Consider the following 72,089-nt stretch of genomic DNA (forward strand, 5'->3'; position numbering starts at 1 on the left):
TGTTAACGTTTGAAGGTGAGTTTAAACTACTAAATAAGATCCGATTCCTAAACACTGTCACAACAGCAGTCATATTGTATATTTTCAACAATACGTTTGTTTACCAATAGGTTATTGGGTTTGTGTTGCCGCTGTTTAAAGAGACTCCAATTGAATTGATTTACCGAGTGACTGAGTTTTTTTTTTCAAATGTAAACTACAGTATAAGATCCCAACAATGTCACAACAGCAGTCATATTGTATATTTTCAACAATACGTTTGTTTACCAATAGGTTAAACTGTTTTTGGGTTTGTGTTGGCAGTTTCAACAGTTGGATGTACTCGGTGAAGCTGACTGAGTCGTGTTTTGTTTCTGCACAGCAGAGCTATCATATAATAACGATAATACATTGTGTGATTGATTGATTGAAAAGTTTATTAACAGATTGCAGAATGGGTACAGTACAGTACAGCTCAATACATACAATTGTTAAGGGGATGCAGACCAGAGAAAGACTTTCGTCTTGTTTACATCAGGGTCCCCCATTTTCAATTCATCATAACATATATGACATACATGACATACAGATAGACAGTACTGCTACATCTATACATTTATGACATATCAGATTTGCAAATACAGTACTGTTTGTGATACAAAAGTGTCCAGAAAAGGAGTGTATATACATTTGGCGTAGAAACTGTACATTGGAGGAGGTTGGATGGGTGGGGTGGGGTTGGGTGGGTTGGGTGAGGGCTGTACATTGGAGGTGGGGGGGGGGGGGTGTCCTATCTATCTATCTCACTATCTATCTGCTATGCTTTTATTTTTTACTCAGTTTATTTGATCAGGGACAGTGCATATCAATCAACAGTTATACATTTATAAATAAAAACAATTTAAAACATATTCTGTACTCACTAGTCACTACTAGGCATTCATGCATCTATAAAAAAAAAACTGTGTACAGGGACAAATCAAAGCCCATACATGTACAGTATAAGCACTGTATATGCAGGCAGGCACACATATACATAATCAGGACAGTCAGGCTAGTGTACAGGGGTTGGGCAGCTGGACTGAGACGTGACTTGCTAATGGCCATGCTTAGAGTGTGTGTGAAGGACCTGAGTGTATTAGTACCGCGGATGTGTGATGGGATGGTGTTCCAGAACGCTGCAGCTTGTCTGTGTAATATAAAGATATGTCATATAGTGTTTTGCTTTGTACAGGAAATAATGAAGAAGTTCAACTTCTTCCCTGGAACGATGGATGTCTCTTTCAGGAAGGGTCCACCGGGCCATCTACAGCAGGACCCCTTCTGAGGAGGCAAGGAGGATCAATCCTCTTCCTGTTGCTGTAAAAGCTGTGCAGGTACTTTACTGAATATTTTATATTGTGTATTGTTTGGAGTCAGTTGTGTTGTGTCATGTCTGTATGTGTCTGTGGCTGTAGTGGGTGTAAGCCCAAGACAAATTTCCCAGCTGATGGGACAATAAAGTGACTCTTGACATCACTTGTTGTCTATTTTTCACCAGTTTACTTTCTCTCAATAACAATTGATTTTTAAAATATTTTTATTTAATTTGTTTATGTTTGTGCAGGCAGTCAAACGGTCAGTGTCCCTGTCACCACTTTACCGCCAGCCCTGGTGCCATTGGCTGAGGGCTGCCTCCAGGAGTCCCCTGTGTTCCAGGCTGCAGTGGAGAAGATCGTGAGGTATATATTTTTTCTCCCACCAACCCACCCCCTCCTAATGTCATATGTATATAATCCATGTTAGGATCTATGGGTAACAGTACTGTATATTTGCATATCGTATATGTCACAAATGTAACAGTACTATATACCTGTATGTCATGTATGTCCCTATGTCATAAATGTCATGATGTCATGTATGTTGTGTGTGTCATAAATGTCACTATGAATTGAAAATAGGGGACCCTGATGTAAACAAGACAAACGTCTTTCTCTGGTCTGCATCCTTTTAACAATTGTGTGTATTGAGCCGTACTGTATTGTACCCATTCTGCAATCTGTTAAATAAAGTTTTCATTCATTCATTCAGTGAGATGCTGGAGAAGCAGCAGCAGCAACAACAACAGCGGCTCCCCAAGAGGACACACAACTGCCTCGCCTGTGGTCAGCCAAAGTCCCGGTTCCTCAGAGATGGCTCCACCATCCACTTTTTTTTTTATCAGACTGGAGCGGTGAGATACTGTACTTCTACTGCTCCACTAAGGTCTTCCAGACCTATGCAGCAGAAGGACTCACCAATCCCAGGATGCCATTCCAGGACTTTGTTGAGACAGAGTTTTTTCAGAGGGAGCTGGAGGCCTGGAGGGATTTTTTTTTTAAACTTTGGCCATTCCGCTGGCTCTTCTAGTGTTTATCGCTTTTTCTCTGGTCAAGTGTGACCGACAGAAACAGGTTGAATGGGGGTGTAGATGGGGGGAAGACACTCTGAGAAAGTTACGGCTTTGTCCGGGAATCGAACTTGCTACCCCAGATCCGTGACGAGCACGGTTGTCCCCGGCGAGGTACGCGGTGAGCTACTGGAGCTCCCCTGGAGGGATGTTTTATTCCCCATGTCTTTATTCTCCTTTATTTTATATATCAGAGGATTTTATAGTATGTCTGCACTTTATGTGCTCATTTCATCATTCATGTATTTTACATTCTACTAAAACTGAATCAAACCATAAACAAGGTGGCCCTAAAGGATGTTAGATCCTAATGTGAAAAACTGTGATTTTATATGGCTGCTCATTTGACTTATTTCTACTTTTATCTTTACGCCCCACTATCTGCTGGGTGCATACTATAACCTTATCATGTTTTGTAACAGATTACAGAAGCATATTGGAACGTGAGGTTCTGATATGAATTGATTAATATATCTGCATTATTTTATCCCACTTTATGCTTTGCTCTTGCTGCTTGTTTTACACTGATTTTATGTTTTATTTCTTACTGATGTAAAGCACTTTGAACTGCAATCCCCTGTATGAAAGGTGCTATACAAATAAAGTTATTATTATTATTATTATTACTGAGACACAGTTCTTTCAGATAGATCGTTTTTAAACCAGCTCAAAGCCGTTTTACCAAGACCTATATGCAGCCAAGCCTCTGCAGTAATGCGTGATCCACAGAGTCAAACGCTTTAGACAGATCAACAAACAATGCTGCACAGTGTTTTTTCTTGTCTAGTGCTTCAATTATGTCATTTGAGACTAGCATAGTCGCTGAAGTACTATGAATCTGAAGCCTGACTGAGACTTGTTAAGAATATTATGGTCAGCTAGAAATTCTTTCAGTTTGTTTACAAGAGATTCAAAGACTTTGGCCATTACAGACAATCTGGAAATAGGGCGATAATTATTTAGGTCAGAGGGGTCTCCGCCCTTTAACAAGGGGAGAACCATGGCCGACTTCCATGAGCTAGGTAATTCACCAGATATGATATGAACATTTCCTGATGACGCTGCCATTTTAGCTCTAATTAAGAATGACAGTGACCTAGCTGACTATTATTTGGAAATCCAGTGGTTTGTAAACTGGTGCGACAATAACTGTCTGGTTTTAAATGTTAAGAAGACTGAGGAGATGGTGTTTGACCCCAGAGGTGTTGGGGACCACAGGCCTGTGGTCATCCACACACAGTCCTGTGCATAAATTAAGAAACATGATTTAAGTTGACAAAAACCTCTGCCGCTACAATCTAATGATAATCTAAATATGTGCAACAAGGAGAGACAGGGACAGAATTAATGAATGCTAACTTTATTTAACAGATTGCAGAATGGGTACAATACAGTACGGCTCAATACACAAAATGTTTAAGGGGATGCAGAGCAGAGAAAGACATTTGTCTTGTTTACATCAGGGTCCCCCATTTTCATTGTTGTTTCATTGTTCCATTCATAGTGACATTTATGACATACAGGTATATAGTACTGTTACATTTGTGACATACGATATGCAAATATACAGTAAGGAACCTGACGCAAACTTTGCCATCACAACCATTGAACTATTATAATAGCTTTACTATTATAATCTAAATCTGTGCAATATTCATGTTTATTTAGTGATATTCATGTTTATTGATTCAACATAGCTGTTTATCTTTGATAATGTATGACAGGCTTTTGCCCCGACCGGGATTCGAACACGGCTGCACGAGAGCAGTTCAGCTCCTTGGACAGCGTGACAAATGCACCCATTTCATTAGCTGTCAGTCTGTTACACCTATACGGCTGGCCTCAGGAGCAGGGACTCAAGTGGCTGTCATTACCCGGCCCATTCACATCACAATAATCTGAATCTGAGTTTGAATTACAAGAGACATTTCCAATAAATGTATGCCTAAAGGGATATGGTATAGGCACATTATGTTTACAACACCAGGTGGATGTTTCAGCCTACCATTATACAGTGTACTTTGTTATTGCGTAATGTAACGTTATATTTAATGTGTTTCGTGACGATGACATTTGAAATGTTTAAAACATTCGTTATGTATGTAGAGAAAAGATGTCATTCCCATACCGGGAGTCGAACCCGGGCCGCCTGGGTGAAAACCAGGAATCCTAACCGCTAGACCATATGGGAGATCTTGTTCATCGCACAGACTTTTGCGTACTTGTTCATCGATAATACTAGCGCGACTGGTTGCTGTGATATAGTTGTATGGCATTTGCTATTGATTCTTTGAATAACATAACAATATATGTTGACTGGTTTAACCTCTAGATAGACAAATGCGCCGTTAGAATTTGAAAGAAAGAGGACAGATGAGAGCCTCTTTGCTATCTGTTTCCGACAGACGACGACGACGACTGATGACGTCATCAGAAGCAGACGGTGTTGTTGGCGAAATGTGGCCAGCAGTTTGTTTTTTCTTATAACATAATCATATACAACCAAGAAGAGCTCAAATGTGAGTAAAGAGTTTCATAAATGTTTCATTGATCTTGTTGCTGGAAAGTTAATAATTCTGTTAATCCCATAATTCAGACCACATTCAAGTATTACAGAAGACTAGATTAGCTAACGCTAAGTAACTAGCTAATGGCAACTATTAGCTGCTAACTAACAACTAACTACCTTTGTGTACCAATCACCCTGTGTTTACGTTCGCAGGGCTGACTATTGGAAATCACAACCGAAGAAATTCTGTCAATACTGCAAGTGTTGGATAGCTGACAACAAGCCTGTGAGTGCCCCCAAGTGATGCATGTTGTTGAGGTCAAGAGGATGATCTGAAAACTGTGCAAATATCTCATTCTATATTTGTTTTCTTCAACAGAGCGTTGAGTTTCATGAAAGAGGGAAGAATCACAAAGAAAATGTTGCTGCCAAAATTGCTGAGGTACTGTTTGTTTTCTTCCTCCTCTCTAGTTCCCTTGGTTAGTGCTCTCACGTGTACTTGCTCTGAGCCACAACATTCCTGCACATTCTGGTTACTTGCTATGTTGGTGATACTAGGATGTTAGCTCAATCTACTGTTTAATTTGTTGTAAGTTACTGGATAAGAGTGTCTGCCTAAATGCAAACGTATAAAGATGCACAAGGTTGAACGTGCCTAAAACGTGTGCGTTTTGGTCTTAGTCAACTGTTCGTTGTCTAAGTTATTGTTATTTTTTTCAATCCATATGTGTTATTTCATGAAAAATTGACATCTCTAGATTTAAAGAGGTCCTTCTGCACAATTCCATGTGGAAAACTAAAATTCTACAAATTTTTCAATGAATTTATTACTACTCAAAGGATCAATTAGTTGACAACTTCTTTTTTTTTATCCACTTTTTCTCCCATTTTCTATATTTTCTCCCATCCCAATTTCGTATCATCCAATTCAACCCTCCCCTGTATCTTGCCTCCCACAAGCCGGCTGCAATGTGGACTAAGTCATACATAGCACAAGTCCCCTCCGGTACTTGAGGTAACAGCAGTCGCATCTTTTCACCTGCGCAGCTCGATCTCTCAGTGGTGAGGAGTAACGCGTGGGAGGCTCACGCTGCCCCCGACACTTCCTGATTCTACTGCGCAGGCGCACCAACTGACCTGTAGGAGTCGCTGTCCACAACTCCCGATCCCCACCCATCAGTTTCCCACCCCCTAATACGGCCAATGTGTATTAGTACGGACGACCAGCTAAACTGAAAGCAATGTGGAGCGCTGGGATCGAACAGGCGATCCCAGCGTCTCCGCATTCGTGGCGAGCGCCTTGCCCACTACGCCACGTAGCCGCCCCTAATTAGTTGACAACTTCTATGATTATTAGTCGACTAAGAATTTCGCACGTGGAGGAAAGCCCTAGTGCTTTCTGGTGCACATGAGTGACGTCATACGCTAACGTGTCCATCTTGGCACGTGATGTCACCACGACTGGCAAGAGAGATACGGCCCGGTCGCATCTTCCTATTGGCCACTGACATCTGCCACCCAATTTCCTCCCCATCTGTTTTTATTCGCAGATTAAAAAGAAGAGCGTCGACAAGTTGAAGGTGGAGGAACGCCAGTGCAAGGAGTTTGCAGCGATGGAGAAGGCTGCGATGAAGGCATACGAGGAGGACATTAGGAGGATTGCGGCGGAGTCAGGTATTTGTGTGGCTGAAATTTTGCATTGAAAAACAATTTTTTTTTTTTACATTGAAGCCTCTTCGTTTAGAACTTTAGATCTATGGAGACCTCTGTTGGAACATATGTTATATGATCAAACTCATGTTACCAGTCATGTAGTACAAGTGTATTTCTTATACTTCCCTCTATAGGTGTGAATTTACTGTATGACGTGCTATTAATATTGTGTTGCATTTAGGTTCCCCTGCCCCAACCCCTGCCCCAACCCCTGCCCCACCCCCTGCCCCAACCCCTTCCCCGGCACTTCCCGAGCCTCAAAAGAAAAAAGAAAAGACGAAAAGGCGAGCTGAGACGGCACCGGGACCAGGAGGGCTCAAAGAGTCCAGGAATTGGGTTGCAAACGACACAGAAGACGGGCACACATACTACTACGACCCAATCACTGGAGGTGAGGACAGTGTGAAGACACCTCATCCATATTATTATTATTATTATTATTATTATTATTATTATTATTATTATTATTATTATTATTATTATTATTATTATTGTAACTGAGGGGTACAATTCCCTGACTGTATTACTAGATATGATACTTACTACCACTACCTTTGTACTTTATATTCGGCCACCCAGTACTCGGCATAAATATATTATGATAAACACTCTCACGTAGATGAAACGGATCCAACACAAATGTACGAAGTCGAAGTATGTATTTATTCCTACACAGCAATGGTGTGTAGAGCAAGCACTTAATCACTTAATTACATTTATGAATTGAAATAGTATGCACTTTTATGGCAAAGAGTATTCGTCGGTATATCAATAGAGAATGTCCAATCTCTGATGGCGCAGGTGGTAAATATACGACCTGGAATAGTTAAGGAATAACAGCAATGATACTTTAATGATTATAAGACTGGATACACTAGGGGGGTTAATCCGGTCGCTTGTAAGACAACAGGAGTAGGAGGGGGGGGGGGGGGGGTAGAGTCTGGCTGCCTCGTCCGGCTAAGGGTATCCTGGGTGAACCCACAGTAGTGCAGTTCAATGCGCCAGCGATCCTTGGACCACAGATGAAAGCAGCTGGACTCTCTGTGGGCCGGCTCTCTCCGGTCCACGGAGGAGAGACGTGAAGCGACCTCGTCTTGCAGAGCGCCTCCTCACCTTGCGTCCTCTCCAGGGGGGGGGGTTCCAACACACGGCAGTGTCGGGGGTCTTTATCCATGGAATAATCACTGTACACAAAGCATAATCCGTGCCTGGGAAGGCGGGCTGTCGTCGGTAGAATAATCCGGTATACAGGTCCACTCGCTCGTCGGCTCTGGGGCTCCTCGGGTGCAGCCTCACATGGGGTCGGCCACCCTGGATAAGCAGCCAGTTCTCTGCCCGAAACGATGGGGTACTGACTACGATAGTATTCTCACCGCACGAAGCACTACATATGAATAGACTATTATTAGCTTAATAGACTACGTCCAACTCGACGATATAGTGCCAAATATGACTATTCAAATATTAATATACACGATGTCTCAATACCGATGGTAGGCCGAACTTGGCCTTACTCCCACACGTGGCGTCGCGGGGAGGCTTTACGTCTGTCACTCTATTGGAGGGTAAGAAACTGGACTAAAAAAAGGAAGTCCTACTTTAGTAGCGCAGTATATATACGCACTATGAACAAATAGTACCGTTAGTGGTGCGGTAGCCAGATTCCTACGCGGAACTAGGACTTGTTCGTACATGTTGAGCGGTACGTTTGAACTGGGTCTGGGGGGTATGGCAGCCTGGCACCAAGGTCTCGACCAATAGTAGAATGGAGACTATTATGGGATGTTCAGTAGGCTAGAATGGATATTCAATGCATATTGTACAAGGAATATACAAGGGATATCAGGGAATATTAGAGAATATACAAATACAATTAAATATATATATATAATAAATATATATATTCGGTTTAATCTGGCCCTTCACAACAGCCACCCCCTGATTGGTCCCAGACCTAATCAGTTAAGCAGAGACAGATTAATCGCGTTGTCTATTTACACATAAGGGTTTGCTGTAGGGGTCAGTCAACTTCACAAAGTCATAGGGTTATAGGGTCATGGTCATCATCGATTGTGTCTGGGAGTCGGGGCAGTTCTATGAGCCTCGCCACGGGACGGGTGTAAGTGCGACCCTGGACAAGCACTTCAGCTGCTCGGACCTTGCCGTCGGCACCGGTGATCACTTTGCTTACGCGGCCGGCCGGCCACATAGCTCTGGGCAGTGATTGATCAATAATCATGACGACTGTTCCTTCTGTCAAATTGTCTCTCTCCTTTACCCACTTCTGGCGGGTCTGTAGAGACGGTAGGTAGTGCAGTAGGAATGTCCTTTGTTGTGCACTCTCTATGGTAGTGCAATCATCTATGTTGGGGTCTGCGGAGATAACAGTGCTCAATCCACAGAACACAGGCTTCTTATTCTCAGCCTCCTCCTGACTGGCTTCCCTCGGGATAGGCGTGGGCCACTCTCCTTCCGGGAGCTTTAGGAATGCTGGGCCGTCACTGTAGACATTGCGACGGGTGAGGTCATCTAGGGGCATTCCCCGGGTGATGACGTCAGCTGGGTTCTGTTTTGTATCAACGTAGCGCCACTCTGTTTCTCCGGTTAACTCTTCGGTTAAGTCTTGAATCTCGGTGACTCTGACTCCCACGAAGACTTTGTACTTGCATGAGTCCGATTTGATCCAGGCGAGTACTGTCGTGGAATCTGACCACAGGATTGTTCTAGACACCGGTATGGTGAGCTCACGTTGGATGAGCGTGGCTAGGTGCGCTCCGGCTAGGGCTGCGCAGAGCTCTAGGCGTGGGATAGATTGTTGCTTGCGTGGGGCTATTCTCGAGCGGGCGAGGACAAATGCTGTGTAGATCTCTCCCCCCTCTTCTTGGGCCCGCAAGTAGGCTACTGATCCGTATGCGACCTCTGAGGCGTCACTGAAGACGTGTAAGTCCATTTTACATGTCTCTGGCCTCACCGTGGGTGGGAAGTAGCTTCGGCGCATATTAACGCCTGGGAGTGAGTGGAGCTCCATCTCCCACTCTCTCCAGGTGGATGCAAGGTGTGCGGGAATGGGGTCGTCCCAGCCCTGGTCCTTGTCCCACAATGCTCGTACAATCATTTTTGCCCTGGTGGTGTACGGTAGAATACATCCTAGCGGGTCATATTGTCGGGCGAGTGTTGTGTACACACTCCGTCTGGTGGTCGGCGTCGCCGCCGGCCTTCCCTGCTCCGTAGTCAGGGGCTTGTGTCTGTAGTGAAGCAAATCTGTTTTGAATCGCCACACCAATCCCAGGGTCATCTCCTGGGCTTCTCCCGGGATTGTAGCCATCCAGGTCTCGCTGCTGGCTGCCTTGTCCTCGGAGGAGAGGCTGCGCAGTACTTGCGGATCGCTGCTGGCCCACTGCCTGAGATCAAAGCCGCCTTTGATCAATGAGGCGCGGAGTTTAATCAGGAGAGCCTCGGCTTCTTCCTGGGTTGAAAGGCTTTGTAGACAGTTGTCTACGTAGAAGCTGTTCTTTACGCTGTGTCGGACCTCTTCGTCCGCTGCTGGGTCCTCTGCTACATGTTTCTGTAGTGCAAATGTAGCACAGCAGGGGCTGCACGTCGTTCCGAAGGGGAGGACTTCCCATTGGTAGATGGCTGGGTGCTCATCTCCTGGCTTCTCTCTCCATAGGAACCGTAACAGGGGCTTGTCCTCCTCTACTAATCTCACCTGCAGGAACATTCCTTTAATGTCCCCGCTGATGGCCACCTTTTCCTGGCGGAAGCGGAGTAGAACGCCGAGTAGGGAGGGGCCGAGTGTGGGACCGGGCAGTAACTCTTTATTCAGATTTTGGGATCCGATCTGGTAGCTGCAGTTAAATACTATGCGGTCTTTACCGTTGTGATGGACCTTGTGGTGAGGCACGTACCACGGTTCAGTGGTCTGGTCAGCCTCTTTAATGTCCATCTTTGTGACGTGTCCCGCTGTGATGAGCTTCTCAATCTCAGCGCGGTATACACTCTCTTGGGCGGGGTTCTTGGCTAAGCGCCGCTCCGTGTTCAGCAGGTACCGTTCTGTGGCGTCTGTCTTGGCGTGGAAAGTAGGCATTCCTTCTCGCCGCAGGAGTGGCGTGGCGTATCTCAACACGCCGTTGACCGGGACTCTCTTGGTCCCTGTCTCGAGGAGGTGAATGGCGTAAATGTCATCTTTAGAGCGAATGTCTTTCTTTCCGTTCTTAAAGGGCATTTGTTCCAAGGTCCATAGCCGCTCTACGTGTTGCAGGAGTGCGGTTTCTCCCTCTGTGACTCGGGAGTGGAGACATCTAGTGGCTGTACTTCGGTTGAGAGATTTGGCGAGCGGGCCTTGGAGAGTCCATCCCAAACGGGTCTCGACTGCTGCAGGACAGCCTCGGGGTCCGGTATGAACCCGGTCTATCGGGACAATGAGGTCTGCATGGTCGGAGCCTATCAACAGGGTCGGCATAGCATTGTCTATGAGCGGGATCGGTAACTTGCGCAGATGTGCATATTTCTCCATCAGCTTGGCGACGGGGTATGTGTACCGCGACAGTCCTATTTCTTGGCTGGTGAAAGCGTCTGTAATCTGGTACCGTCGCTCAGGCTGGCCGCTTGCTGCGATAGAGAATGAGACATTCTCGCCCTTTATCGTCTTCAAATCTCGTCTTATTGTCCGAATTGTCATTTGGGTTTCGCTTCCCCGCAGCCCTAGCTGGGCCGCAGCGGAGGCGAGCAGAAGGGTCTTCTCTGACCCGTCATCGAGGACGGCGTAAGTGTCCAGGACTTTATTCTGGTAGCTTAGTGTCACACGCACTACTTTTAGGAGTACTCGGGCTCCACTGCTGCTGGCGGGATCGATGTACATGACGCTCGCTTTGCTGCTGGATGGTGCGGGTGAAGGGCGCCGTCTGTTACTGTCGTGAAGTATGTCCAGATGGGCTCCATCGCACTTGGTGCACCTTTTCTTTAAGCGGCATTCGGCTGCCATGTGTGAGCGCGCACAGCGAAAACAGCGCTTGTTGGACTTTATCCATTGACTTGCTTCCTCCGCGTTCAGCTTGGGGAAGGAGTCACATTGCGCTAGCCAGTGTTCTTTCTCACAGTAGGGGCACACTATCTTCCACTTCTCCGTTCTGGAGGGGGTACTGTGGCTCCTGCTGCTCGGTACTGACTCCGATTGGTGCATCACAGTCACCGATCTTCTTCCATCATTTAGTCGTCTGGTTCCTTCTCTGGAGCCAGGGGTGCTCCGTCCGAATGTATCTAGCCGTAGGCTGCTGACTTCTCTCGCCAGGAAGTCTGCTAGATCGAGGAGGTTCGGTTCGGGGCCATTCGGGTCTCGGTGGTCTCTCTGCCGCCTAAAACGCTCCTGTCGAGCGGGCGGCAGCTTCTCCAAGATCCTTTCCACATTTGAGTTGGCGTAAAATTCATGCCTCCCCTTCTCTCTCTGCGCTCCCAACATCCCTACCAGGGACTGCACTCTGATGGACAGGTCGTCCAATGCTCGATTGTCTATTGCTGGGGGTAAGCGGTCGATGTGTCGGATCTCCTGGATCACGTAATCCCATATGCGCCCATACCTCTGGTCCAATGCTACCAGCGCTGCTGTGTATGGGGTGGTGGAAGTCGCGTAGGCGAGCGCTATATTATGTGCGCGGGGTACCTTTAAGTGCCTCAGTAGGATGGCGTATTTATGGCGTTCATCCAATACATCCACCAACATGGTCTCCAGACACATGCGGAGTTCTGTATACTGGGCCCGGTTCTCTTGGGTGAAGTCGGGTACCATAGGCGTGCCAATGTATGACGCTGACTGTGGATACATCGGCGAGCGTTGGGGGAGAGGCCTCCTAGGCGAGTCTCCTCCCGCTCCTTGGTATGGGCTGGTACTGGCAGTGTACCATGGCCCGCTTGTCCAGGTGCTGTTCCTCGGTGCGGGTCGTGCGTCGTGCTCACCCGGGTATAGAGTCGGGGGTCTGTAGCGCAGCTCCGCGGGAGTATAGCCTGGGCTGTACCGGACCTCCTGGTCCGGTAGAGTACTGTGCTGTCGTCGGGCGTGGTTCTCCTCCTCTTCCTCTTCGTCTTCAGTTAGGTCATCCAGTGCTTGTAGTCTCTGGTTTAGCCTCTCCACAGGATATGCTGCTCCTTCCCGGTTGCTAGGTCTCGCTTGGACCGGTGGGGGGAGGTGGTCTGTGGGGGGTATAGACCTCGTCTGTTGGTCAAGTTCAGGGTTGTTTACTCGGCTAGGGGATGCCGCCCTGGAGGTGTGTCTAGACGAGTTCCTGGAGCCTCTGGCGGAGGGAGAGGGTGTTGTCCGTCTGATCAGCTGTTCTATTAGTTGCGCTTGCTGTCTGTCGCGCTCTGCGTCCCGTAGAGCACCAGCAGCTGCTCGCTGGCTGTCTGCTCGGTCTCGGGCCACATTCTCTTCCCTCTGAATGCGTCTTATTTCTAGACGTATATGCTCTTCTTCGCTCCGCTGCTGGATCTGCAGTCGGTCGCGTTCAGCAGCGGCGTTCAGGCTGATGAGGAAGGCCTGCTGTAGGGTCCTCTCTGCCTCGCTGGGAGAAGGCGGTTGTATAGGGGAGCCTTCCCTCGGGGTACTCCTTGCGGAGCCTTGGAGCTCTATCTCCACGGTGCTCTCCCCGTCTTCTTCCGTGCCGAGTTCTCTCTCGGTAGCGTTGTATTCCTCCCGGGACTCATCGGGGACTACTTCTTCAGTACTGGCGGGGTGTGAGGTCATGTCTGGTTCCCACTGGTCCCCACCGTGAGCTTGGTCAGTTACATTAGAACCCGTAGGGGCCTCTATGGTCGGGGTAGTCTGGGCGTTGGGGTTAGACATACTTTTACTTTCTAGTTTTACCGCGTTTACTGTTAGTAGAAGACTAGGTTGTTGACTGACAGCGTAAGCCTCTAAGTACTGAGGGAGCCGTCGTTCGCGCTGCGGGCGTTGGTTAGGAGGATCGTTTCGTGGAGTGTTCATCATAGGCCATTTCAATATTAATAACACTATATTAATATTACACTAATTACCCATCCGGCTCGAAGGACCAATTGTAACTGAGGGTACAATTCCCTGACTGTATTACTAGATATGATACTTACTACCACTACCTTTGTACTTTATATTCGGCCACCCAGTACTCGGCATAAATATATTATGATAAACACTCTCACGTAGATGAAACGGATCCAACACAAATGTACGAAGTCGAAGTATGTATTTATTCCTACACAGCAATGGTGTGTAGAGCAAGCACTTAATCACTTAATTACATTTATGAATTGAAATAGTATGCACTTTTATGGCAAAGAGTATTCGTCGGTATATCAATAGAGAATGTCCAATCTCTGATGGCGCAGGTGGTAAATATACGACCTGGAATAGTTAAGGAATAACAGCAATGATACTTTAATGATTATAAGACTGGATACACTAGGGGGGTTAATCCGGTCGCTTGTAAGACAACAGGAGTAGGAGGGGGGGGGGGGTAGAGTCTGGCTGCCTCGTCCGGCTAAGGGTATCCTGGGTGAACCCACAGTAGTGCAGTTCAATGCGCCAGCGATCCTTGGACCACAGATGAAAGCAGCTGGACTCTCTGTGGGCCGGCTCTCTCCGGTCCACGGAGGAGAGACGTGAAGCGACCTCGTCTTGCAGAGCGCCTCCTCACCTTGCGTCCTCTCCAGGGGGGGGGGTTCCAACACACGGCAGTGTCGGGGGTCTTTATCCATGGAATAATCACTGTACACAAAGCATAATCCGTGCCTGGGAAGGCGGGCTGTCGTCGGTAGAATAATCCGGTATACAGGTCCACTCGCTCGTCGGCTCTGGGGCTCCTCGGGTGCAGCCTCACATGGGGTCGGCCACCCTGGATAAGCAGCCAGTTCTCTGCCCGAAACGATGGGGTACTGACTACGATAGTATTCTCACCGCACGAAGCACTACATATGAATAGACTATTATTAGCTTAATAGACTACGTCCAACTCGACGATATAGTGCCAAATATGACTATTCAAATATTAATATACACGATGTCTCAATACCGATGGTAGGCCGAACTTGGCCTTACTCCCACACGTGGCGTCGCGGGGAGGCTTTACGTCTGTCACTCTATTGGAGGGTAAGAAACTGGACTAAAAAAAGGAAGTCCTACTTTAGTAGCGCAGTATATATACGCACTATGAACAAATAGTACCGTTAGTGGTGCGGTAGCCAGATTCCTACGCGGAACTAGGACTTGTTCGTACATGTTGAGCGGTACGTTTGAACTGGGTCTGGGGGGTATGGCAGCCTGGCACCAAGGTCTCGACCAATAGTAGAATGGAGACTATTATGGGATGTTCAGTAGGCTAGAATGGATATTCAATGCATATTGTACAAGGAATATACAAGGGATATCAGGGAATATTAGAGAATATACAAATACAATTAAATATATATATATAATAAATATATATATTCGGTTTAATCTGGCCCTTCACAACAATTATTATTATTATTATTATTATTATTATTATTATTATTATTATTATTATTATTATTATTATTATATTATTGTTCATCAGACAAAGAGCCATAGAAGTCTGTTTTGAATTTTTTTTGTTTAGTTTAGTTTAGTTTATTTATTTAGCACATTATTTAAAAACAGTGCTAGGAGGGAACGAAGCCCAAAGGGCTTGTATAAAGTTCCACTCCCGTCCCATCAATGTCCATAATCAAATATGAACGTAATACATGTAAACATGGTCAGGAAAAGAACACAAAACAAGCGTCTTTGAGCACCTGGAAAAGCGCTATATAAAATGGATGTATTATTATTATTATTATTATTATTATTATTATTATTATTATTATTATTATTATTATTATTATTATTATTATTATTATTATTATTATTATTATTATTATTATTATTATTATTATTATTATTATTATTATTATTATATATAATTATTATCAGAGACATAAGGCAAACACTATAACGAAAAATGGAAGATAGACGAGGATAGATATCATGTTCAAACTCTCAATAACTGTCAAACTAAATAAATGTGCACAAAACTGTTAAATTATGTCTATGGAAAAATAGTGATGGGGATTGCAATGTGGATTGCTATTTTCTTTTTCATCTATATAATTTCATTGAGCTGTAATTAACACAACACAAGGATTCAGTGTCTGATTATATTAAAACTCATAAACTCTCTGTAACCATAAACCTAAATGAATGTGTGCAAAACTTTTGGAGTTATGGGTTATGTGTGAAATAAATCGGCATTGTCTTTCCCTTAAGTCATTTATAGTCTATCCCAGGGGTCTCAAACTCAATTTACCTGGGGGTCGCTGGAGGTAGAGTCTGGGTGAGGCTGGGCCGCATCAAATATTCCACAAAAAAAGGGTTTCAAGCATTCAAAAAAAAGTTCAACTTACTGATCAATCGGGAGCAATAAGACACTTAACCCCTAATTAAGACACTTAACCCCTAATTGCTCCCGATGAGCAGGTTGGCACCTTGCATGGTTGCCTCCGCCGTCGGTGTGTGAATGTGTGAGTGAATGGGTCAAATGTGAGTAACAAATTGTAAAGCGCTTTGGATAAAAGCGCTATATAAAAAAGCAGCCATTTGATCCAATCTTCTCAATCCTTAGCAATAACATTTCAGAACATGAACAGTTCTTCAGAACATGAACAGTTCTTCAGAACATGAATGGTTCTTCAGAACATAGGCTTCTCAGTGGTGTCAGTGGACTCATCCACAGCTATGGAAATGCACTGTGCATTTTTTTTTTATTCTATCACAAAGCTGTGCCAGCCAGTATTTCAGTTATTCAAATCACCAGCCAGTATTTCAGTTATTCTGGTTGCTGTGCGATCTGAGGGGGCTTTGCTTTTGTTTGCCTTCAAACATGGTCACCATCACTCAGTCATACATTATTTTCAAATTGCCACCCTTCACAAGAGCTACCGTTTCTTACTTTCTTGGCATATAGTCACATTGGTTTGGTGCTGGGACTCAGGATGGATGCATATTTTTCAGTCCATTCACCTTTGAATTGCAGTCGACTTTTCTTTTACTGACCATCTTTGAAAATGGCTAGAAACTAGGCTAGTACTAGCTACATTTATCTCACGGAGATAAAACTGGGAGCGAGTTTACTGTAGATGCGCTGTCAACTGACTCGGACTGAAAGAGAGAGACGACTTGCATTCCGTGAAGACCCGCCCTACTCCCCTACTCTGCATCTGATTCGCAGACTGTGGGTGAGGGGGGGGAACGCTGACGGGATGCTGAATGTGATTGGACCAGACCCGTACACAGACACAGACAGTGGCAGTGCAGCCAGCCGCTTATGCAGAGCACTGCTCGCAGTCAGAGGAGATAACGAGGATGCATTCGCCTTCCACTTTACTTGATATCACTCCGGAATCACGTTTCAACCAAGTCACTAACATAACGTTGCTGTCATGAGCCTGCGCTATGGTAGCCTACAAGTGATAAAATAAATTAAACGTCCAACTCTCGCGCAACGTCTCAGCAAACAGTAGCGCGCGGGCCGCATTAACACTACACTTTGATGTCAAGTAGGGGGCCGCAAAACATCATCCCTCGGGCCGCAATTGGCCCGCGGGCCGCGAGATTGAGACCCCTGGTCTATCCCTATAATGTCTCTTACTATGAATAAACTGCACACAACAATTTAAGTCTTTCGATAGTTACCACTGGATTAAATGGACTAACTGTGCTATTATTGCTCCAGATTCTCGATGGGAAAAGCCTGAGGGCTTCCGGGGAGGAAGCTCAAACTCCAACCAGCCTGGCCGCAGTGAGGTACTTTCTATCTGCTTGGGTTGTTAACCTATCTTACTCGTACTTGTGTATCATTTACATTATTCATCAGCTGATTGTGTTCGAAGTCTACTTGACATGTCCATGTTGCCTCTGTGTGTTGAGCATGTTATGCAGCGCCTTCCATTCACGCTGGTGTGTCTTTGTAGGGCTTTTCAGGCGGTACTTGGACGCAGACAGTCAGTGCCGATGGTGACACATACTATTACAACAATGAAACTAGAGGTGAGTTGACCCTAACCTGGACCTCTCTGTTATGCAGAACCATCTGGGAAGTCGTCCTTTGAAACTGTTTGAAATAGCTGCCAATAGCCCCTCAAAGGATGCTCCTCAAAATTGGTCAGAGCCGCTGTGGTTTGGGCACAAGCATATAACTTGAAGCCTGATGAGATGGATTCATGCGTGATCTCGCGAAGCCAGCTGCTGTACAAGGTTAAATTCAACCGGTGTCTTATACCCAAACAAAACACACCAGGAAGATCATCATTTAACCATGATGGGGGAAAAGGGTTGTAAAGAAATTATGTATGTACACCGGTGTTCTTGTGAAGAATTGTTTTCAGTAACTCAATGGGACTCATGCAAGAGATTGTGCTTAAATTTTGCCTATGATTGGGATAAAACTCCATCTCCTGAAGAAAACCTTATCAGTGTCCTTCTCACACATTAATTTCTTCTTTGGGTGACTTATGTATGGACTTAAGTTCAAGTTTCTTTAATAGTTGTCATACAGAAGTACAGAATACTTTTGTACAAAATGCTTCTTACTGTTGCGCTCCAGAGACTGTGCATGACAAGGTAAGTATGAAATAAAAACATAGTAAAAATTAGAAGTAAAAAAAGAGGTCACAGTGTTCAGTTTAGACATATGTACAATGTTCGTAGACGTAGTTACCATACAATATACAATACTGTGCAGTGTACTAATATACAATACTATATAGTGCAAGGCATAAATGGACGAGGTGCAGTTTAGGTACAATTCACAGTAGGTGTACGAGTTGTAGTGCAAATCCTTTATCAATAAATATAAAGTGTAAGTGTGTTTGTGTGATCTAAAGTGTGGAGAGTGGGTGCTGCAGTGTGTTGTTGTTTGAGTGAGTGTGTGCGTGTGGGTGTGTGTGCTGTGTGCATTTGATGGTTGTTGCATAGTGATTATTGTTCGTTTAGCGATTATTGTTCGTTTAGCAGCCTGATGGCCTGGGGATAGAAGCTCCTTCTGAGTCTTTCTGTGCTCGCCATAAGACTCCGGTATCGCCTGCCTGACGGCAGCAGTTCAAAGAGGCAGTTGTTCGGGTGGCTCGAGTCCTTAATAATTCTCTTAGCCTTCCCCTTGCACCGCTTGTTGTAAATGTTCTGGAGGGTGGGAAGCCCCCCTCTAATTGTGCGTTCGGCTGAGCGTGTCACTCTTTGTAGTCTGCTACGGTCTTGTGCAGTGCTATTCCCAAACCAGGAGGTGATGTTGCCGGTCAGGATGCTCTCTATTGTACATGAGTAGAAGTTCCTAAGGATCTTCTGACTGACTTGGAACTTCCTTAGGCGCCTGAGGAAGTAGAGGCGTTGTCGTGCCTTCTTCACAACACTGTCAATGTGTGTGGTCCATGTCAAGTCCTCGGATATGTGGGCTCCGAGGTACTTGAAACTGTTCACTCTCTCAACTGGTGCCCCGTCGATGCTGAGGGGGCTGTAGTCCTTGACCCCCGACCTCCTGAAGTCCACAATCATCTCTTTTGTTTTGCTGACGTTCAGGGAGAGGCAGTTCTCCTGACACCACTGTGACAGGTTCTCTACCTCTTCCAGGTAGGCCCTTTCGTCGTTGGCAGAGATCAGGCCCACCACTACTGTGTCATCAGCAAATTTGATGAGGTCCTTCATACTCTGTCCTGATCAAATGTGTCATAGCATCCATTTCAACGATTTAACACAATGGAAATAGTTAAAAGTCAGGATGTCTGAATGTATCTAAATGCCCATATATAGGCTATATTAGAGCTGCCACTTTAAAAAATCATATTGAACGAATCCTAAATAAAATCCAATTATGTTATCAGAATCCTCTCATAATGTGGGCTCGCCACACACCTTCAGCACCCCCCTGTCTTTTCATTATCGCTCATCCACAAAACGGGTCCACGGGCTCCACCCTGTTATCAAATTCCCAGAATGATTCTCTTCTGTAGATACATTCATTCATACAGGCTCTGCTGAAACAAGCTGTGAGGAGGTTGTAAAGGACACTTGAGTTCATGTAAGTGCCTATGAACAATGTGGGTGGTCAAGGAGGCTTCATGAATCCAGCGTTGATTTATTGTACAGACTTCTCTCAAGAGCATAATAGAGAAATGTAAAGGTCCCATATTGTAGTCCTTTTCAACAAGTTAAATTGGTCTTTAAAGTCCCCTAAACGTGTATTTGACGTTTTTGCTGAAAAGATTATGCATTATAGCAGCCTCTATACCCCTTGTTCAGTCCTGTTCTCATTCTAGAAGCCTCTATACCTCTCTGTTTCAGTCCTGTTCTTATTATAGCAGCCTCTATACCCCTCTGTTTCAGTCATGTTCTCATTCTAGCAGCCTATATACCTCTCTGTTTCAGTCCTGTTTTCAACCAGATTCAAGAGATGTATTTGTCACATACATACACAAGACATGTAGTGAAATGAAGGTGGCCATGCCCGCCTTGATTGTGCAAAAAATACAAATAATAATAGAATGATAGATAATAAAATAGACATGATAAAAAGTACTAAGATACAATACAATCCTAAGCTTATGAATTAAAGGTAAGGAGTCCTATATACACTACTATACAATATACTATACAATATACAGTTCTACTATATATAACTATTCTATACAAAAACATACAGTTGTTAAATGAAAATGAGCCGCACACCGGAACAATCAAACGTAATTCAGTTCAAACTGTCAAACAAGGCATTGCAGAACAAATAGGACTCAAGGTCCAGCAAATGCAATATCATATCAAACTTACCACAAACATTTTTGTCGTAAAAATATGTTAGTTTCAACTTTCGGTAGAAAAGAGAGTTTATGAGCATTTTGTACAGACAGACACACGTTTTTCACATGTACACGAGTCAAGGACTGCGCATGGAGCTCTCACGGCTGAACGAAATTCGGATCAAACCATCAACCTGCAGATCAAATATAACTCAAGACTAGGGCTGGGCGATATGGCCTAAATATGATATCATGATATTTTCTGACCTTTCGGCGATACACGATACGCATCACAATGTTTTTATTTTTTTCCCCAAACAATTCATTATGAGGCTTACCAAGACAGTATTTGAGTTTGCAAGCTAACATTAAAGACAAAATAAAATACCCATGCATTTAGCATTTTTATATTATATATTAGATTTAGATTATTGGATTATTAGATTATATATTGCATATATTTAGCAATGAGATATTATATGATTTAGATATGAAATATGATGAATTGAAAATGGGGGACCCTGATGTAAACAAGACGAAAGTCTTTCTCTGGTCTGCATCCTCCAGTCCACTGTTGACTGTTGTTGTATTGAGCTGTACTGTATTGTACCCATGCTGCAATCTGTTAATAACGTTTTCATTCATTCAGTCGGCAAACAGAATCATTTTGATTGACAGTCGCGTCTGCCAATTACGTCACATCACTTGCACCCGCCCTGCTGTTCTTAGCACCAATCGGCAAGCGCGTATTAATTTTTTACTTCCGCCATTGGAGAGCTCAATGACAACAACAATGGCAGCGCAGCGGTAGCTCGCCGCGGCCGACGTTTAGCTTTTAGCTCCACAGAATGACTAAACGACTGGAGGCATAATGATTTTACTGCAACGGATGTTATAATAAAAGCCTTTCCATACATCTGTCTGATTGAAAACGTTATTAACAGACCGCAGAATGGGCACAACTGAGTCAGCACGGGCTGAGATATGAACGACTAATGCTTACTATATCTAGGTCGACCTCGGTCGTTGCTATGTAAATACGCTGATGTTATTGAAAGTGTAACTATATAACGTTAATGCCACAAAACGAATGCCTTTGTTATCATAAGTAGTAACTTTTGATGCAGTAGTGTGTGTGGGGCGGCGCTGTTCAAAAGTGTCAACGTGTGGACCAGATTGACGCGACACAAGCCTCTTGGGCAAAACATCACGATATCCACGATACGTTTAAAAAGTGTATCGTTAATGAACTGTACCCGATATTTATATAATATCGTCATTAGGGCTGCAACTAATGACTAATTTGGTAGTCTACTAATCTGCAGATTATTTTTTCGATTAGTCGACTAATCGAAAACCAATGTAAACAACAAAAAAAAGGATTTTTTTTTTTATTTATTTTTTTAATTACCTATCTTTGTGAAAGTGGCTTCTCAGCTCTGGTCCAGCTGAAGACAGAGCAGAGGAACAGATTGGACATTGAGCATGACCTCAGAGTTGCTTGTCTACCATCACCCCAGACTTTGAGACTCTTGTCAGGACCAAACAACAACATCATAACATGATGATCCCATAGCAAATTAAAATAATGACTCATGAAACATTTGAATTTGGATCTTTAAGCCACTTGAAATGAAAATGTATTTGAAGAACAATACAGCAATCACTCATAACAAGATAAATAAATTAAATAATACAAATTAAAGTGGAAGTGTACTTTAAATAACTTTTGTTTGCTGTGTGTGAGAGGAGTCCGTGTGTGTGTGTGTATGTGTGTGTGTCTTACTCTGATCGCTGTGTGAGTGAGAGGAGTGTGTGTACTGTGTAATTTGTGTGTGTGTCTTACTCTGATCGCTGTGTGAGTGAGAGGTGTGTACTGTGTAATTTGTGTATGTGTGTGTGTCTTACTCTGATCGCTGTGTGTGAGTGAGAGGAGTGTGAATGTGTGTGTGTCTTACTCTGATCGCTGTGTGTGAGAGAGAGGAGTGTGAATGTGTGTGTGTCTTACTCTGATCGCTGTGTGTGAGTGAGAGGAGTGTGTATGTGTGTGTCTTACTCTGATCGCTGTGTGTGAGTGAGAGGAGTGCGTGTGTAATGTATTGTGTGTCTAGTCTGATCATCATCTCCTGCAGGGGAACAATGTTTTCAATGTCCAAAATTTGCTATGGGATCATCATGTTATGGTGTTGTCTGGAACCCTGAGAAGCCACTCTCACAAAGATAGGTAGTGCAAAAAAAAAAAAAAAAAAAATTAAATAATTTTTTTTTTTTTTTTTATGACTAATCGACGCAACAATTTCTCGTCAACGATTTTTTATAATCGACGTCATCGATTATGTCGACTAATCGTTGCAGCCCTAATCGTCATATCGCCCAGCCCTACTCAAGACCGACATGTTTTTTCACACACTTACGTGAGTCATGGTCCGTTTCATGATTCAAGATGTTTATTCATCACATACATACACAAGACATATAGTGAAATGAAGGTGGCCATGCCCGCCTTGATTGTGCAAAAAATACAAATAATAATAGAATAATAGATAATAAAATAGACATGATAAAAGTACTAAGATACAGTACAATGCTAAGCTTACGAATTAAAAGGTAATGAGTCCTATGTACACTACTATACAATATACAGTTATGCTATACTACAGTCTATGTCACTATGCTATACTAACTATACTATACAAAAACATCCAGTTATGTTATTATTATTTTCTTTTCAAGTGACCTTTTTCTTTCCTTTAAAGTGACCTTTTCTTATGTGTTTAAAGTAACCTGTGGTGTGTTTGTGTGTGAGAGAGTGCAGAATGTGTGTGTGTGTGTTCATGTGTGCTTGTGTGTGGAGAGATCGCAATCAGAGTTTTTGTATGACATTGCATAAAGACGGAAGGCCAAAACTACTAATTTTAAAGGCACAATTTTCAATACGGGCTGGGTGCAAAATCTGACTGGGTTGAGTGTTAGTGGGCCCATCAGTGAGCCAAATGTACGTGCACAAGCACTGAAAGAGTGCGCACAAGGCACAATGAGTTTCTCTTTTAAAGCACCGTTGGCGGTTATTATCTGTTCTGCTCTCTTTTAGATTCCATTTCTTTACACTGAAGTTTCTCTGAAGTTAAAGGGGACATGCATTGCTATTCCTAGCACTATTTGGGCAACTTTACACAATTCCTGTGAGTCTATGGAACACCTCTGTAAGGTTTTATTCCAAAAAATGCATTGTTTTATATTTCTAATCAAGTACTCAAAAGCATAATTTTTCTCACTTTGGATTTCAGGCTGTGTTGGCCTGGCTCCGCACATAAGCACTTTGAGTGACAGTCACCCACACAGTCTGCGAGTGGCAGACAGAGAGAGATTGAGGGGGATACTAATTAATTTAGCCGCAGGGGGAATAATCCCACGGGACAATGCATTGGTAACTTGTTTCAAATGACAATATATACCTCTGTGATTATTATTGTACGGATCTGAATACGGGCGTGCGCGTGGGAGCATGCGCAAAGATATTAGGTCCTTCAATGTGTGCAACAAACTGCTGCAGTCCTTTTACCAGTCTGTTGTGGCCAGCATCCTCTTCTATGCTGTGGCATGCTGGGGAGGCTACATCAACTCAAGGGACACCAACAAGCTCAACAAGCTGGTGAGGAAGGCTAGCTCCGTGGTGGGAGTCGAGCTACCTAGACTTGAGGTGATGGTAGAGAGGTGGATGATAAGGAAGCTGGATGCCATCATGGAGAACCCCTACCACCCCCTCTACGACGAGCTAGTCAAGATGAGAAGCTCGTTCAGCCACAGACTCATCCCCCCCCGACACTCAACTAACCGCCTCGGACAGTCCTTCATACCAGCGGCCATCAGGCTCCACAACAGTGGGCAGCGACTAGCAGCCTCCAGGCCCCACAACAGGGGGCAGCGACAGCGACTGCTACCAGACATTGACCTGGGACTTATAGGAACCCAAGGGGGACAAAGTAGACTACCCTGGTACTTTGATTAATGTATACTCAGTAGATAGTAAATTATAACACTACCTCTTGCATACTGCACCTCATGTGACACTGTGAATAATGTGAATATTCCTCAGCTAGTCAGATAGTAAATTATATTGACCATATTGATCAAATTGTTTACACTGCCTGTGTTGTCTTTTACTACCTGTATACTGTGTTGTTTTACTACCTGTACCCCTCCCCCCCTCCCCCCCATGCTGCTATGATGCCTGAATTTCCCCAAGGGGATCAATAAAGGAATATCTTATCTTATCTTATTACAGTGATATATAGTGCTCCCGACTCGAGAGAGGGAGAGAGAGAGACAGACGGATAGATAGAGAGAGAGGCTCATACGGAGCGATCTCTCCTCTGTCTCTCCCCGAGTCCCCCTGCATCGCGACTCGAAGCGCGCATCCGCGCGCTCTCGGAGCGATCTCTCCTCTCTCTCTCTCTCTCTCTCTCTCTCTCTCTCTCTCTCTCTCCCCCTCTCCCTCTCCCTCTCCCTCCCTCTCCCTATCTGTCTGTCTCTCCCTCCCTCTGCCTCTCCTGTTTGAGGAAGTGTCGGGTTACACGTTTCAAGTTCAAGTTTCTTTAATAGTTGTCATACAGAAGTCCAGAATACTTTTATACAAAATGCTTCTTACTGTTACGCTCTAGAGACTGTGCTAGACAAGATAAGTATGAAATAAAATAGTATAGCATGTAAAATAGAAGTAAAAATAGAGGTCAGTGTTCAGTATAGACATATGTACAATGTTCGATGCAGAATAGAAGTAACTAGAGTTACCATACAATATACAATATACTATGCAATGTACTAATATACAATACTATATAGTGCAGAGCAGAAATGGGATGAGGTACAATTTAGGTACAATTTACAGTAAGGTGTACGAGTTGTAGTGCAAATCCTTTACCAATAAATATAAAGTGTAAAGTGTGTTTAGGTGTTCTAAAGTGTGTAAAGTGGGTGCTGCAATGAGTTGTTTGTTTAAAGTGAGTGTGTGGATGTGTGTGCTGTGTGCATTTGATGGTTGTTGCATAGTGTTTATTGTTCGTTGAGCAGCCTGATGGCCTGGGGATAGAAGCTTCTTCTGAGTCTTTCTGTGCTCGCCTTAAGACTCCGGTATCGCTTGCCTGACCGCAGCAGTTCAAAGAGGCAGTTGTTCGGGTGGCTGGAGTCCTTGATGATTCTCTTAGCCTGCCCCCTGCACCGCTTGTTGTAAATGTTCTGGAGGGTGGGAAGCCCCCCTCCAATTGTGCGTTTGGCTGAACGTGTCACTCTTTGTAGTCTGCTACGGTCTTGTGCAGTGCTATTCCCAAACCAGGAGGTGATGTTGCCAGTCAGGATGCTCTCTATTGTACATGAGTAGAAGTTCCTAAGGATCTTCTGACTGATTTGGAACTTCCTTAGGCGCCTGAGGAAGTAGAGGCGTTGTCGTGCCTTCTTCACAACACTGTCAATGTGTGTGGTCCATGTCAAGTCCTCGGATATGTGGGCTCCGAGGTACTTGAAACTGTTCACTCTCTCAACCGGTGCCCCGTCGATGCTGAGGGGGCTGTAGTCCTTGACCCCCGACCTCCTGAAGTCCACAATAATCTCTTTTGTTTTGCTGACGTTCAGGGAGAGGCAGTTCTCCTGACACCACTGTGACAGATTCTCTACCTCTTCCAGGTAGGCCCTCTCGTCGTTGGCAGAGATCAGGCCCACCACTACTGTGTCATCAGCAAATTTGATGATTGTGTTGTTGTTCCGCTGTGCCACGCAGTCATGTGTGTACAGGGAGTAGAGGAGGGGGCTCAGAACACAGCCCTGGGGGGCCCCTATGTTGAGCGTGATGGATGAGGAGGTGCAGTTGCCTGCTCTTACCACCTGGGGTCTGCCCGTCAGGAAGTCCAAGACCCACTGGCAGAGGTCATAGTTCAAGCCCAGGTCCCTGAGCTTGGCTATGAGTTTGGAGGGGACTATGGTATTGAATGCTGAGCTGTAGTCAATGAACAGCATTCTCACATAGTTCCCCTGCCTCTTGTCCAGGTGTGATGCTGCTGTGTGCAGCACATGGGCTATGGCATCCTCCGTGGATCGGTTAGGGCGGTATGCAAATTGCAGGGGGTCCAGGTTGATGGGGAGGGAGGAACAGATGTAGCCCTTCACTAGCTTCTCAAAGCACTTCATGGCTATGGAGGTGAGGGCTACAGGGCGGTAGTCGTTGAGGCAAGCGGGCGTAGATTTTTTGGGTACAGGGATGATGGTGGACTTCTTCAGACAGGTGGGGATGACAGCCTGTTCTAAGGACAGGTTAAAGATGTCAGTGAATACCGGGGCCAGTTGGTCGGCACAGACTTTTAGGACGCGGCCGGGGATGCACTGTGCACTACAACCATAGAGGGGATGTTACTGCAGATCAGTACCCGATTCACATCAGGAATACCGTCAAATCAGAACGGCTTAGTTGAGTGAGGGAGGATCTCGTGAACTCGAGACTAGACTGATGAGTCAATATGGTAATTAGAGACACAGACCCATTGATACTAACTCCTATTACTATAAAAACATGCTAAACACAGAAAAAAGCCATTTATAATGCATGTCCCCTTTAATAATAATAAATTCAATTTGTAACGCACTTTATATTGTGACAATCTCAAAGTGCTACATGAAGGGAGATAAAGTTAAACAATTTAAATGAATAAAACAACCAATGAAATGGAAGAAACATTCAGATCGAAATTAAAAAAAATTATAATACAAATAAAAAACACAAGGCATCGGTCGGTCCATTTAGGCGAATGCATTGTTAAAAATAAATGTTTTTAGTCTCCTTTTAAAAGCCTCAACGGACTGTGGTGCTCTTAGATGGTCGGGGAGAGCATTCCACAGCCGAGGAGCAGCTGAGCAGAAGGCCCGGTCGCCCATGGTGCGGAGGTGTGTTTTGTGTATGGGTTTGAGTGGGTGGAGGTCGGGGGAGCGATGAGTTACTCTCATGTCTTCATCTTCCCTGCCTCTCAGAGTCTAGTTGGGAGCGACCAGCAGGACTCCCAGTCTGCTCTGAAGAGCCACCGCCTGGGACCGTGTCCTGGACCATTACAGAAGCAAAGGGTCAGAAGGACCCGTCTCCCCCCCAGCCGGAGCCTCTCTCGGGGGGAGAGGACGGCTCCAACGGGGGCCAGGCGGCCAAGGAGGCCGGAGGCGACGGACAAGACGGCGAGGAGCCGAAAGGCTCAAAGATCAGCTCCAGGGTGAGGAAACTCCAGCAGTGAATGGGAATCTGTTGATAATATTTGTAACTTAAAGGCACAATTTGGGATGCAATTTGGCACCTCTGTTGAATAGGGATGGGTACCTTTCACATTTGAACCGATACCGGTACCGGTACCTGTGAATCGATACCGGTACCCAATTGTACCTTTTTTCTGTACTTTAGTCTCAAGAAATTTAATTTACCTACCTCAGTCGTAAAAAAAAAATCCAAACTTCAAATAACTACAATTTCGACAGTTTTCGGCTTGTCATTGCTCCGACTGCTTTGTTGTTGAATCAAGTCAAATCCTAGGTAAGCATATATTGTGCGTGTGAACGTTGACATGAAAAGAAAAAAGTAAAAAAAAAATGTATAATTTTTTTTTTTTTTGGTTTCTCACTTGATTCGATACTCGGTAGTACCGACGTGTTTCGGTTCGGTACCTCAAAAGTACCGAATTCGGTACCCATCCCTACTGTTGAAACGCCGTTTTGCCAGTACTGCTGTTGTTTACATAGTAATTCATTGGATTGAAAATTGATTTGCTTTTTTTGTCTGAAATGTACTGTCGGAGCCACAAGGCCTGATAGCATGTGACACCTAAAAGATTAGCTTTACATGACTTTTGAGGCTGTAAAATACAAATGTTTACATTTGTAATGTTTGCAAACATTGGAGCAAAACCCAAAACTGTATTTTGAGTTATGATCATGGTTCTAAAAAGAAACATCTAACATTTAAGTCAACTCACCAAGAACACCTGTGAATAGACCCAAAGTTTAGATGGTTAAACAAATTCTGGAATGTAGCTTTTAAGAATCTTACTATCAGGATTGTTTGATCGTGGCCCTCTAGGAACATCTCAAGTTCACCAATCAGCAGCGATGTTATTTCATGACGCTTCCGACCTGCTTCCCACATTTGCTGTTTCTCAGAAAAGACAACCGGAGACGGAGTCCTCGGAAAAGGAGGGCGAAGGACACAAATCCAGTGGTGACGATCAGAAGGAGGAGGACAGAGGCGGCGCGGAGGAAGGAGAGGACGAGGCCAAAAAGACAGACGAGCAGGAGAGGACGAAGGTGGAGAAGGAGGAGGTGACGCCAGCCAAGAGGCAGAGGAAGGCGAACCCCTACGGGGCCTGGGAACAGGTCCAGGAGGAGGAGGACCCCTAGTAAGTGATATAATAAAATAAAAATGCTTGGAAGAATTTTTATAAAAAAAAGGAAATTCATATGAAAGTCCATTATAAGTATGCAGTATGATAACTACATCTCTGACGTTTTTAACAAACCTAACGGTTGAGAATTGAGCAAGCTATGGTTATTTCAATAGTACATGCACTAGACATTCATGTTATGAATGGGCGTGCTACCATGTAGCAAGATGGCCACCATGTGGCAACGTCGGTCTCCGTTGGCCAGCAGCGTGGGTGAGTCATCTAGTCTTTATATATATCTATATCTAAGCCAAGGCACACCAAAAGTCAAACCAGAGTTTCAAGGCACACTAAAAGTAAAACCATAGTTTCAAGGCACACCAAAAGTAAAACCATAGTTTCAAGGCACACTAAAAGTAAAACCATAGTTTCAAGGCACACCAAAAGTCAAACCAGAGTTTCAAGGCACACTAAAAGTAAAACCATAGTTTCAAGGCACACTAAAAGTCAAACCAGAGTTTCAAGGCACACAAAAAGTCATACTAGAATATCAAGGCACACCAAAAGTCAAACCACAATCTGAACGCACACCACTTACTGTCACGGTAATCAATTATGGAGCTTGTCTCAAATCACTAGAGATATATCTCCTATGATATCAAGGCATATGACTGGTGCAGTAAGAAAACTATGACTTGTTGGTGTGCAATCAGATTTCAGAAACACAAGATGAGAGAACAGTGCAACATCAAGAACAGCACAAGCAGCACTTCTATGTGGAAGTAATAGACATCAGATATTGTAGTGCAGTGCAGATATTGTAGAGTATTTGTAAAATAATAGTATGTTCTAGGGCTGACCCCTATTAGTAGATTAGTTGACTAATCGGTCGAAAGGAGCCGTAGTCGGCTAGCCAACCTCTTAGTCGAATACAAAAAAAATATATATATATTTATGATTTTTTTTTCTTTTTTTTTCTTTTAATCATTCTTTCCAAAAGAAAAGAGGCCTAGAAGCGTGGCTAACGCTAATTGCACGCATACCAGAGGCTAACTGCCTACGAAAACGGGCACAGAGGCACTGAAAGAGGATTTCACCCATCTAATGAACACACTAGACTAGACAAATAACAAGATGTATCCATCAGTGGACCAATTGCATGCTTTTGCAGAGGACAAGAAGCCTTCAGTCGACTCCTTCAGACATTAAGCACCCCCCCACAGCCCAAATGGAATGATAATTTTTTTTTTAAATATTAAAAATATTATACTTTTTTTTTTTTTTTTTTTTTTTTTTTTTTTTAACACATTGACTGCCAGCCATTGTACTCATCAATATACCCAGTCTGCCAGCACTGTAAGCCTATGGAGATGTGTACCTTCTTTGCAGGGCTATAACTTTTTAAATTGTATTGCTATATTGACATTACTATGGCCCATTCAACATCGATTATCTATCGTTCCGGATGTGGGAACGTTATACTTTTTCATTCATACAAAAATACCGTCTAGAATATAAGTATGTTTTTATCGTTTTCTGCAGTAATTCCTAGAACGTGAGTTATAGGCCTAAACGCATATATAGATTATCGATTGCCGTTTCTTCCCTAGACACGCTATATTAAAAAATTCAAATGTATATGATCCGTATAGTTATGCCTCATCATGCGCGGAGGAAAGGGGGGGGGGGGTCGTTTATAATTCTCCGATCATCAGTAAATGCTTTATGTAGGTTGGGTTGATTTATTGATCAGATGGTTTGTAAATAAAGAAATGTACAATTGGGCTGAAAATAACGTTAGTGTCCTCTTACCGTGCGTCAAAGAGACTGGCGGTGAAAGATCCCAAGTATAGGACGTCGATCGCCTAGGTCCATTTCCGGTTTGTATGTCGCAAGAAACGCCGAAATCATGTCGATTATTAAGTTTATAAAGCGATCCATTATGTACATTGTGTCTGTCGGGAGCCTTGCAACAATATCTGACGGCCGGATGAATTTAATCGACGCACAGCCCCCACTTCCTGTTGTTCTAGTGTAACTCGCCCGACCATCCACCAGGCGGCGGTATTGAGCCGTCGTTGCCTTCACCTTTACGGTCCAGCTGCAGCGTCGCGGGTGTATATATGAATTATGAATGCCATGGCGAAAAAATGAAATATTGATCTCAATAACGCTGTACAGCGAGGCTGGCGGTCAAAGCATGGCGGGCAATAACGCTTTAAAGCGTTTCCGGTGGTGGATGTGTTAACGGCAAATTTTGGCCAATCATAGCCGACCATCCAAATCCTTAGTCGGGGACAGCCCTCATTCATATGGAGGTATATACAATTATTTCTCACTAGTTATGAATAAGTGAGTGCTAACACAAATATGTATATTATTGAATGCAGGATATCTGCGGGTATTAAAAAGTATTAAAAGGTATTCATAATTATCAATTTAAGGCCTTAAAAGGTATTAAAAAGTCTTAAATGGAGTTTGCACTGGTATTACATTTGGGGGGGGGGGGCAGCCCTGCTGTCGGTAGATTAAACAATATTAAATATAATGAAATGTTTTTGTATTTAAGTCGTTGTTTTTGTTAGGGTTTGAAACCGACCTCAAACGCACGGCACAGACAGGTAGTTCAGAGTTAGCCAAATACTAGGGCGTATTTATTTTCAGAGTCAAAAAGGAGCAAGTAACAATCTTGAAACAAAGGGAGACTGCCTTCAGCAGAGTTATCTGCGGCTCTGCAGATCCTCTTGGTGTTCGAGGTGGGGAAACGGTATTGACGCTGAAGCGGCTCTGCAGATACTCCCAGCTTCAACTCGAGGTGGAAAAGAGAGAGAGAGAGAGAGAGAGAGAGGTAAATAACAGTCCACATCACACAGAGGCAGTGCGGTCTCCTCCTCCCTTAGCTGAGTCAGAACAAACAAGACGATATCTTCAGTGTTCACCACAACACACAATTTAGCTGAGGGTCAGTGCAAAACAAAAACGATAAACTTCTGTGTCTCTTCTAAACACACACCCCAGCTGAGTCCAGTGCAAGCAAATGATAATCTTCAGTGTCTCCTTTAACACACAACTTAGCTGAGTCGAGTGTAAGCAAAAATAGAACTCTTCAGTGTTCTTCAAAACACACAAAACAGAATCGTCCAAAAAAGGGTTTGGTTCAAACTCACCAAAGCGCAAGAGTAAAGCGGGTAAACGAGGCGCAGCTCAAAACGGGGGACACGGTCTTCACCAGCGGCAATCCACAGATGTCCTGGAGGGAGAATAGACTAGGCACAGCAACGGGGAACAACAGGCAGAAACAGAAGTATTCAAAACGACCGACATCGATTGAAGGGAAGTCCCAGTATAAAAAGCCTCTGGGGCGCTAATCAAAAACTATGACAGGTGCGCGCTGGAATTGATACTTGCTCCAAAAGCGTGTGGCGGGGAATGCACCAATCAACACAGCACCTTAAAGGAGCGGAGCGTGTGGCGGGGACTGAACCAATCCTCACAGTTTTTGGCCAGGCTACCGGGAGCTTGGTGCGTCTGGCAAGCGCTTGTACTGTATATGGAACGTGATCATTTTAATCGGCACGCAAGTGCAGCCAGTATCTGTGTTTATTTTTTCTGCTAGTATGGTTGTGAAATTGGTATTAAAACTTTACTCTATGTGGTATTGAAAAGTCTTAAATTTAACTTGCAGAAAATCCCTGGAATAGAAATTGATCTAATTTAGAAATACCTCATGAAGCCTTATTAAAAAATGTATTGGTCTAGAATTCCACGGCACAGGCACACTTGATCATGCTTCACCGGTTGAAAACCACTGATCTAGAGATGTGCATGACGCTTCACTCTAACGTAGGTCTGTATTTTACCAAGAGTTTGGTCATCGCTGGGAAGTCCAATAGGAGACGGCGTACTGCCAAAGGGTTACACTAACAGGAAAATGGAATGTACATTCTGAACTTAAGGCGAGACAGTACCCCCAAAATCGCCTTTTAGCTTTTTTTCGACGATATTGAGATTTTGTTATATTTTCCTTCCTTAACACTTTGAGTGCCAGCAGGGGGCGCACGATTTATCGCTTGCATGCCAGCCATTTGAGACTGATTTTCCGATATTTCATGAGGAGCTATTTCTATATTCTATATTATGGCTGTGTCTAATACGCCCGTCGCTTATCAATGACTTGCTTGCAGTCAACATGTACGAAACGGATTGTTTTTTCATCGGTACATTTCCGTTTTTTTCTTTTTTCTTTTTTCAGAAGAAAAAAAAAGATTCCGTGATAATAGCTCTTTAGTGGAACACACAAAACACGTTGTAATTTTTCGGCCTATTTATGAATAGTTTTCAAATAAACGCTAGATTATCGATAGTATATGTGTACTTATGCACGCTAGGGAAGCGGGCTGAAAAATCGATTATCTATTTCCTGGTCAGCGCTAACGTCATACACGCACACACACAGACACGTTGAGATATATGTGAAAAATACATCTGATTACCCCAAGACTGGTAACATAGATTCCTTACCTCACATCAGATGTTCTGCAAAAAGATTATTCCAATTCCTGATCGCCATTCCAAATATCGATCAGGTTTATTGATCCAACGTTAGGTACTTGAAACACATATTCCACGCTGTTCTGAGGGTCCACAATGAATCCGATCGGCTCGGGTTACATGCCTGAGAAGTAAAATGTGGAATCCGGATAATTTTTTTCTCATACATTTTCATTGAGTCCAATCCAATGGGTGCATTACCATGCGGGATACGATAGGGGGCGGTATTTTCCCTGTTCGAGCTCATAGACAAGTCCCAATGGTAACGTGAGGCTAGATTGATGAAAAATGAATGGATATCGCTAATAAAAGCAATAACGATTAAATAACAAGATTTCTCGTCCCTGGCACTCAACACATGGCATGGAATAACGAGATTTCTCGTGGCTGGCACTCAATGTGTTAACACATTCGTGGCCAACCACGTATATATACGTGTTTGGGCGCCATGCTTAACACTTTGAATGCCAGCGACGAGATTTCTCATTAGTTCATGCCAACCGTTGAGTGCCAGCCGACGAGAAATCTCGTTTTTAATCGTTATTCTTTTTATTATCGATTTCCATTCATTTTTCATCAATATAGCCTCACGTTACCAGTGGGGATCTGTCTGAGCTCGAACAGGGAAAATACCGCCCCCTATTGTCTCTCCGGATGGTACTGCACCCCATTGGATTGGATTGAATGAAACGCATGGGGAAAAAAGAGTCCGGATTCCACATTTTACTTGTCAGGCAAGTAATCGGAGATGATCCCAGTCATTGCCGACCATCAGAACAGCGTGGAATATGTCTGTGTGTGGCTGTGAGTGTGTGTAGCTGATCAGGAAATAAGATAATGGATTTTTCAGCCCGCTTCTATAGCGTGCATAAGTACACATATACTATCGATAATCTAGCGTTTATTTGAAAACAATTCATAAATAGGCCGAAAAATTACAACGTGTTTTGTGTATTAGAGTAAAGCGCGATTCCTGCAGAATCTTTTTTTTCTTCTGAAAGTTTCAAAAAACGAGCGTTTTTCAAAATTGTATAAAACGGAAATGAACCGAGCAAACAAGTCATTGATAAGCGACGGTCGTATTAGACACTAGTGTTGTCAAAAATATCGATACATATAGATTCTGAATATTTAAAACGGTTTCGATACTCATTTCCCAATTCCCGCAATATCGATACTTTCTGCAGTATCGATACCAGCTGGCTTGCTCGCGGTCTTCTACCGCAAGTTGTTGACAGACACACGCTGCTGCAGAGCACGCTTGCCCCTCCTCCTCCCCCTCAGAGACCCGTCTTCAGTGTCTTCTTGTCAACAAAGCATTAAACATTAAACCATTAACTTTAGTTTAATACATGAGACGTTGTCTACTGATGGCTCATAATATCAACAGCTGATTCGTTGTTAGTAACGTTACAGCTATTAGCTAACGTTAGCTAATCGTTCTTCTGTTAGCTTATGCTAGCTAGCTGGCCACCTTATAATTCACAATATAATTACTTTATGGAAACGGAGTAACGTTAACCTTATGTCGAGTTCATACTACACTACACGTAGTATGTGTCTAATTAGCAGCAATCTTGTTGAAAATGTAACGTTAATGCTCCGAGCATAGCTCCGCAAACCGGAAACCGGAAGCCGTCATGAAATTGTTGTAGCCATATTGTAGTCTTTTAGTCTTATTAACTAAAATATTTTAACCAAATAAAAAGCAGCAGCACTATTGCATAACTGAGTCATGTTTTCTATGTATTTCTTTCTTTAGGGGAATAGGACATTTGTTTCACAGTTTTAGCATGATGTTTTATAGATGGCTAGGTTAAACAGGTTTTTGTTTTTAAGAGGGGGGGTTTGATTTGATTTAGATTAGATAATTTAGTTATTTTTAAATGTCTGATCTAAAGAGAAACAAAGGGTTTTAAAAGTGTTATATTTATCTTCTCTTATAGTACCAGAGAGAAGCTGAGGAGAATCAACCAGCAACAAAAGCTAAATTTGTTAAAAATAAAAAAACAATATTTTTGCATTTTCGTGGTATCGAATATCGATACTTTTCAAGGTATCGTATCGAAGTTCGAAATTCCAGTATCGTGACAACACTATTAGACACATAGCCATAATTTAAGATATAGTTTATGCGTTCACAAATGTGAGTGCTCTGTCATTGAATAGAGCGGTGGCACGCAACAGGGTATATAGGACTGGCACGGCTGGCACGGAAAGTGTTAAAGGGCCAACCACGTATATATACGTGGTAAACTTGTTTTTGCTTTTATTGCATTTTAATATCCTACTCAATGTCAAGGAGCTGCACTGCAGATATACCCTACTTTTGGGATTTGGAAAAGTGCATTACCGGCCAGATCCTGGTAGTGGTGCTGTCTCGAGAATGGAGTACTCCTTGTTTTCAGACAGGATGTTATGCTTTTTTTCATTCAGGGCTAGTTTTTTGTTTAAATTATCTAATCTAAATCAAATCAAACCCCCCCTCTTAAAAACAAAAACCTGTGTTTAACCTAGCCATCTATAAAACATCATGCTAAAACTGTGAAACAAATGTCCTACTCCCCTAAAGAAAGAAATACATGGCAAACATGACTCAGTTATGTAATAGTGCTGCTGCTTTTTATTTGATTAAAATCTTTTAGTTAATAAGACTAAAAGACTACAATATGACTACAACAATTTAGAAGATAAGGGCATTTGGCAGTAAGGGTAGTGCAGGAGGATCAGGGAAAGCAAGATAGGGAACAGGGTTTTAGAAAAGGGCATTTGTCAGTAGAGGAAGTACAGGAGGAGAAAGAGAGGGTGTGGGGGGAGAAGTTGAATATAGTGGCATTTGTGGCAGGAGTAGTGAATACAACAATGATGGTTAGCAGTAGAACAGATAGGATAAAGTTAATAGTTAAAGCAGCAGTACAACACATGGGTATGAAGGGGTTAACATTGGGGGAAGTAGTAAGGGAGTTAGAGAAGGGGGTTGTTGTGAGTGATCAAGTAAGAGAGTTAGGGAAGGGGGTGGTGAGTGATCAAGAAGGCCAGAGTCAGCCCATAGGAGGCAATGAGTGACTCATAGATTAGGTTTGGATAGGGTGGCGATGTTAGGGATGGGTTTTTTGTTTTGTGTGTTATGGGGTTGAATGGATTGTACAGTAGGTGGCGGTATGCGCCTTTTGTGGTCGCGATCTGCCATTAAACCCATTGAAGAAGAAGAATTTCATGATGGTTTCCGGAGCGCGGAGCTTTGCTCTGAGCATTAACGTTACATTTTCAACAAGATTGCTGCTTATTAAACACTTCATGGAAACTGGGTAACGTTAACGTTATGTCGAGTTCATAATACGTGTAGTGTAGTATGAACTCGACATAACGTTAACGTTACTCCGTTTCCATGAAGTAATTATATTGTGAATTATAAGGTGGCTAGCAAGCATAAGCTAACGGAAGAACGAATAGCTAACGTTAGCTGTAACGTTACTAACAACGAATCAGCTGTTGATATTATGAGCCATCAGTAGACAACGTCTCATGTATTAAACTAAAGTTAATGGTGAAGGAGAATGGGCTTCTTAAGGAAAGCAGACGAGGCTGGTCTTAATTATTATTGACAGAAGTTTATTCAACTTAAGCATTGGAGTTCAAGACAACAGAATAGATAGATAGATAGATAGATAGATAGATAGATAGATAGATAGATAGATAGATAGATAGATAGATAGATAGATAGATAGATAGATAGATAGATAGATAGATAGATAGATAGATAGGAGGGCCGGCAGGAGGGGAAAAGAGAGACCAGGCCCTCCCCTCACACTGACATTTTATAGACATTCCAGAACAGCTGATCACATGACAACATGACAGGTTTAAACAGGCGTATCTTCCCCTCAAACATCATACGATCATGACCTAAATGTAGAGCCATATGAAATCCGTTTTATTTTTTTCCAAATTCCATTTTATTTTTTTCCAAATTCAGTTTTTTCCGTTTTAATATTTCAGAATTCTGTATTTTGCTTTGTACGCTCATTTTACCATCAGAAATAGTGTCTGATAAGTGGGAATGAATAAATGTCCACAATTTAATAAGATATAACAGTCCATTTAATAGGGCTGTCTTAAATACTTTTAAGCTTCGTTCGATGGGCATGGGATTCAAATATGAAAATAAAATTCGATTATTTAAAAAAAAAAAAAAAAAAGTATATATATTTTTGCAAAATCAACCCTGCCTCTCTTTGTTAACTACAACAAGCAATGCTGTTTGTTATTTAAGATGAGGTCGGACTCGGCACTGACAGATTTGTGTTCATTGTGCTGCTTTTATAAAGCCTCAAATGACGGCTTATAATATTTCATGAAAGCAAAGTGTTTAGTTTGTCTAAGATTTAAAAAGGTTTAAACTTTACAGCACTGACAAAGTTGAACAAAGTGCTGTACAAGTCCCACAACATAAAAAAAAAAAAAAAAATTAATTTTTATTTTTGTAATTGTTGATTCCATTTTTATTGCTCAATTCCGCGATTCCGTCCGCGATTCCGTGATCGCGGATTCCATATGGCTCTACCTAAATGCTTCTGCACGGGATGTCATCATGTCCCCCCCCGTCCTGGTAAAGATCAACACATCCCCACAGAGGTCTGTTAATATATTACAGAGTTCCGTGGGAGACCGAGATTGATAGCAATGATGATCTCATATGATATAGAAACTATACATTTTCTACTACAATGGTTTAATGTTTAATGCTTTGTTGACAAGAAGACACTGGGTCTCATTCCCGAACGAAGTTACGACAAAATATTTCGTCTTAGCCAGATTTCGGCCCATTTAAGACATATTAGGGCTGGGAGTGGGAGTCTCCAAACTTTCCTGAGATCTTATTTGATCGTGGCTGAGAGCAGATTTAAGAGTGCTGAGGAGCACACTTAAATATGCTCTCAGCCCACGATCAAATCTCATGATTGATTGACTAATTTAAAATGTTATTATAACTTGACAGACTGTGTTCTCATAGTGATTCCTTCACGTCAACGCTACAGGCCTCCTTGGAATTAATTACTTAATCATAATTAAAATAAATATGACAATATTTGTACGATAAGAAATTACGCATTTGATGTCGGAAAAATAAATAATATGGATTCATCTGATCACAGGGCAGCTGCTTAACCATATCTGAACCAGCTATTTTGGACAAATGTATAATTACTTTAATTACTCAGATATTCAAACACAATTATGCAATTATTGTGAAATGATTGAAAATAATAATAATTTAATGCCTTCTGTGGAATTTGTATTTCTTATTTGTTACACATCTGTTTTAATGATTAATTATATACATTTGAAAGAATGCAGGTCAACATGCAATGTATCCCATTGATTGGTATACAATGGGACAGACCTTTGTTTGATTGATTGATTGAAAACTTTATTAACAGATTGCAGAATGGGTACAGTACAGTACAGCTCAATTACATAAGGGGATGCAGACCAGAGAAAGAATTTCGTCTTGTTTACATCAGGGTCCCCCATTTTCAATTCATCATAACATATATGACACACACGACACAGATAGACAGTACTGCTACATCTATACATTTATGACATTCTAGCCGCATTTCTCGGAGACGCTCTCTGATTGGCACTGACTGGCGCTAGGTTTCGTAATCACGCGGCTCGCAAGACTCGCAAAGCACTTCCGCCATTCCATTTCACACAGCTGCGTCACCAGTTGCCTTATAAGGAGCTATGGAGGCGTTGTTTTGTATGCAAATGAGCTGAACGGGAACGCGCTTTCAGTTTAAGACAGAATGCCATTCTCCAAGCAGATATCAGATAATATAATTTGTGCGACCTTTTCAGCCACTTAAGACATATTACCAGCACGTTCAGGACCCAGAGTGTACTTGTCATAGATTATGTCTCAGTGGTTCCAAGATAAGTCTTCCAGAATATATCTTTGAAAATTTTTCGGGAATGAGACCCACTGAAGACGGGTCTGTGAGGGGGAGGAGGAGGGGCAAGCGTGCTCTGCAGCAGCGTGTATCTGTCTGTCAACAATTTGCGGTAGAAGACTGCGAGCAAGCCAGCTGGTATGGATACTGCAGAAAGTATCGATATTGCGGGAAATGAGTATCGAAACCGTTTTAAATATTTAGAATCGATATGTATCGATTTTTTGATATTTTTGACAACACTGTATGCATTTTACTTACACACAAAGACGCAGAACTCTATTTCCGTAGTATCTACACACACCAAACTTTCCACATTTCTTCCCATCCATAGTATGCTTCTTATTACAGAAGGGTTTGTTGATATATCATTCAGTGGCTCATATATATTATATATTGCTCATATATAAACATACAATTCAGAAAACTTGCAATATATTTTTTCTTAGTTTATATGTATATGTTTATATGTTTCATAGTGATATCTATTCAAATATTTGTTATAAGATAAGATATTCCTTTATTGATCCCCTTGGGGAAATTCAGGGAAATTCAGTTTTGCCTTAACACATTCTCGGCCAGCCATTAGATGGGCCCCACTCTAGGAAGGCCACCTTTCCATTACAAACGTTCACTGTGCGTCACGTTGTTTGTAGAGCTAAATCTATATTTTATATTATAGCTATGGGTCCAATGTCATTGTCAATTGACAGTATGAACCTTCTGTTCAATATGCCATAAATATTTTTTTTTAATCAATACGTTCCCGTTTTATACCGTGGTGAATATGAGCGTTTTATCGGAATGATCTGGGATCATTCCTGCAAAGCTATTTATAAGGCGCTAAGCTAATAACGTTAAATTGATTGGCGTTTCGTCCCTACACAAGCTAGAGTTAAAAATCCAAATGCATATGATCGGTATTATGTTCCATCATGAATGCATGAATGGGGGGGGGGGGAGTAGTTTCTGATTATTGATTACCAATAACGGCATTTGTTATTACCACAACACAGGATGAGCAGGGGGATGGCTATTAAATCAAGCTGAAATTGACGTCAAATTGCTCTTACCTGTGGCCGGTTGGATTCCAAAAAGAATTGTCCAGTTATTTGATCGCCATCTGCTAGATCATATGTCCATTGGCTGATGCCATATTCCTTTACTGCATAATGAATTCGGCGTCGCAAAATGTATTCCATGCGATCTGGTGAAGCCCTCGCTTCAGGCTAACAGAAAAGTCCACCCGGAGCGTAAAAAATGTGACGCCAAGTCTGCAACAAGGATTACTGCATTCTCGAGACAGCGCCAATACCAGGATCTGGCCGGTACTGCAATTTTCGCGTCCAAATATGCCTTTTCCAGACAAAATACAGCTCCGTGACATTGAATAGGATATTAAAATCGAATAAAAGAAAAAACTAGTTAAAAAACGTACCGTAATTCCTCTAATAGTAACCGGGTCTCAAATACAAGCCGGGTCTCTATTAATGGCCGGGTGTGCTCTTGAGCTAAGCAATTATAAGCCGGCCTCCTAATACAAGCCAGGTTACTAATATACTGAGCTGCATACTGAGCTAGTTACTTTATTTCACTTTGAAAACGTTGAAATGACCAGTGACCACCTGTAATTGCACTGTTTACAGTACTTGGTTTCAATAAATGAACCCAGTACATTTTACTGGGTTCAAACTGACACAAAATGTTGATTTATTCATTATGATCCGTTTGAAAATTTGAAATATAGGCCTCCCTCTTATACAGGCCTCCTCCTAATACAAGCCTGGTACCCGCTACAGTTGAAACAAATACAAGCCGGGGTTACTATTAGAGGAATTACGGTATATATATACGTGATTGGCCGTCAAGCGTTGGCTCCCAATCACGTATATATACGTGATTGGCCGGGAATGTGTTAAAGGTATTGTCTCGCCTTAAAGGGATGGTTCACAATTTTGGAATCCTAGCCATGTTGCTAACTTGTAGAGTCCTTTCTTGGCACAATCCATGCTCTTCATACTAGATACCCACAGCTCTGCTTAGTTAAATGGTAAATGGCTGCATTTATATAGCAGCTTTTATCCAAAGCGCTTTTACAATTTGTTCCTCACATTTTACCCATTCACTCACACATTCACACACTGATGGCAGAGGCAACCATGCAAGGTGCCAACCTGCTCATCAGGTGCAAATTAGGGGTTAAGTGTCTTGACACGCTGCCCGGGAGGAGCGGGAATCGAACTGGGAACCCCTGGATTACCAGACGACTGCTCTACCCCCCGAGCCACTGTCACCCCCAACTAATGCAAAGTCAATGAGGACAAGCTCCAGCTGACTGAAACTGACTGAAACCTACTCCACACTAGGGCAGTCACTTTAACAAAAAATCTTAATTCGATATTCGTTGCAGAATTGTAGACAAATTCGAATTTAAAATTGCAAGACTAAAAATAACCATGACCAGTAATAATTTTGAATATGTGCCTGATGTGGTTGTTGACGAAAAACAATCCGCCGGAGCATCACGTTCTGTGGAGCAGAGCTATTATGAACGTGTCGAAAGATTCCAGGCAGTGAATCCACAGAATTGGTGGCTCGCCAGGCAGGGCGAGGAACGGAGAGAGAGGTGAGAGTAAAGAATCCATAATCCTCATCGCCAATATTGTGTATAATAACTCACCGGACCACGACGTAACGGTAGACCAGTGGTCGGCAACGATATTGGCCCGCCAACAATAATATCTGGCCCATCAGATTAATTTGAAAAAATTACTATATGTTAGCTATAATGTCCAAACAAAAACTACCACCACCTAAAGAATGCTTATTATACTTTGTTTTATCCATGTTGAGAGTGAATAACAAGTAGGCAGCGACGTGCAATGTAGCGCTTGCTCAACATGAAAAAAGTCTGTGGACAGCGCCTGGTGCTGAAATAACAAACAAGCAGTGTGGTGTGAAATTAAAACAGTTCAGTAAGTCATTCAAACTTTATCTTTACTTATATATGACTGTGACGGCACCACACAGTAACAATGCAATTAAACTGAAGTCAAATCAGAGTAAAAAAAGCTGAATCCACTTCAAGAAGATGCGCTACAATAAGGAATTACAACAAGACATTTATTAACTAAATAAAAAATACAATTTGGCTTTTATCCCTCTAAAGCCGGGCACAACACTAGACATGTTTTGTAAAACATTAAATATCGTTGGATTAGTTTGTGATAAAGACTTCCTTTATTGTATCGGAATGGATTGTCATCTCAGAATTGAGTGCATCTCTCCGAGATTGCATGGATGTTAAGTAAGTAAGTAAGTAAGTAAGTAAGTAAGTAAGTAAGTAAGTAAGTAAGTAAGTAAGTAAGTAAGTAAGTAAGTAAGTAAGTAAGTATGTATTTATAAAGCACCTTTCATACATGTCATGTAGCTCAAAGTGCTGTACACAAACATAGGCATATATAACGATAAAAGCAATAAAGTCACAGTGATCAGTTAAGATCAATGGTTAAGAAATGTTTTTTTTAAAGAAAAAATTACGTAAAAATTAAAACAGTCAAGAAAGTTTGGGAGAACAGGTCCGCACAAACACGTCCGTTCAGTAGCAACCGGAAGTAGGAAGTGCACTAAACCAATGCACTTGTACAGTAGGTAGCAACGTTAGCTCTCATAACGTTAGCCAGTTAGGAAGTAGGAAATGCACTAAACCAATGCACTTGTACTTGTTTAGCAGCAACCGGAAGTAGGAAGTGCACTAAACCAATGCACTTGTACAGTAGGTAGCAATGTTAGCTCTCATAACGTTAGCCAGTTAGGAAGTAGGAAATGCACTAAACCAATGCACTTGTACTTGTTTAGCAGCAACCGGAAGTAGGAAGTGCACTAAACCAATGCACTTGTACAGTAGGTAGCAACGTTAGCTCTCATAACGTCAGCCAGTTAGCAGCTCCGGGTACAGCAGGTAGCAACGTTAGCTCTCATAACGTTAGCCAGTTAGCAGCTCCGGGTACTAAAAATAAAGCATCACATTAATAAGGCAACAGTAATAAAAGTACGGCAATAGGCAAAGTACAGTAAAATAACATTTCAGTAAAAGATCAATACATAAAAAATAAAAACATAACAATAAAAACATTTCAATAAGATACTCGCTTTCCCTAAGACATAGAATCTTGAAATATCTAGATTGGTTGTTTTCTCTGGACTGCATCTAATCCGCTGTATCTATCCATTTATCATATATATGTCTGTCACTATAGCCAATGGAAATGCTAGAAATGGTCATGTGGACTGGGAGAACCAATGGAAAATTCCTATTGTTTCTCAATAGTCCAGTGCGCTCCACAGAAAGGGCCGTCAGATAGACGCATTGGTTGCGCATAATGCCGGCAACAACAACACTTTATGGCAGCATGTCGCAAAACCCACCATGCCGTCTTAAAGGTACAGTCAGTTTTTAAATAAATTCGAATTTCTCTGTTCACGTTTGAATCTGATGTTTTTATGTACATTTGAAATTAAATTTGATATTCGAATATAATGTGACAGCCCTACTCCACACTCCACTCAGGAACAGATTTAAGTTCGTTTCAACTATGACTGCTGCAACACACCCAATGTGCAATTTTCTTTTTGATTGATCCATTTTTATTTACTTTATTATTATTCTTTTTTTTTATCTTATTTTATTCTACCTTATGACTAATGTATCTAGTGTTCTTACTGCTGAGCTGACCTGTTCTCTCATCCAACACATGTCATTGTACCGTTGACCTTGTGTTAACATTAACACTTTGATTGCCCAACCCGAGTTTTCTCGGGTTTACTCCCCGCGGGTTGAATGCCCACTCACGAGAATTCTCATATTTTCTATTTTTTTTTTTTATTAGCGATCTGAAATCATATTTCATCAACCGAGTCTACCGTTGGAAATTCAGCCACTCCAGGCGCTCAGATGTGAAAAAAGCGCCCCCTATCGTCTCCCAGATGGTAATTCACCCTTTTGGATTGAACTCAATGAAAATGAATGAGAAAAAAAATCCCTGACTCCACATTTTACTTCTCACTCACGCAGCCGGGGTGCGTGAATATTAAAGGCAACCAACTTGTGTTCAGCTTTTCGTTCAGCGTTTCTCTGATTGGCCACACGGCCAATCAATCAATCCACTAGCACGCGGCCTTGCGGCAAGAGAGACAAGAGAGACAAGAGAGTCGCGGCAGAGAGCCGCGCATGCGCATGAGGCTCCCCCAGGTCCTTGTGTTTGAGACAGCCATATTAGACACATAGCCATAATTTAAGATAATAGTTTCCACAGCTCCAGTTAACCTAATTTATACCGTAATGAATCATTAAAAAATATACCGTTAACTGGAATATGTTGTTTCTTTACACATATGTTGGATTATGTAATTGGGTTTTCATGACAAAACAATAAAAATCGCTACTTTACATCAGGGTGAACGCTGAACCGAGTCAAGCCGCGGGCGGCGCACGGAAGCCGGTGAATGAACAACCGCATTGCCCCGCTGGCTCTTCAGCAAGGAGCCTCCACAGCTCCAGTTAACCTAATTTATACCGTAATGAATCATTAAAAAATATACCGTTAACTGGAATATGTTGTTTCTTTACACATATGTTGGATTATGTAATTGGGTTGTCATGACAAAACAATAAAAATCGCTACTTTACATCAGGGTGAACGCTGAACCGAGTCAAGCCGCGGGCGGTGCACGGAAGCCGGTGAATGAACAACCGCATTGCCCCGCTGGCTCTTCAGCAAGGAGCCTCCACAGCTCCAGTTAACCTAATTTATACCGTAATGAATCATTAAAAAATATACCGTTAACTGGAATATGTTGTTTCTTTACACATATGTTGGATTATGTAATTGGGTTGTCATGACAAAACAATAAAAATCGCTACTTTACATCAGGGTGAACGCTGAACCGAGTCAAGCCGCGGGCGGTGCACGGAAGCCGGTGAATGAACAACCGCATTGCCCCGCTGGCTCTTCAGCAAGGAGCCTCGACAGCTCCAGTTAACCTAATTTATACCGTAATGAATAATTAAAAAATATACCGTTAACTGGAATATGTTGTTTCTTTACACATATGTTGGATTATGTAATTGGGTTGTCATGACAAAACAATAAAAATCGCTACTTCACATCAGGGTGAACGTTGTTACACTGCCACCACCCACTTCAATGACAGAGCTCTCATATTTGCGAATGCATAAACTATAACTTAAATTATGGCTATGTGTCTAATATGGCTGTCGCGAAGTCATTGATAAGTGACAGCCATATTAGACACATAGCCATAATTTAAGACATAGTTTATGCATTCGCAAAATATGAGAGCGCGGTCATTGAAGGGCTTCGTTCTACAACGGAGGAACGGCCGCTGCTGCTGGAGCTGGACCGAGAGTCAGATAGTCCTAACAGTGTTTATAGTCCTAACACAGTGTTTATTAGTAAGAGTCAGATAGTCCTAACACTAGTGTTTATTATTAAGAGTCAGATAGTGAATGAATGAATGAAAACTTTATTTAACAGATTGCAGAATGGGTACAATACAGTACGGCTCAATACATACAATTGTTAAGGGGATGCAGACCTGAGAAAGACGTTTGTCTTGTTTACATCAGGGTCCCCCATTTTCAATTCATATAGACATTTATGACATACACAACATACATGACATTTATGGCATAGGGACATATAGGTATTTAGTACCTATATATATATATATATAGTCGTAACAGTGTTTATTATTGCGAGTCCTAACAGTGTTTATTATTTCATAACTGTATGGGCTTTGTTTATACATGTACAGTGACGAGTGAATCTACCGTTGGTTGTTAAAAACGCGATCAGTCAGCAGCGCTCCACTGCTACCGCAGCCCAACACAAGTGCGTTGGAACAGCAGCCCAACACTACAGAAGTTGGTTGCCCGCGCTGCCGCGCTTGCTCTTTGGATTTCATTTGGGACGTGGGACGGCTGCGCTTGCCTGCGCGTGGGGGCGGGGGGGCGCGGCCAATCAGAGAAAAGCCGAACACAAGTTGGTTGCCTTTAATATTCACGCAGCCGGGGTCGATCAGCTCCACTAGTGAGCCTCAGAGCAGCGGGATTATGTGTTTTTACAGTATACACTGTGAATCAACAAAAGGATCGATTTTTTTGAATGGCGATCAGGAATTGGAATAATCCATTTGGATACCATCTGATCTCGGGTAAGGAATCTATGTTACCAGTCTTAGGATAATCAGACTCGTTTTCATGGAGATATAAGCTTTCTTTTTTTTTATCCACTTTTTCTCCCATTTTCAATTTTTCTCCCATCCCAATTTTCATATCGTCCAATTCAACCCTCCCCTGTCTTCGAACGTTGTTTCTTGCCTCCCACAAGCCGGCTGCAATGTGGACTAAGTCATACATAGCACGAGTCCCCTCCGATACTCGAGGTAACAGCCGTCGCATCCTTTCACCTGCGTGGCTCGATCTTTCAGCGTCGGGGGTCTGGGCTTTGGAGGGGCCCCGCCCCCGTCGCTTCTTGATTCTACTGCGCAGGCGCACCAACCGACCTGTAGGAGTCGCTGTCCACAACGCCCGATCACCACCCTTCAGTTTCCCTCCCCGTAATACGGCCAATGTGTATTATTGTGGACGACCAGCTAAACTGAAAGCAATGTGGAGAGCGGAGCCTCCTGTTCGAGCCCAGTCTCCAGCATTCGTTGCGAGCGCCTTGCCCACTGCGCCACGTAGCCGCACGGAGATATAAGCTTTTATGTGATTATGTGATATGGCTGATTGACTGTGCGAGCGGTCAGGAAATAGGAGAATCGATTTTCAGCTCGCGGCATGAGCGTGCATGCGCACACACATACTATCGATAATCTAGCGTTTATTTGAAAACTATTCATAAATAGGCCAAAAAATTACAACGTTCTAGAATATTCCAGTAAAGGGCGATTATCATGGAATGTCTTCATTTTTCCATGAAAACGAGTGCTTTTCAAAATGCTAGAAAACGGAAATGAAGCGATAAAAAAACAATCTGCTACGACAATGTTGACTGGAAAATGAGTCTTTGATAAGCGACGGGCAGATTAGACACATAGCCATAATTTAAAACATAGATTAGGCGATATTAACGTTAACATTGAAGTGGTGCTGGGCATTCAAGGAGGTAAAAAGGAATTAAGCTTGGGCAGTGAAAGTGTTAATAAAGAAACTTGAACTTGACCTTAAAAATGTCAACATGATATTTAGTCCATATCGTTCAGCCATAATTCCGATGTGATATTCAAACGGAGATGTACACAGCCTCATTCATTCTTTTTTTCCGTCCCCTTCTATTTCCAGTGCTAACGTGGACCTCCAGTTGCCCCAGGTGGAGGGATACACAGCCATCATGGCGGCAGAACTGCCCCCGGAACCCAAGCCCAAGTTCACGGAACGCACCATCACCTCCCTGGGAGACCAGAGCGGTCCCACCTCATTCAGGAAGAGCAAGACACAGAATGGCAGAAACAGGGGTCTCAGACAGAGGGCCAACAGTGACGATGATTAACACATACCCCCCCTCAGTCTTTTGCAAAACTGGACAGTTGTAGTTAGAATGAGATGATAATTTGATCAGAGACAATTTTGTTGAATGTGTAAAGGACAAGGGGATGAATGGCATTGAAATGCTCAGCTCGGATGCTTGCAGGCCTATGTTGTATTAGCTTTGTTTTGTCAGGTGCACACCACAATGTTCTTATGTTCAGGAAATACTTTAGGTCAGTGTTTTGTTTCTTTCCTCTTCCATCTTCTCGTAGAAGGCTATTCGCTCAGTAAACAAAACAGGATCAGTGTTTCTAAAATATGTTTTCTTTTCCTATTAAATTGATGTACCTCGCCCCCCCCCCCCTTTGTACTCACATTTATCCAAAGAAAATGTGTTAGTTTGCATTCCCTTACATATCCAACATATTAATTCTATGCCTTATCACACAGTTTGTCTGGCCAATCCGATACTGATGATTTCATGAATGTAAATAGATTATTTCTACTCTGTGCCGATATTCTCCTTTTACAGTGCTGACAAATTTAATATAGAACTTTTTTTTATATATATTTTTTTCTTTCCATAAATCATATTATTATTATTTCTTTTTTACCTTTGTAATTTATGTACGGCTGGTGCGTTGTCACAATTTGTCATGTAAAGTGAATGACTACTCGCATTTCTCTCATACATAGCAACATAGCAATATGAAAATGAAAGAGTGACTGAAGGATGAAAAACAAGTGACAAGTTTTATCTCTGAAAAGGGTATTGTAAAAATAAATGACATTTTTCATTGTGAACACTGTTGAATTATCTGCAGCTGTTATTACAATGTTAAAGGGATAGTTCGGATTTTGGTAGGAAATACTGCAGCCAGTAGTGTACAGTGGCATACAACAGTCCTTGTGTATTTCTGTTGCTCGATTCTTCTCTAAAACCGACATGATATCTTGGAACTAAAAGCATGCTGTAACCTAGTTTGATTGATTGATTGAAAACTTTATTAACAGATTGCAGAATGGGTACAGTGGCATACAACAGTCCTTGTGTATTTCTGTTGCTCGATTCTTCTCTAAAACCGACATGATATCTTGGAACTAAAAGCATGCTGTAACCTAGTTTGATTGATTGATTGAAAACTTTATTAACAGATTGCAGAATGGGTACCTTGTTCCACAAGGAAGCATACTAGGACCGTTACTGTTCCTAATTTATGCAAATGACATGTCAGCAGCTTGTGACTGCAACTTGTTCCTGTTCGCGGACGACTCAGCCCTGCTGGTCTCTGACAAGAACAAGTTGCAGGTTGAAAAAGCCCTCGGCTCTGAACTCGGCAGAATCTGCACCTGGCTCGCGGATAACAAGCTATCATTACACCTGGGTAAAACAGAGTCCATTCTCTTTGGATCAAATAACAAACTCAGCAAGGCCAACGGCTCATCTGTTACAGTGGGTGACAATATTGTCACAAGGAAAGATGAAATTACCTACCTGGGTTCCATCCTAGAGGCAAATCTTTCCTGTGACAAAATGGCAACCAATGTAATCAAAAAAGTCAACCAACGAACAAGATTCTTGTACCGGATCTCCTCTCTGGTAAACAAGAATACCTTGAAGACTCATTCAAGGGTACTACGACTATGCTTGCACCTCATGGTACCAAAGGCCCTAAAAACAAGACGACAAACATCACAAAACAAACTGGTCAGACTACTGCTTGACCTCACTCCTAAAACCCACCTTACCCCTGCCCATTTTGACAACCTAGGATGGCTTAGAGTAGACGACTTGCAATGGGCCTGGTCTACAAGATACACTAGTACACCACTAAGATACCCATGTACATGTCGAAATACTTCCCAAAGGTCAGTGAATTCCACGACCACATTACCAGAGGGGGTTCCACAAATCATGTTCAACTCAGATTCGGCTCAAACAAGGGACTAAACACGTTTCGCCCTACCCACAACCGTAAAATAATGTGAATCCCTACCCTCCTTCAAAACCGCTCTCAAAGAGCACCTACGGGAGGCTGCTATTCGAAACTGGCCCTGGTTTGTTTATTTATTTGTTTATTGTTATTCGCACTTACAAACATACATTCTGGAATAAAATAAGTAAAAGGAAGAACAGTTAAAATGTGCAGGAAAGGTAAAAAAAAAAAACCAAGGGCTTATAAGCTTAAACCTATATAGGATAACTACACACACAAAAATCCCCCCCCCCCCCCCCCCCCCACATTATGCACAAACTCATGCGCATATCCCTCTCATACACACAGATACATACAATACAGCATTATACAACTATTATAATGTTGGGAATTTATTTTTAAAAGACTTTACACAAATACACATGGATACTATAGACTACAGGATCTGTAGTTCTTTTTTAAGCTTTTAAATATATTTTAAGTGGAACATGTTCATGTTTCTATTAGATTTTGTATATCATTCCACATCACTGCACCTTGATAAACAAATGAGAATTTGGCAACAGAGGTCCTACAGAAAGGAATGAGTAAGTCTTTATTTCTTCTTGTGAGATGTGCATGATAATGAGAATTAAACTCAAAATAAGTTTGAAAAAAATTAGGCAAAGATAAAGGAAGACCAATTACTTTGTACATAAGAACCCATGTTTGATACTTGTTGACCTCATAAATTGTGAGTAGTTGCAGTTGTTTAAATAATGGTTTGGTTCAGGCTAAATAAGAAGAGTTGGTTGCAATTCTTACAAAGGATTTCTGAGCTCTATGGATTGTAAGTAAGATGGGTAAGTGCTGGCCCAAATTATATTGCAGTAAAAGATGTGAGGATAAATTTAACTGTAATACAAAGTTAGTAATGTGCTCTTTTTTAATTGTTTTTTTTAACCCTTTTGACAACCTAGGATGGCTTAGAGTAGACGACTTGCAATGGGCCTGGTCTACAAGATACACTAGTACACCACTAAGATACCCATGTACATGTCGAAATACTTCCCAAAGGTCAGTGAATTCCACGACCACATTACCAGAGGGGGTTCCACAAATCATGTTCAACTCAGATTCGGCTCAAACAAGGGACTAAACACGTTTCGCACTACCCACAACCGTAAAATAATGTGAATCCCTACCCTCCTTCAAAACCGCTCTCAAAGAGCACCTACGGGAGGCTGCTATTCGAAACTGGCCTTGGTAAATGTCCAACCACCCACCCAACCCCCTCCAATGTACAGTTGATTCCCCCTCGAATGTATATATTTTCTTTTATGTTCTCTGTCTCTTAAACAGTACTGTATATTTGTATATCTTGTATGTCATAAATGTCTGGATGTAACTACTGTATATGTCGTGTATGTCATAAATGTCATGATGAATTGAAAATGGGGGACCCTGATGTAAACAAGACGAAAGTCATTATCTGGTCTGCATCCCCTTAACAATTGTGTGTATTGAGCCGCACTGTATTGTACCCATTCTGCAATCTGTTAATAAAGTTTTCAATCAATCAATCAGTACAGCTCAATACTAACAACTGCTAAGAGGATGCAGACCAGAAAAATACTTTTGTCTTGTTTACATAAGGGTCCTCCATTTTCAATTCATCAAGACATTTATGACATACAAGACATACAAATATACGGTACTGTGTAAGAAAAAGACATCATAAAAAAAATATGCATCTGAAGGGGAAGAAACTGTACATTGGAGGGGGTTGGGTGGGGGGGGATTTTGACATTTACCGGGGCCAGTTCCTAATTGCAGCCACCCGTAGGTGCTCTTTGAGAGCGGTTTTGAAGTGGTGGTGACATCTCTCTATATTCCTCCATAACCAGTTGTGAATTATACGAGTGCAGAAGGTGTGCATAATATTTCTCTAAACAAGTATTTGACCACATTCGGCTGATAGAATAATAATTAGAATATAAATAAATAACACTACATGAACGCATGCGCGCGCACACAATGTTTTGTGCGTCCTGTGTTGTGACGTCACCCAGTCAACGTACGAGAGTGTTCCACTACTAGTCCAGTCAATCTGTGGTTTGACCCAGGGGAAATTTGATCCATTAAATCCACAATGTAAGACTTTTAATATGATGCAGGAGGGTATTAGGAACAATAAGAACTGTGAAACATTACTATTGCAATCTCTCCTGGGTGGGGCCCTTTTTTGAGTTAGATTGTCACTGGACTATAGGGAGGTGGTTACGTCATTGCCGTTTTTCCGTGTTCCACCCTCTGTCCAACGCAATGTATTTCCCCATTGCCCATTTCTAAATTGTCTCGTTAAAACAAATAAAGCATTACCATTTGCATGGTGTACCTTTCTGTGCATATTCATCCACAATTTATAGCTCAACATGAAAATATTCTTCTTTTTATTTCAACCAAAAATGCTTAAACAATAATGTTAGTGATAGAAGGGAACTCATTTTGTGCAAAAATGGAAAGCTTTTCTATTTACATGCAGCAGAATTGTTACAATAGCCGATAACCCATTTCCCCAATGATAAATTCCTATACGGGTGGACCTCGCAGGGGTTCCAAAGCGACGTCAGACTACACCTCCCTATACCAGAGACTGAAACGGTTGCGGTCCTGATAACAATACTGGGAAATATGAAACCAAAAAATATGCTACTTTGTAACAATTAATTTCCTTTAGCGATCTGCAACATTGTAGCAATAAGGGATGAGCCTGAACAGGAAGTGCACAAGTATAGGGGTCACCTGCATTAGTTAACTACCAAAAGGTTAGCTTGCTTTCGATCCACTATTTTATACACCACAGAATACAGAAATGTGGATCAGTAGAATAAAGTCATCCCATTGGAAATGATTGTTATATGGTCCAGGCACTGTAACGTATATCTGACTATATTCAATAATGAAAGGTAGAAAACATCCTTCAAAGGTTTATTCAAAAGTGAATCATGCAATTAGTTACAGACAGGAAAAGGATACGTTGCAAGGTGGTTCATTGCAGAATCCACTTCTACATGCTGCCAGGAACAGGAAGACACAAGCTTCCTATGTCGTCACTAGTGGACACCTGATGATTAACGGGGCTACCGTGGACAGGGTGAGCAGCTTTAAGTACCTGGGGGTCCACATCTCAGAGGATCTGACATGGTCAACACACATAGACACAGTAGTAAAGAAGGCGAAACAGCGCCTCTACCACCTGAGACAGTTAAGGAAGTTCAGAGTATCGGGGAAGATACTCCAGTCCTTCTACTCAGGAGCAGTAGAGAGCATCTTGACCGGAAACATCACTGCCTGGTATGGAAACAGCACGGCACAGGACAAGAAGGCCCTACAGAGAGTGGTGCGCTCAGCCGAGCGTACCACGGGTATTGCACTACCTCCCCTGCAGGTTCTATACAACAAGAGGTGCAAATCCAGAGCCTGCAGGATAATGAAAGACCCTCACCACCCCAATAACAGCCTGTTCCAGCTGCTGAGGTCAGGCAGACGCCTGCGAACCCCAGCTACAAGGACAGAGCGGCTTAGGCTCAGCTTCTTCCCCCAGGCCATCAGAGCCCTGAACAATGAACATTGAGTGCCACAGAACACTGAACTATCCACACACAAACACACATGAACACACACACGACACGCACGCTGTGCACGCTCACACACATAGCAGCCACTTAACACTTTAACATGAGCGGGCACACACTCATGCCGCACACACGCACACTTATGGCCAAAAGGAAAGGCCTCTTTAAATTAGAATAACAGGAACAGTGTATTGCACTACCAAAGCTACCTAGCATGTCCTATATATATGCTCTGTAAATAACTATGTACAGATACCGAGATATCACACCATGTTACCTGTTACCTGTTTATTGCACAATGTTTTTTTTTTTATTGGATTCTATTATATGTTGTACCACTGTATTGCACATCGTTGCGGGCAAGACCACCCGCATTTCATTGTATACTTGTATGCCGTGACAATTAAAACTCTTGACTTGACTAAGCCAATGAACTAGAGTGGGGTAGGCAACCCTAGGCACGCGTGCCTGCATAGGCACGCATGGGGCATTTTCATAGGCACAGGGGGCAGCATAAAAAAAATATATATATTATACTTTTTAATTTCTTTTTAATTTTTGAAATATTATAGTGAAATATTTTGCACTGTTGTCGCATTTATCTTGTTGAAATCCTCCCACAGGTTCTTTTTACTACCACATATTTAATTGAGACCCTTTATTTGTTTATTATTTCAATTTAGCTGGAAATACATTGCTATGCTACATCATTCAGTAACATTTGCAGAGCCTTATAACAAAAACATTATTACGGTCACCATTGTGACCAGTGGGATTAATCAACAAATTTTATTATTTATTTTTCTATTTCATTGAACATTGCACATGTTAAAAGCAATAGCCGAGAGTCTAACGTTAGAGAGGACCGGTTATAACTCATATTTTTAGCGGGGGTACAGTACTTATTTGCCGGTATATTTCTCAACACAAGAGCCCCTCCCATGGCAGAGCGAGCCCTCTCTCGTCTCACCAGTGAGCAGCCGGGAGCAGAGGGGCGTGACCAATCACAGTGAACTAGCTGGCTGGTGACAGAACTCACACAAGTGGGCTCGCTCTGTGAGCAAAGTATATTCGACCTGCATACAAATATTAATTTCTACATTTTATACATAATATCCCAGCGTTTCAACCAGCTGCACATTATACTCACATTATGTGCTCATTAGAAAAAAGAATTTACGCATATTGGTCTGGACATGGCGAAACGCACGTTTACAACATACTGAATGTTTTTTTTACTCAAAATGTGAGTATTACCAAGTCAACCTGTGTTCTTAAAACAATGACAATAAACATAGTTTTATTAGGTTGAAATAATGTGGTTGTGTACTTGTTTTTCTGTTAACTTATTATGGATTGAAAACTGAAAACCTTAATGCACAGTAACTGAACTCAATATTTTTAAGTTCTGGTAACTTATTATTATAAAACTTTTTACAGTGTAGTCTTGCGATCAATCAAAACTTATTTACACGATATACCTCACATTCACCCTCCATTCACATCCTGGTGTTCTCCATTAGGCCTGTAGGTGGAGCTATGACAGCACACGTACAGTACACACACCGATGGTGTGTGATGTGTCCAAAAATTAATATGCAAATGTGAGTGAAATGGTCGCACTGTATGCAGCTGTTTGTCTGCATTGCATTCCCCCCCCCCCCCCCCCCCCCCCCCCAACTCAGATTTAGGGTGGATACAACCATCATAATACTATTGTTAATCATAACAATAACAATAATGATGTAATAATGTAAAAATTATCATTAAAAAGACCCGATTATGAGAAAAAAAAATTATGATGCATGGAATATTGTTGAGGCACACTAGTTACAACTACTGTATATTTCAAACAGGCACTCCATGTCAAAAAGGTTGCTGACCCCTGATCACTACTGACACAAGTCTATACATGGTTTATTTGTTACTTAAAGGGGCTATGTACTGCTATTCCTAGCACTATTTGGGCAACTTTACACAATTCCTGTTAGTCTATTGAAGACATCTGTAAGTTTTTTTTTTTTTTTTAAATGCATTGTTTTATATTTCTAATCAAGTACTCAAAACCATCATTTTCCAGCTTCAAGATTTCAGGCTGTTATGGCCTGGCTCCGCCCATAAGCACTTTGAGTGACAGTCAGCCCACACAGTCTGCGACTGGTAGACTGAGAGAGATAGAGAGAGAGAGAGAGAGAGAGAGAGAGAGAGAGAGAGAGAGAGAGAGAGAGAGAGAGAGAGAGAGAGATAGGGGGGTGGGAGAGAGAGAGAGAGAGAGAGAGAGAGAGAGGGGGGTGGGAGAGAGAGAGAGAGAGAGCTTCTTCCAGAGCGAAACCCGACACCTCTGCACACACTCCGGAGGGAGAGAGAGAGAGAGAGACAGAGAGAGAGGGAGGGGGGGACCCGCCGCACGGCAGCTTGTGGGCCTCCCTTCCTCCCCTCTCCCGTGTGCCGCGCAGCAGGTCCCCCCCCCCCCCAAGTGCTCCCTCTCTCTCCATCTCTCTCTCCCTCTCTCCCTCCAGAGCGCACGCAGAGGCGTCGGGCCCCACTCCGCCTCGCAGCATGAGGAAGTGGCTTCCACTCGCTGTCTAGTCTAGGTTGAATGGGGGCGGGCATTAGCTCCAACCACAGAGCCAATCGCATCACTGTGCGCTACCCAGCGTCCGAATGACGTGACTCAGGCGTTCAAATCAAAATGGCCTGATTTACTGGAGGAGGAAAGGGGCTGAGCTGAATCAGAGCAATCCGCCAATATGGTATTTAGACACTAAAACACATTGATACGAACTCCTATTACTATAATACAATGCTAGAGACTGAAAAATGACATTTATAGTACATGTCACCTTTAAGACCAGGGTATAGGATTACGGCTGAATCCAACACTTCTCAGTTTAGACAGAGACTCTGATGTGCTGTTGTATAACATTCCCTGCATGAGCACACATAGAATCTGCCAGCTTTAATACAGTAAATAACAGTACAGGTAGACACTGTTTAAGTAATTTACAATAGATACAATTATAGACTGATAGATATGGATAGTTCTCCTGTATGGTTCAGAAACGTGGGCAATGACAAAAAGGGTGATGGTGGTGTTAAGGAGCTGTGATCGGAAGATGTTGAGGTATGTGGCGGGAGTCAGATGGCAGGATGGGAGGACCAGTGCCGAGGTGGATGAGATCTGTGGGGTCAGGTAAATTGATTTCGAGGTGAGATATGGACGTCTCAGGTTGTTTGGACATGTGAGAAGATAGACCACTACACTTCCACGTTACATTGAAATCGGGGAGGAGATTGCGGGGGGAGCATAATAGAGCCGTGATGTAAGTGGTTGCAGATACGGCTGTGGGGGTGCTAGAGACATGATCGAATAGACGTTTATGCGCCTCAATCTCCTGAACACGGCGTGACCCATTCCTAATCGATCAGAACTAAATCGGCAGAGAAAAAGCCCATTTTAAAGCACCTGTTCCACATGCACATGCGCAGATTGCCCATGGAGTCTGGACGACGCGAGATGACGCACGAATGAATGTGGACTGTTCCATCAGAGGGCGGAGCTTCGTGGCCAGTGTCCTTTCAGCCGAACAGGATTGATAATGAAAAAATTATCCCACTAAATGGCCAGACGCGTCTTATGGCGACATCTACAATTACCTCATTGAGTCTCCAGGTAGACTAATGTTTATATTTAAGTGCAGCGGTCTGTAGCCACTCACATTACCACCGAAGCTCCGTCCTCTGATGGAACAGTCCACATTCATTTGTGTGTCATCTCGCGTCGTCCAGACTCCATGGGCACTCTGCGCATGTGCATGCGGAATAGGTGCTTTAAAATTGGCTTTTTCTCTGCCGATTTAGTTCTGATAGATTAGGAATGGGTCACGCCGTGTTCAGGAGATTGAGGCGCATAAACGTCTATTCGATCATGTCTCTAGCACCCCCACAGCCGTATCGGCAACCACTTACATCACGGCTCTCATCCACATTCATTCATATGCTCCCCCGCTATCTCCTCCCCGATTTCAGAATCCTGGAAGTGTTGCGGTGGTCTATCGGAGGAGGGGGGATGTTGAGAGGGGTGGAGGAGATGATTGTGGATGGGCGGAGGCCGAGAGGGAGACCGAAACAGACGTGGAGGGGATGTGGAAAATGATATGAGGGATCTGGAGATACATGAATACCTACAGATTCCTCCTGAGCAACGTCAGAAGGATCCGCCCCTTCCTAACAAAAGAAGCCACCCAACTCCTTGTCCAATCAACAGTCATCTCCCGACTCGACTACTGCAATGCACTGCTTGCTGGCCTTCCGGCCACTGCCACCAAGCCTCTTCAACTCATTCAGAACGCAGCGGCCCGCCTGATCTCAAACCTACCGAAGTCAGCCCATTTCACCCCACTTCTTAGGGACCTGCACTGGCTCCCCATTGCCGCACAAATCCGCTTCAAGGCCCTCGACCTGGCATACCGTGCGGCAAAGGGAACCGATCCCGCCTACCTCTGGTCAATGGTCTCTAACTACACACCCTCAAGACCCCTACGCTCTACATCTTCTGGCCGTCTCAGACTCACTCCTATCCGAGCTCCGGGAGGGTCATCAAGGAGAAGCCGCCTATTCTCAGTCCTTGCCCCACAATGGTGGAATGTACTGCCCATCACAGTTAGGACAGCCAAAACCTGTCCAATCTTTCACCGTCGACTAAAGACGCACTTCTTCAACCATTATCTGAATACTTTTTTTTTTTATAATTATATAATCTAACCCAACTACCGTATTGTCGTGCACTTGTCCTAAATACTAACCTACACTGTAGCACTCAACACTTTCATGAACATAGTTACTCAGCTGATAGATTTGCGCCCTTCCTGATGACTTGTCGTACAGAACTTGTAAGTCGCTTTGGATAAAAGCGTCAGCTAAATGACTAAATGTAAATGTAAACATGAAGACATGGCACAAAACCGTGCCCAGTGGCGTGGAGTCATTGCCCCGTCCAACCTCACTGTAGTGGGAAAATAGGGGCATAAAACGAAGATGATGATGACTTTTATGGATATTCTTACATTAGAAAAAACTGCCAAAGTCTGATAGCACCAAGCAGCTCTCAACACTGTCCCATACAGGTCAGGTGCATTGTCCTGCACAGGTTTCTGCAGGGAAATGATGGACCCGACTTACAGAATTTGACACTGGATTGAAGACCTACAACAGCCTCACCAAACAGAAAGAACCGCTCATATTGGCGAAGGAAGGAATAGCTACATGGTATGGATAAAGAAATTAGATTATATCACATTTTTAGCTCGTGAAATTTAACAAGTTAACTTCCTCTGTTGTTTCACTACAGGTACAATTGTGGACCAACTGTTTATGACCACGGCCACCTTGGTCATGCATGGTAATATAATCTTATATCAATGTATATTACTAAATGTAAGCATCTTATGTGGGCCCCTGCTAAATGAAAGCTGTGTATGTCTCATCCCAGCTCATATGTCAGGTTTGACCTCATTCAGAGGATTTTGTCCAGGGTCTTCAGAATCATATCCACGCTATGGTCATCACAGATATTGATGATGACATCATCAGAAGAAGTATGGGGGTAAGGTTATCAAGTTCAAGTTCCAAGTTCCTTTTTATTATCAAATAAAATAAAATAAAATGTATTTAGGCCAGACAACACACGTTAATGTCCCCATGTACACGTCTTCTTGTGCATGCCTAACAATGGGGGAGCTCACTGGGCTTAAGAGAGGAAAAGATACATCATGTTTAAAGCCAAATAATTTTAACTGTTTACTATTTAAAAAATTTTTTTTTACCCATGTTTAACATTCATAGCCTATTCTCAAGATATCTGTAAAAAATTACACATATTTTCGAATTTTAACCACTTAAATTAGTGTTTGTTTGATACCACGTCAGTTTTTATTGAAAAAACCCTGATAAACCGCCATATTCACCATATATCTATTATTTTTTTCCAATACTTTACAGCATATCAAAACGGGACAAAATACCTGTGAATAAGAATCTGCCATTATAAAAAAGAAAGGTAGACTATTTCGGTCAGAAATAGCGGTCAGAAATAGCCGAGAGTCTAACGTTAGAGAGGACCGGTTATAACTCATATTTTTAGCGGGGGTACAGTACTTATTTGCCGGTATATTTCTCAACACAAGAGCCCCTCCCATGGCAGAGCGAGCCCTCTCTCGTCTCACCAGTGAGCAGCCGGGAGCAGAGGGGCGTGACCAATCACAGTGAACTAGCTGGCTGGTGACAGAACTCACACAAGTGGGCTCGCTCTGTGAGCAAAGTATATTCGACCTGCATACAAATATTAATTTCTACATTGTATACATAATATCCCAGCGTTTCAACCAGCTGCACATTATACTCACATTATGTGCTCATTAGAAAAAAGAATTTACGCATATTGGTCTGGACATGGCGAAACGCACGTTTACAACATACTGAAGAAAAAAGACAAATAGATTTCTTTCTTTCATTTTATTTTACGTGTTACAAACGCAATCACTGTGGTGTTTGCACACTGACTTAGTGCACATGTGACATTGCCTCCACTGGCGTAACTCTCTCTCAATGTGTGCCGGGGACAGATTTGGGGGCGTGGCGAGTGACGTCGATGGGGGGGGGGGGGGGGGGGGGTTAGGGCCTGTAGCCGCATTTCTGCAGACCCCTCTCTGATTGGTTGAACCCTATTTCTGCAGACCCCTCTCTGATTGGTTGAGCGAAGCCCCTCTCTGATTGGTTGAGCGTGCGCATGCGCATGAGCCGCGACAAGCTCCTCCAGAAACTCCTCCAGAAACTCCGTTAAGCTCCAGAGAGAGAGGCTGAAAACCCACAGTTCTTGCCCGACGGATGGGAGCGAATCCCGGATCCGAGGTTTCTGATGACTACCCCCAAAACACGGAGGTTGCGAACGCAATTTATACGCATGGAAGTATTGATTACGCCATAACGAATCATTAAAAAAATATACCGTTAACTGGAATATGTTGTGTGTGTGCCTTTCTGAATATGATTTGGGAGGGTTATAATAGAAGAAAGACAGTGTAAACAATATAACGTTATGTGAATAAACTGCGAAATAATAACTAATTCCTTGGTCAATAGAAGTCTCTGTGATACTTTCTGAATATGATTTGGGAGGGTTATAATAGAAGAAAGACAGTGTAAACAATATAACGTTATGTGAATAAACCGCGAAATAATAACTAATTCCTTGGTCAATAGAAGTCTCTGTGATACTTTCTGAATATGATTTGGGAGGGTTATAATAGAAGAAAGACAGTGTAAACAATATAACGTTATGTGAATAAACCGCGAAATAATATCTAATTCCTTGGTCAATAGAAGTCTCTGTGATACTTTCTTAATATGATTTGGGAGGGTTATAATAGAAGAAAGACAGTGTAACCAATATAACGTTATGTGAATAAACCGCGAAATAATAACTAATTCCTTGGTCAATAGAAGTCTCTGTGATACTTTCTGAATATGATTTGGGAGGGTTATAATAGAAGAAAGACAGTGTAAACAATATAACGTTATGTGAATAAACCGCGAAATAATAACTAATTCCTTGGTCAATAGAAGTCTCTGTGATACTTTCTGAATATGATTTGGGAGGGTTATAATAGAAGAAAGACAGTGTAAACAATATACCGTTATGTGAATAAACCGCGAAATAATAACTAATTCCTTGGTCAATAGAAGTCTCTGTGATACTTTCTGAATATGATTTGGGAGGGTTATAATAGAAGAAAGACAGTGTAAACAATATAACGTTATGTGAATAAACCGCAAAATAATAACTAATTCCTTGGTCAATAGAAGTCTCTGTGATACTTTCTGAATATGATTTGGGAGGGTTATAATAGAAGAAAGACAGTGTAAACAATATGTTTGACGTATTTTAACACACACCTAGGCTGACGACCCGAGCTATTATTATGCAAAGACAAGTACTTTAGCGAGTGGGTACTTGGCCCTTGCAGGGCAAGAATGCGACCCCCATCTACTGCTCTTTGCATAATAATAGAACAGGTAGTCAGACTCAGCTCTTTGGACGGTAAAACGTGGGGGGGACACTTTCCGCCGTCCCCGGCGTCAAATACGCCCCTGATTGCCTCTCCATTCGGGTTATTTTCCCACAGCGCCCGGCGCAGCAGCAGCAGCAGCAGCAGCGATACCACCACCGGCTAAGCGCACGGCACGGTGGTGGTCTCGCCGCTGCTGCTGCTGCCGCCGGTGCCCGCGGGGCAACCTCTCTCGGATTGCCACCTGCGGCATGAGAAGCTTGGTTGCCATCTCGTCGATAAATAGCCTCCGTCTGTACTTCCTCCCGACGTTCCAGCCTGGTTATATTGCAACAGCACCAATGCGTTGTAGAGGGACATGTCCAGCATGTTCGAGAAGAACTTCATCGGCCAGCGACGCGTCCCCCTCCGGCAACTGTAAACAACGGGCCACCTCACCGAACAATTGCTTTCATCAGTCGCACCTGCGTAAACAACCACTGCCTCCCGCGAATATTGTTTTGGCCCACTTTGCCGTACATGATTGAAGCTTCTGTGCATGACCTGTATCTCACACACACGACCCCCCCCCCCCCCATATTGTTTTGGCCCACTTCAGGGGAACGTGCTGCTCTTTCATCTGCACACACACACACACACACACCCACACACCGGAGCAGTAGACTGTGGCTGCAGCAGCAGCCAGCAGCCACATTCCCTCCCCCGGCCTCTTGCATGGTTAGTAGCCGGTGGTCTGCAGTGTTATTACGCCACCTTGTGTTCGAAATCGGCATCATGGGTCTTTGATTGATGGATTGGTCGAAAGCTTGCTCACTGACTGTGTTGTACAACACTGCATTTTATATTTATATCGAGAATTTAACGAATGAGAGCAGATTTAAAAATGCTTAAAAATGCCGTTTTAACATTGAAGTGGATGGAAGTAGAAAAAGGGACTAGGGGTGAACAAGTCACTAAATCTGTAACTATTTTTCTAGAGTGTTTCATGTTATAAGCTTTTCACACAATGAACATATATGTAAAATTAAGATATTTACCCAATTTCATGAAATAATAATAAACACAGACACCGCTGTGCTCACACACACACTCAAAATATTTCAAAAAAGTAGAAAAAGACCCCAGGTCAAGAAGTCAAGAAGAAATATCACAATAAGTCAAGAACAAAACAAGAACACCATAAGGTCCAAAACATTTTTAAATAAATGCATCACTCCCAGACATACCCCACGCGAAGGTAAGGAAAAACTCACTAAAACATAGCAATAGGAAAAAATGCATCACAGGCAATGTGGAGGAGAGAAACCTTAGAAGGGCCATTCAAGGGGGGATCTCCCTTCTTAGATGTCGGTGATAGTAGTGTTGCAATAAAAAAGGTGAAACAGTTGGTAAGCATGCACTCAGCACTCATATGCGTAATGAAACACAGATAAGTGCATGCAATAGCAACTGAACATTTTGAAAGATTGAAAATAGAGCTGAACAAGTGAAAAGATGCTGGAAGAGTGCCTGACGCCATCTGTCAAGCATGGTGGTGGTAATATGATGGTCTGGGGCTGCTTTAGTGCTGGTAAAGTGGGAGATTTAAAAGGGATTTTGAATAAGGGAGGCTATCACTCAATTTTGCAACGTCATGCCATACCCTTTGGACAGCGCTTGATTGGAGCCAATTTCCTCCTACAACATGACAATGACCCAAAGCACACCTCCAAATTATGCAATAACTATTTAGGGAAGAAGCAGGCGGCTGGTATTCTGTCTGTAATGGAGTGGCCAGCGCAGTCACCAGATCTCAACCCCATTGAGCTGTTGTGGGACGAGCTTGACCATATGGTATACGCAGTACTCGAGTTGTGAACAAAAAAACTGGGGGGATGGTCAGGGCTGCAGATCTCATGACAAGTTTGGGGGGGACGCAGAGTAGGGGGGACCGGGGGCATCGTCCCCCGGTAGAACATTTGAATGATTTTAATACGCAAATGAAGCTTTTAGGAGTATTTTGAAACTAGAATTACAGAGCGGGAGTAGATACACTACCCTTGATACAGTAGCACATATTATTGGGGGGGACAATTCATATTTTTCCAAATTTGGGGGGACATGCCCCCCTTTGGGATCTGCAGCCATGGGGATGGTGGATTTTATCATATGGGGACATAATTTGTGCTGATAATGGCACAGAGGGTAAGACCAACTGTGTAGCGTAACTTTTGATTACTGTAAGCAGGGGAGTAGCTGGGGGGGGGGGGGGGATTAGGATGATTCCAAGGGCCCAGCACTGGGGGGGGGGGGGGGGGGGGGGCAGAGAACACTATTATTATCTTTTTAGTTTTTATTAATATGGTTTTATTATTATCCTAAAGTAAGTTAATGTAGATGACTCAAAAGTATAATTGCCTGTATTATAAAACAAATTGGTAAACGCGCACGCTAACGCTAACGCGCGCTCGCATGGATTGGGGGCCCACAAATAGATTCTTTCATGGGGCCCAGAATCTCCAGCTACACCCCTGACTGTAAGCACAAAGATAATACACTTCTAAAACAACATGCATGATGTTATTATGGATGTTTGGCACCTCAGAATTGGAGTCAGTCCCCGTCCGGGCTGCCATGGCACCACTGCTCTTACAGTTAGGGTCAAACATTTTTGTAATGGAAGGCTATGGTATTGTAGGTTAACAGTCCCAATTTACCATTTTGTTCAATCCAACAAAGTCAAATGTGTTTCTAGAATATTGAATTATAGTGTATTTAAAAAAAAGCAGTTACTGGTATGATCAAAACTGGTATCTAAAGGGTTGATTTTCAATTGTGATTAATTAAATCATTATGTAAATTAAACAATAACCCCTTCTGAAAAAAGGAGGTAAAGAATGAGAAAAATATTGATCCATCATCATTTTATTGCTGTTCAAATACAAATATTCGATCTTACCATTCCCAAAATGCTAATTGAAACTGCTTAGAAAAATGAATTCAAAATATATGTGGCGCGTACCATAGTGCCACGCGCACCTACGCGGGTTCGATCCCAGCACCCGACGTTATTTGTCGCATGTCCTCCCCACCTCTCCTCCCGTTCGCCCTCTCCTCTGTCGGTCCTGCGTGACCAGGAAAAGCTGTAAAAATGCTAAAAAAGAAAAAAGAAAAAAAAAATACAGAAAAGGGGGCGGCTAGGTGGTGCAGTGGGCAAGGCGCTCACCACCAATGCATGAGACGCTGGGTTCGAGCCCAGCTCTCCGCATTGCTATCAGCTTGGCTGGTCGTTCATACTAATACAATTGGCAGTATTAGGGGGTGGGAAGCTGATGGGTGGGGATCGGACGTTGTGGACAGCGACTCCTACAGGTCGGTTGGTGCGCCTGCGCAGCAGAATCAGGAAGCGACGGGGGCGGCGTGCCCTCCAAAACGCAGACCCCCGACGCTGAGAGATTGCGCTGTGCAGGTGAAAAGATGCGACTGCTGCTTCCTCGAGACCGGAGGGGACACGTGATGTAAGGCTTGGTCCACATTGCAGCCGGCTTGTGGGAGGCATGGCCTAACAACGTTCGAGACAGGGGAGGGTAGAATTGGACAATACGAAATTGGGATGGGAGAAAAATAGAAAATGGGAGAAAAAAGTATAGATCAAAAAATATATATATATACAGAAAATACAAAATAGGACCAATCTTGTCAATGGCTGCCTACCCCACTCTCCCCCATCTCATAGAAGTTTCCAAAGATTTCCATAATCATGCTTTTTGTCCTCAATCTTTCTTTCGGTATAAAGATTCAGCACTATGGACAGGTCTGCTAATTTATTTGTGGATGACAAACAAATGCAATGACGAAATAAACAAAATACAATATGGAATAAACTAAATAAACACATTTTGCATATCATATCCCATGCAGTCTGAGTGCAGTTGGGATATCCAAACGTGGCAGTGGAAAAATATGGGTGATTTTGCGCAAGCTCCCACGCACGCGCCCGTATTCCAATCTGCACGATAATATTCACAGGGTAGGTCTCCTCGTGGGACACAAGTTCCCAATGCATTGTCCCGTGGGATAATGCCTCCCTGCGGCGATATTAATTGAGGGGCGGATTTGCGGTGGAGAAATTAATCAGAATCAGATACAAGGAATTTTCTTTGGTCGTTTTCGGTGCGACATTACAGACAGATAATACAATAAAGAGGTGGAGTAAAACATTTTTTATTTTATTTTGTATCTCTCTTTCTCCGATTTTTCTCTGTTTTCTCCCCGTCCCAATTTGGTCGTTGTGCCAATTCCCCCCCTCCCCTACCTGGTTGTTGTGCGCATGTTCTCCTACTGGTCGGTACAAGGGAACCCTGAAGTATCCGCACGCTTCCTCCGACACGTGCGGCGACAGCCAGTGGCTCTCTTCTCACCTGGCAGCGAGGGCTCTCATTGGTGAAGTGTAACGCGTGGGAGGTCACGCTGCCTTCCTCAAGTCCTGCCTCCGCTGAGCAAGCGCCCAGACCTGACCTGTAGGGGTCGCTGTCCACAACGCCAGTTTCCCACCCACGGCTTCCGTCCCCCTAACCCAGCCAAACGAGTTAGTATAGCGATCAGCCCAAGCCAAGGCAATGCTGACTCCGGGAGTCGAGACCGCAGCCTCTTGCATTGGTGACGAGCGCAATCTCCGCTACGCCACCTGAGGTGGAGTAAAACTTAATGAAATATGAACTAAGTTAAGCACAATAGAATATAATATAATTATGAAATCAATTATAGGCCAGGGCTGTACAACTTAATAAAGTGATTGAATAAAATGTTATGGGATATCAACTAAATTAAATATAGCACAATAGAATATAGTACAACAACAAAAAATAGAATTGGAATAGGACAGACAAACATAATGCAATGGCGAAAGATAGTGACAAAAACAAAGGACGCAATGTGTCATGAAAATACAAATTAAGCAAGCTCTATACATTACGAAGTAAACTAAATACAATACGAAATGAACGGAATACTAATGGTGAAAAATACTGTTATGTCTATGCCTCATTTCGGGTTTATTTTCCCCCTTCCTGATATCTGCCAACAGTGATGTCAGGTGCAGAGTGCTCTGCGAGCCAACTGCGCTGGAGCATATCAGGAGCAAACTGCACACATTAGGGCGTGTCTGCGCTAGTATCTCATCTGTGCAATGTTCTTTGTGGATAGCTCACAAAGGCGGAGCAGATACTGATGCTAAACTCGCACAGTTAAGGGTGCAATTAGCACCGCGCAATCCATTCTTTGTGGATTCCGCCCTGAATGTTGAAATATCAGTAATTGTCAGAATGCAGGTAGGTGAATTCCAATGGGTGAAGGTAATCACAGAGACAGAGAGTGTTTACTCTTGAACAGGTTCGACTTTAATAGTAAGAACACAGAGTAAATTCTAAGAGAGAACAAGTGCTAATAGCACAAGTGTAAAATAAGGTAAATGGGAGCTTATTGGAGGTCCAGAGTAGAACCGTCCGCGTTATCCCCGAACGCAATTAGTGAAGACCTGACAATGGACAAGCAGAAGAGAGGTATGTTACATAGAGACAAAATACCAACATTCCACACACACCCCTGTGACAGCCAATCAGGAACCACCCCTAAGTGACAGCACTAATTGACAGGGAAATGACAGGTGACAAGCCCAGTGACATATGCCAGGAATGTGGGTGGTCACCGACCGAGGTCGGTGTCCAGAACGTAACAGTACCCTCCCCCGACGAACGGCACCAGACGTTCACCTAGGAGCCTCGGGATTCAGCCGCCGGAAATCAACGATCAGGCTGGGATCTAAAATATCCCTTTGAGGCACCCAAGAACGCTCTTCTATCCCGTACCCCTCCCAATCCACCAAGAACTGAAACCCCCTACCCCTCCGCCTACAACCCAGTATCCTCCGCACCGTGTAAATGGGTTGACCGCCAATAAACCGGGGCGGAGGAACCACAGGCAGTGGCGGGGCCAAGGGCGATGAGAGGAATGGCTTCAACAGGGACACATGAAACGTCGGATGAACCCTCATAGAGCTCGGAAGTCGTAGCTTGTAAGCCACTGGATTAACCCGATGAATCACTTTAAATGGTCCTATAAAGCGAGGAGCCAGCTTCTTGGATTCCACCCGGAGAGGGAGATCCCGGGTGGAAAGCCAAACCCGCTGCCCTGGACGGTAAACTGGAGCCGGACGACGCTTACGGTTAGCCTGCCGTTGGGTACTAACCGAAACCTTCTGTAGCGCCTTCCGAACCTGTTTCCACGTCCTGCGACAGCGAGCCACATGTGCCTGGGCCGAGGGCACCTCCGCCTCCTGCTCCTGCTCGGGAAACAGAGAAGGTTGAAAACCATACTGGCACTGAAAGGGAGACATACCGGTAGAAGAGGAGAGAAGGGTATTATGCGCGTACTCAGCCCAAGCCAACCTCCTACTCCACGTTGCCGGACTACCGGCAACGTAACACCTCAAGACCCCCTCCAAATCCTGGTTGACCCTCTCCGTCTGCCCGTTCGACTGTGGATGGAACCCAGACGACAGACTGACAGAGGCGCCGAGGCCGGCGGCAAACGCCTTCCAGAACCTGGAGGCGAACTGAGGACCCCGGTCCGACACGATATCTACTGGCAGCCCGTGGACCCGAAAGACATGCTGTATAATTAAATCAGCAGTCTCCCGGGCCGAAGGAAGCTTGGGGAGAGGGACAAAGTGAGCCGCCTTAGAGAACCGATCCACCACCACCAAGATGGTGGTGAATCCGTCCGAAAGGGGAAGACCAGAAATAAAGTCCAGAGATATGTGTGACCAGGGTCGTTTAGGAATAGGAAGTGGTCGGAGGAGACCCGCCGGTGCCCGTCGAGAGGTCTTACTACGTGCGCACACCGGACAGGCCGCCACAAAGGAACGCGTATCCCCCTCCACTGTCGGCCACCAGAACCTCCTACGGATAAATTCCAGGGTCCTGGTTGCCCCTGGGTGGCTGGTGAGGGATGACGCATGTGCCCACTGTAGCAAGCGTGAGCGCGCCACCTTGGGAACATACGACCGTCCCGGAGGACCCCCACCAGGATCGGGCTCCCGCGTTAGCGCCGACCTTACCACCTTTTCTATGCCCCAAGACACGGGTGCCAAAATCAAGGCCGGTGGAATAATGGGATGGGGCTGCTCCTCCCGCCCAGGAAGATCAAACTGGCGCGACAACGCGTCAGGTTTGATATTCTTGGAGCCGGGTCTATAGGAGATGGTATATCGAAATCGTGTGAAGAACAACGTCCACCTGGCCTGGCGAGCGTTAAGGCGTTTAGCCCCTTGGATGTAAGCCAAGTTCCTATGATCAGTCCAAATAATGAAAGGATGTGCCGCCCCCTCCAACCAATGTCTCCACTCCTCCAGTGCCAATTTGATCGCCAATAACTCCCGATTACCCACGTCGTAATTACGCTCGGCTGGTGACAGACGGCGAGAGAAAAAAAGCACACGGGTGCACTTTCCCATCCTTTAAGCATCTCTGAGAGAGCACCCCCCCCACCGCGACGTCAGAGGCATCCACCTCCACAATGAACGGAACCTCCGCGTCATGGCGGATCAATACAGGAGCGGATGTAAAACGACGTTTAAGATCGCAGAAGGCCGACTCAGCCCTAGGCGACCATTCAAAGCCAGGGAGAGAGGCCTTAGTGAGAGCTGTTAAGGGATTGGCTAAGGCGCTAAAATTGCGAATAAAGCGCCTGTAAAAATTTGCAAAGCCCAAAAACCGTTGTAACCCCTTGAGCGACGAAGGCCGTGGCCAGTCCAAAACTGCACTCACCTTGGCTGGATCCATGCGCAGATCGCCCTTCGTCAACACAAAGCCCAGGAAGGACACGGTGTCCGTGTGAAACACACACTTCTCAGCCTTAACGAATAGTTGATGCTTGAGGAGACGGTCTAGCACCTCCCGAACGTGCATTTGGTGTTGCACCATATCGCGAGAAAAAATCAGGATATCATCTAAGTAGACAAACACCGACACCCCAATCAAGTCTCGCAGCACGTCGTTAACCAGGGCTTGGAAGACTGCCGGAGCATTAGCCAAACCAAAGGGCATGACCAAATACTCATAGTGCCCATTGGGTGTGTTAAATGCAGTCTTCCACTCGTCTCCCTCTCTAATCCTGACCAGGTTGTATGCATTACGTAAGTCAAGTTTAGAAAAGACCTGTGCCCCCTGTAAGCACTCAAAGGCCGTGTCCATGATGGGTAAAGGATATCGGTTCTTGATGGAAACGTCATTCAATCCCCTATAATCAATGCATGGGCGCTGATCCCCATCCTTTTTATCAACAAAGAAGAAGCCAGCGCCGGCAGGGGAAGTGGAAGGGCGTATGTGCCCCGCAAGCAATGCCTCCTCTATGTAGGTGTTCATGGCCAAGGTTTCGGGGCGTGAGAGAGAGAACATTCGCCCGCGAGGCGGGGAGGTACCGGGTAGAAGATTAATGGGACAGTCGTATGATCTATGAGGCGGAAGTGCTTTAGCACGCGTCTTGCTAAAAACGTCCGCCAGGTCCCAATAGATCTCAGGCACCCCTATTAAATCGGGATTAGAGGGTAGATCAGAATCTGCCACGCTCCCCACCATCCTGGAGAAAGAGGGAGGAGACAAAAGAGAAGAGGGGGGGGGAGACAAGGGTTTGGGCAAACTCCCGCTGACGATCGACTTGACGTCGGCCGCTGTTGAGAGTTCGCCCGTGCTCCAATTAATGACACGAACACATGACGACAACCAGGGATGACCCAACACCATGACAGAATAGGGGGAAAAGATGACAAAAAATTTAACCCATTCCCACTCCCCACCCTCCACCCGGATGTGTAAGGGAACTGTGCGCTGGGTGACGCTCCCACTGCCCAGAGGCCGACCGTCCAGGGCATAAACTGGTAAGGGAACCCCTAAATCCTCCACTGGGGTTCCCCACTCCTTCACCAATCCCACGTGAATAAAATTGCCCGCCGCCCCTGAGTCAATGAGAGCCTTAGTTCCCCTAATGTCACCCCCACAGTTGATCGCCACCTCAAAAAATGTACGAGAATCCGTGGTTTTGGCAGGAATGAGCCCACCTGCTGGCGCCTTTTCGAAGCCCGACGGCGCACCTTCCATCCCCGATTGGCGCCGAGCCGATACAGCCTGGACCCGACAGCTGCCGAAGCGGTGACCGGTGCGGCCGCACCGGAAGCAGCGTCGCTCTTTGATGAAGCGCTGCCTCTCGTCGTCCGAGAGCGACAGCGCTCCAAGCTGCATGGATTCATCACCCAGTGGCCCACTCGTGTAATGCATGGAATTATCAACACCAGGAGAAGAGGGAAAACATACCTGGGGCTGGGTGTTGTTGACATGCTCCTTCTCCCTCTCCCGGTGCCGATTATCCATCTTGATGGTGGTGTTGATCAGCACTTCCAGCTGCTCGGGGATCTCACGCGCGGAGAGAGCATCTCGCATCCGCGCTGAGAGTCCCCTGACGAACAGAACCACGCAGACGTTCTCCGCCCAAGCTGTCTCCCGAGCCAAGATCCGAAAATTGATAGCATAAGCTGCGACCGTGCGGAGGCCCTGCCGGCAGTCGAGAAGACGACCACCAGCCTCGAAGATCGAGAGTACCCGGGAAGTATCGAATACTCTTCTCAATTCCCGGGTAAAGGCGTCCAGACTGTCGCAGATTATCGCCCCTGCCTCTAATTCCGCCGTAGCCCAGGAGAGAGCTTGACCGGTGAGCAGTGTGATAATATACGCTACCTGTGCTGTCTCCGATGGAAATGATCGTGGTTGCAGCCGGAAAACGAGTAGACACTGGGTGATGAATTCCCGACAACCATCCGGTGATCCGTCATAGCGAGCGGGCGCCTGCAGATGTGGTTCGCGGGACCGCTCCTGGACCCCGAACACCCCCCGACTCTCCTCTGCGTGGAGCGCTGCTTCTCCAACGACCCCATTGAGTCGGATTAACTCGGCACTGACCAGCTGCTGATGTTCCTCCATCCGTGTCTGGGCTGCTCCCTGCGTCCGGAGCATCTCCATGATGGCCTCCATGGAATTCTGATGGTCAGGTCTTCTGTCAGAATGCAGGTAGGTGAATTCCAATGGGTGAAGGTAATCACAGAGACAGAGAGTGTTTACTCTTGAACAGGTTCGACTTTAATAGTAAGAACACAGAGTAAATTCTAAGAGAGAACAAGTGCTAATAGCACAAGTGTAAAATAAGGTAAATGGGAGCTTATTGGAGGTCCAGAGTAGAACCGTCCGCGTTATCCCCGAACGCAATTAGTGAAGACCTGACAATGGACAAGCAGAAGAGAGGTATGTTACATAGAGACAAAATACCAACATTCCACACACACCCCCGTGACAGCCAATCAGGAACCACCCCTAAGTGACAGCACTAATTGACAGGGAAATGACAGGTGACAAGCCCAGTGACATATGCCAGGAATGTGGGTGGTCACCGACCGAGGTCGGTGTCCAGAACGTAACAAGTAATGCTATGTTCATTGAAAAAATTACATAAGGGATGGGAAGCGGGGGATGACTGTTTTAGAAGG

General features: G+C 43.6%; 1 protein-coding gene across 1 annotated transcript; it reads left to right on the top strand.

Annotated features, from left to right (window-relative positions):
- Positions 1-4,833: 4,833 nt before the first annotated feature.
- Positions 4,834-48,770, top strand: wbp4 (WW domain binding protein 4). The gene is made up of 10 exons (XM_084323992.1): positions 4,834-4,926; positions 5,130-5,202; positions 5,296-5,358; positions 6,467-6,590; positions 6,811-7,020; positions 17,384-17,454; positions 17,622-17,697; positions 27,450-27,679; positions 28,617-28,852; positions 47,714-48,770. Coding segments are annotated over exons 1-10 (1,293 nt in total). The 5' UTR covers positions 4,834-4,924; the 3' UTR covers positions 47,922-48,770.
- The last annotated feature ends 23,319 nt before the right edge of the window (positions 48,771-72,089 follow it).

The sequence above is a fragment of the Notolepis coatsorum genome (genome assembly GCF_963971535.1).
Source record: "Notolepis coatsorum genome assembly, chromosome: 1".
NCBI classification, from domain to species: domain Eukaryota; kingdom Metazoa; phylum Chordata; class Actinopteri; order Aulopiformes; family Paralepididae; genus Notolepis; species Notolepis coatsorum.

What these genes read in the sequence shown, in the direction of transcription:
- wbp4 (XM_084323992.1), top strand. An exon ending in TTGCTGCCAAAATTGCTGAG is followed by an intron (nt 5,359 to 6,466) that starts GTACTGTTTGTT and finishes TTTTATTCGCAG; the next exon opens with ATTAAAAAGAAGAGCGTCGA. An exon ending in CTACGACCCAATCACTGGAG is followed by an intron (nt 7,021 to 17,383) that starts GTGAGGACAGTG and finishes TTATTGCTCCAG; the next exon opens with ATTCTCGATGGGAAAAGCCT.